Source organism: Colletotrichum graminicola (assembly GCF_000149035.1).
Source record: "Colletotrichum graminicola M1.001 genomic scaffold supercont1.84, whole genome shotgun sequence".
Classification (NCBI taxonomy): Eukaryota; Fungi; Ascomycota; class Sordariomycetes; order Glomerellales; family Glomerellaceae; genus Colletotrichum; species Colletotrichum graminicola.
The window spans coordinates 20,252-86,732 of NW_007361088.1; the positions used below are offsets into that span (position 1 = coordinate 20,252).

Sequence of the window (66,481 nt, forward strand, 5' to 3'; positions counted from 1 at the left end):
TCGATGAGCCTGCCGCTGACTGTTCCCAAGAGGAAAAGGAGGAAGATCTGCATTGATCCGATCCACGAGATGTCTCTGTCGGTGACACTGTCCGGCAGAATATTATCACGATAGTGTGTTTGAAAAACACCGAAGGCCGTGATGAAGCCAAAGCCATCCAATACAAGGAGGAACGCCGCAACGACCTGAAGCCAGCCCTGGAGACCGCCATCAGGCCCGTCAGGTGGCTGAGAGACAAGTTGTTTCTTTTCTTCATCGTTGTGTAGCGACGGTTGGCGAGTCTCCGATAGCACTTGGCTTCGGGGGCTCGCTCGACCTTCTTCGCTGCTCTCCATGCTTATTTGGTTGAGGTTGTAGGTATTGCTGAAGAGGTCCTCGACAAATGGCGGTTAAGAAACGTTGTTGTAATGTCCCTCTTGGATGATCGGGGTAAGAAGCGTTGAGTTTCTGACGTGTTAAATAGATCGGATACGTCAAATCAACTGCAAAGAAGTCTGCAAAATGGAGATAACTGTTGGAAGTTGGTTTGTTTGGAATTGGAACTGGTTACCTCGACTTCCTTGAGAGGGTAACCAGGACTTCATGTCGACAAATAGTACAAATGAGAGAGCAAGTTACACTTAGCCATTGGGTCCTATACGACAAGTGAAACCACTCCAAACGTCTCCGAATGCGGCTCAATAGGGCTCGCCACGCAGTGCCTTGCTGGCGTTGCTGAGGGATGCTAGCTCAGCTCCAAAGCAGAGGACACACTACAGGATATGACCTAAACGCGAGAACAATAATCATGTTACGGCGAGTTATGCGGTGATTCTTGGCGTCCTTGGACTTGGCATGCTAGTCATGGCCACGTTGTGGCATCTCGTGGCTGACATGCTGCAACAATTTCTGCGCCAACTGTGCTGGGTTAGACCTAGGTTTTCTTTCTGGTCAAGCTCCCGACGCTAAATTTAGGGTAGTTAATCTGGCTTAGCGCAGATCAGCCCGCGGGCGCTAGATGCCAAGTGCAAACCCACGATAGCTGATCTGCTCCGTATGGGCTTTTATCTCTTTCTAGGGCAAGCCATGTTCAGCCCGGAATGACGTTTAGGGCTAGGTCGTGCGCCCCATGGGAGCCATGCTACATTCCTGAGCTCACGGTCTTGGCGAAATGGGGGACGTTTGCGTTCAAGATGCCAAGAGTAACGACTTATACCCACTGCAGCGGTACGCCAGGTGCTTGGCATGTCGTCCCACACGAGGCAAGTCAATACCTTTGTATCAGGACTCAGGCGTGGCGCTTTTATATGGTTATACCGAGTCCACCAAACTCTGCGAAAATGCAGTATAGACTTGTCCCATAGTTGTACTGTCGCTGCATGAAGGCACGGCCACTTTGTGTAAACGATACATGCCCACGGCCTGAACGAAAGCCTTGGCTTGTGTGGGCTCAGCCCAAACGCCACAGCTCTCAGCCATTCGAACCTGGAATTCGACCATGGGAAAGTCTCCGGGTAGTCTTCTATTCAGATGCGATCGGAAGTCGACACGCGATGCCACGGTCGTGTTTCTTAACCGATGGGCTTTTCAGCCAAGCCAAAGAGTATTGCAGCTTTTCAAGTATAAGAAGAATCCCCCAAGACCTTTCGAAGCTTGCATCATCAACAATCAATCAAGTCTTCTCGCCCTTCACATAGAGACCCGCTTCTCTATTTACTCTGGATTCATCTTGCATCCTTCTAAATCTGTATCTCATAGTCTTTCCTCTTGAGCATCTTTTTCTTATTCCAAGCATCCGTCAAAATGGCCATCGCAGCAACAGTCCCCGGTCCCGCCTCCCCGGCGGACGCCAAAGGGCAACTCCCTGTGAAGCCTTTAGGAAGACCAGTTCTCCAGCTCAGCGCTCCAAGCTACAGACGTCCCAGTCTCGGCTCGGAGTTGAGAAGCCCCCTAAGCGCCATATCGCCTCTCAATGCCTCCGTCTTGAGGAGTCCTCTTAGCCCTCTCAGAAAAATGCGCCTCGACTTTGCCGACTTCGAGGTCGGCTCGCCCATTGATCCAGTCGACTTGTCCGGTAATGATCAAGTTGTTATGAGCCCTGCCAGTTCCACAAACACACGGAGCCCTTTTAGTGCCTTGAAAGGTCCTCTTCGCAATGGTAGTCTTGACGAGGTAATAGCCAGCACTTCCAAGGGTAAGTTTTCGTTGGCCCCTCCATCCGATCCGTTGACTAAATCCCATAACCTAGGCGAACTTGTTACCACGGGGAATCTTCCTACACCTCCTGTTGATCAGACAACTGAGCAGGTTGCCCACAAGATCTTGGATGTTCTCGAGGTCTTTGGGAGGCACATCATTCCCGAAGGCCATGAGAATCACGAGTGGCTTGGACGCAAGATCTTCCACCCTCGCGTAGAAGAGTACGTCAAGAAGAAGGAGTCGGTCAAGATGATCATCCCTGCCTTTCCTTGGAAAAGCATCAACCGAACCGACAAGGTGACTGGTGCTCTTCCTGACCTCGGAGAGGAGCTCGCTCTTGCCAGGTTGAACGATTTGTGCGTGGAGATCGGCAAGGTTTACACTCACGGCGCGGAAGTTCATATTGCCACTGACGGTCTCGTATTTAACGGTTAGTTTGCACGCTGTAAAACCAACCACCTCATAGCATGGTTACTGATCCTCGAGTCAGACGTCGTCGGCATCTCAGATGACGAGACTTGGGAGTACGGCGCCACTCTCATGGACATGGCTGCGCAAAAGGGTTACACCGGCATCAAGCTTCTCCGTGTCATGGACTTCCTCGGGTTGACCAAGGAAGACGAGCCTCTTACCAAGGAGACGTATATGGAGCTTGTCGCCGAGAGCCGCGCGACGCTCGAGGCGCAGTTCGGCGACCCGGACAAGGACGTCCGCGCCATGATTGACACCGACAACGACACACTCATGACATACCGCGGCTTCATCCGCTTCCTCGAGACCGACCTCCGCAACAGCCCTGTCGCGGCGCACGCCAAGTCCGGCCACAAGTACCGCAAAGTCGTCAAGGAAGTCGCCATGAAGATGATGATGCGTGCCGAGTCTTTCACAAAGATCATTCTCGCCACCTGCCCCGATCACGTACGGCTGTCCATCCACCCCTCCAGCGGTGCAGTCAAACTTTCCATGCCGCTGTTGGAAGAGAAGCACAACCCAGACGGCTTCCCTCGCACCCCCTGGGACAGCTCCATCGCTGTCTCTCTTGACGGCGGCTACCGTTCCCTGCACGCCAAGGATGTGCGTGATACTCACGACCTGGTCATGAAAGATGGTCGTCCTTGGTGCTTCCGCGAGAAGTCTGAGCTCTTCGACCTCGGCAAGGACGTCGAGATTGAACATCTCTACCCTACTGGTATCGAAGTCCGCCCTCGCGCTGATCATGAGGAAGACGTCAAGCTCGACGAGGCGGCGCGTGAGAAGCTGGTGAAGCTTGCTAAGCTGCAGCCTGTCAACATTGTTGGCTTTGAGAACGCGCCCAAATTTATTGTTGAGGGCCAGAATTAAGCAACTGACCTAGGCCTGAAGCACTAAGGATTCCATCACAGGCGCATCTCGGTAATATCAGAATTTCGATTTCATCGTCAGGATTGCGAGTAGAGACACGGATTTGGGCTCTGCATGGGTTAGTGCAAGCGTTAATAGGCGTCACTCACTCATGGGTCACACGGAGTTAAAAGGCGCTGCGTTTTCTGGTAGACTCTGCGCAACATTTTTGTTCCAAGGGAACAGAAATCAGGCAGTAGTATAAGAGAAATGGAATAAACTTTCTCATTCAATTTTGGCTTTTTGTTTACCATGGATCTTTGGGTCTTATCTCCGTTACAACACAAAAAAACTACATGTCCGGTGCAATTCCATACTCGCATTTCCACAATTGAGATGTTGTTCATTACATTTCCATCGCTACTGCTTCAAACTGTCAGAAATGGAAGGAATCTTGGAACTACTCATCATCTCCCTCGGGCTCTTGCCCGTGGTGTTCTGCTACCTTGGGTTGAGGGCATGCATGAACATCCGGGCCGAAGATATTCTTGAAGTCGAAAACGCAAATGACGTCTACTAGATCGGCAATAAGAAATCGCATCTTATTTATCTTACAAAAAGAGATACTTTCACAAGGATGTATAGCAAAGGAAACAACCTCTGTCAAGCCGGTCGACCTACACGAAGCAACTCGGGCCACAGTTACGGTGCCGACTTAGACGCTGTTTCCGACCCAGCCTTCGCGCTCCATACATTACCAAGGATTCTCTCCTTCTCTATCACAGTATCACTTATAATTTTTAAATTCCGCCACGAAACATTAACAAACACACCGCAAAACCTGCTATGCCAGCAAAGCAAATAGTTCTACTTCAGGCCCCGAGAACTTCGTGGAACATTGCCCAGGTCCCTTCTGGCAGCTCTGGGCCAGGTTTATTTACATCTCGCCTGGCGTGCTTTGAGGAATATTCTTTTCGATCAGGCTTATGGGCATCTCTTGAATGGCCGATTTAGCCTGACGGGTGTTGGTCCAACGACAAGTTGCTTTCGACAGAGGAAGAGAATTGCTCCAGCATGAGCTCCTTTATTGACAGGATAACTGGAGGGCTTTTCTGTATATGAATTGGACGAGAGCTTGAGGAAGTTGCCCGCGTCGGGCAATAGAGTTCTATTTTGGTATTTTTACGCCTGATCCTTGATTTCCTTCTTTATCCTGGTGATTGTTCCCGGTCCGCCGTACGTCAAGCCTGTATACACCATGGCCACACTCGCACCAGCATTCAAGATGTTTAACGCTTGCTCTCCATTCGTGATGCCTCCCGTCGCGAAGATAACCTTTCTCTGGGTGTCCTTACCTTCAAACAGGTCGTGGGCCTTGCCAGACAGGCTGCCGTCAGTGGAAGGAATGGCAGCCGCCTCTTCGGCCGAGCCAGTCTGCAGGGCCTTGGCGTCGAGCTTCTTGCGGTACCTCTTGACCAGCTCGAGCGTCCTGTTGTACATGGCAGGGCCTGAGTATCCGCCCGTCTCCTGCAGGGCCTTGTGCTCTTGTGCCGTAAGCTTAACGCCCGGGGGAACGATGCCGGTACGGCGATTGGTAGTGTTGCCGACAATGACGCCATCAACGCCGCTGTTACAAACGGCTTGGACGATTCCCTCGACCTGGGCATCTTCTTCTTCATCGGGGGACACCTTGACCATGACCTTGGGGCGAACCTTGCGGTCAACCTTGGCGGCTTCGTCAACCACGGCGGTCAACAACCTCGTAAGGGGCTCGGTAGCCTGCAGGTCACGGAGACCAGGGGTGTTGGGGCTGCTGACATTGACGACCAGGATATCGGCGTATCTCGCCAGGCGCTGCACGCAGTAGACGTAGTCCTTGGCCACGGCGCTGACGTCCTTCTGGTCCGTCTCCTTGTTCTTGGCGATCTGCACGGCCAGCAGGCGGCCAGGCAGCAGACTGCCCGCAGGGACACCAGCCTCGCCGTCGAGAACCTCCTGCTCTGTGGCACCGACCCCGCGAGCGAACTTTCGCACGCGTTCCCTGAGCGTAATTGCCATGCTGTCGGCGCCCCGCGAGTTGAGACCGTACCGGTTGATCATGCCGTCGAGGGTCGGGACGCGGAAGACGCGCGGGCGGGGGTTACCGTCCTGCGGCCGGGGGGTGCAGCCGCCGACTTCGACGATGCCGGCGCCGAGGGCAAAGAGGGCATCGGGGATGTCGGCATGCTTGTCGAGACCGGCACTGATTCCAATGGGGTTCGAGAGCTGCATGCCGTAGACCTCGGTGGCGAGGGCCGGGTGTTCGGCTAGGGTCCTATCGCGTTCGCGAATGTGTAATCCCAGGTCGTAAAGTGTCTTCATCATGCTCGTGCCAGCATGGTGGGCGTCTTCGGCGTCGCTCCAGACAAAGCGCATCACCATGGGCGACAGGCGGTGGATCGAGGCTCGGGTGTCGGTGACGTAGAGGTAGGAGATATAGAGGGAGCCGGCGAGGGCAATGCCGTAGAGGCCGGCCTTCAAACTCGAGCCGGGCTGGGATTCGGTGGAAGGGCCGGGGCCGGTCGAAATATAACGGCGAGGGGCATTGCTAGGGAGTCTCGGGCGGATGGCGGTGGTGTTATTTCTGGCAGTGCGGAGGAGGGTTTGCACACTGCCGGATCGCACGCAGATGGAGGCCATGGCAGAGAAGAGTTGCTGGTCCTGGCCAGCACTCAATGGCACGGCGTTGGATGAGAACTGGGGGTTGGAGTCTGAGTTGTTATCGAGTGCCGAAGGCGGAATGCATGCGAAGTGCGGATGCAACTTTTGGCGTCGGTTTGGGACGGGTGGGCCAGTGCGGGTACAGTGTGCATTAACACGGTACCAAGTCTAAGGTAAGTCTTCCTAGGATAAAATCGTACCAGATCATGACGTCCTCCATAGTTGGTAGTCCCTCCTCTAAATACAACGCCATCCTAATGCATTACAAAAGAAATCACAGCCCTACAATGAATATCATATCTATAGCATTTCTTTGTGACAACTTTCTTTCCTTTCCCCCTACGCCTCCATCTTGGCCGACCTCACATGTGTAGCGATGGGCTGCACAACAGCATGAGTTCTCTCGTCTACTTGTTTAGCCTCCTCAACGGCCTCGGCTCGTCTGTTCAAGAAACTCAGATACGTCTGCCAACCCACGGCGACGACGCCCGAAAACACGCTGCGGTACTCCATGGGAACGAAGGAGAAGTTGAAGGCCATCACGGCGGGCCACAGCTTCCACGAATTGACGAAGCTCACAGGAACGGTCTGGCGGATGCGCTCAATGATCTGATCGAGGTTGTCGCCAGCCAGGAATGCCTGCATGCCGAAGAAGTACGAGTTGAAGATGGGGGTGAAAACCAACTGGTTCACGACAACCTTTGTGCCGATCGTGAGGAGGCGCGAGGCGTAGTTGAAGTTTCTCGAGAGGAAGATGAACCTGTGGAATGACAAGCTGGTCAGCGAACTATATCCTCGCCACTGCGACGACGACAACCACCGGCGAAGACGGACGACCGAACCACGGCTGCACGATAGCAGCACGACGACCAACGTACCACTTATAACTGGGAATGGACGCGATGGCACCGATGATGAGCGAGCGCATCGTCCGCTCGGGCTTGTAGTCCTTGCCGCTCATGTGCTGAGCCGAAAGGTCGGCGCAGAAGTAGATGGCGAGGGAGCTGATGACCTGAGTGGTCAAGGGTCGTTTCCGCTGGCTGCGGGCATACCCCTCGATGGCACGGGTTAGGGGCCCGAGGCGCTGCCATAAGGGGATGGTCGAGACGGTGTTGGGCACGGGGATGGAGTCCTCTGCTCGCTTCAGCTTGGGTGCGTTGGAGTTGGCACGGCGTTGGTGGTTCTGGGAGACATGAGTGCGCAGACGGGGCGCTTGGCGCCGCAAGAAGACCCGGAACAGCATCGTCGTCGACATGGCTTGCTTTTTTTGGTTGGTTTGGGAATTATTGAGGGGTCATGGTCGAGGTTATCGAGGGAGAGGTTTGTTTGCAGGTTGCGCATGCGCCGAGTCGCCTGCAACAACACATGAACGTCAATGCCGAGAAGCGAGCGAAGCAAGGCCAAGGCAAGGCAAAAGGCCCGTAGGGCGGCGGCTTCATCACACCCACAAACCTGCCCGCCTGGACCCCTGGACGCTCAGAGCATCGGGCGCCGACGGTAAATTGCGGCACTTCCGACGGCCCTTTTTATCGGCGTCCGGGCCCTGTGTGAGGTGGTGGGGCCCTTTTTTCGTTTCTTCCTGTTTCTGTTGGTCCGTCTTGCTGTTGCGTGCTTTTTTTTTTTTTTTTTTGCCAGGCCGAATGACCGACTAGCCGAAGTGACATGCCAAATGACTGAGGCGGGTGACAGGCCGCCGCTGCCAAACCAGCTGTCCGTGCCTGAGTGACAGCTGCCCACCTAGATAGTGTGGGTAGGTACACTAGTTGCTCCCCCTCCGTGCCTCCTTCCCAAAGCGAGAGCCGCCCAGCTGCGAAGAGCACTTGACTTGCATCTTACTTCTTCTCGTACAGAAGAGGTAGGTACTATCTCACCGATACTTGCACTCGCTTTGTATCACTCTCTCCCTCTCACCTTCCACATCGACGCTGACTGCCATTCAGGCAGGGGCAAAAGGCTGGGCGAACCATCTCGTTCTTGCTCGCTCATCATGTTACCTCAACGCAAGGCGACTGCCGCAGTCTAGTCCAGCCGCCATGGAACCCTGGTAAACTGCGCCTGCGCCTGCCTTGCACGAGGCTGATTGACTGTGACGTGACGCGCCATCGTGTCTTTCCTTTATTCGCTTCGCAGGAAAGAGCCGCCCAGCGAAACTACAGCAAAAGAAGAAAGAGCCCGAGAACGAGGGCTCTACCGCTCGTTCTTTCCAGCATACGCACACGCGCGTATCATATTCTCTCTCCTCCCCTTCAACCTCTTGTCTACGGCGTCTCTGTGACCAACTTTGCATATATATATATATATATATATATATATATATATATATATATATACACACATAGGCCACAAGCTCGGTAGGTAGTATGTGGCTCATCAACACAACAACCTACCAGCTCTGCATGTTTGCCGGCACCAATGTGCCGCCATATGCAATTCTCTCTCACACCTGGAGCTCCGACGAGGTAACCTTTCAAGACATTCACAACCTGCCCCTCGCCGCCACAAAGGCCGGCTTCGCCAAGATCCAGGGATGCTGCCTTCAGGCTCTACGTCACGACATCGCCTGGGCCTGGGTCGACTCCTGCTGCATCGACAAGACCTCCTCGGCCGAGCTCTCCGAGGCCATCAACTCCATGTACTCCTACTACCTCCTTTCTCGCGTCTGTTTCGTCTATCTCGCCGACGTCCCACCCCTGACGTCCTCCCCACCCATGACCCAGCTCCCTTCTCTCGCCTCCTCACGCTGGTTCACTCGTGGCTGGACCCTCCAGGAGCTCATTGCCCCCCGCCGCTCCATTTTCTACGCCGCCGACTGGTCCCGTCTCGGTACCAAGGGCCTGCACAGCACCGAGCGCCCTTTCATCCAGGCCCTCGCCTCCATCACCGGCATCTTCGAGTCCGTCCTCGCAAGGACACGCCACCCGCGCGACTACTCCGTCGCCGAGCGCATGTCCTGGGCCGCCGCCCGCCGGACCACCCGTGACGAAGACCTGGCCTACTGCCTTATGGGCCTGTTCGCCGTCAACATCCCCGTGCTCTACGGTGAGGGGCTGGCGAGTGCCTTCCGTCGGCTGCAGCACGAGATCATTTCCACCTCGCCTGACGAGACCATTTTCGCCTGGCGCGCCGATCCGGCCCGGGAGATCGTCGACCCGTACACAGGCGAGGGCCGGCGGTGGGCCGTGCATTCCTCAGGGCTGTTGGCCGATTCGCCTGCCGACTTTGCCCACTCGAGGGAAGTCCACCAGCGTGCGCTGCACTCGGCGTCCCCGTTCCGACTGTTCAGCATGACGAACATGGGCCTTTCCATCGTCGCTGAGGTGGTGCCGGTGACGGGCGGTAGTCCTCGGGGGAGCCCCGCACCTCGGATGACGCCGGACGCGAGACAGTTGGTCGTCATGCCCATCGGCGCAAGCGACCGTCCGACGGACACGTCTCCACGCACTCGTGTGGGGATCTATCTTGAGCCGGTGCTTCAGACTCCCTCGGCGGGCCAACGGCAGACGTTCTACCGCCGTGTCAGGTGCGGTGAGTTTTGTTTTGCGCCCAAGGGGGAGTTTTTGCGCGGCGAAGAGCTGGACATTTACGTTCTCGAGGACGGCCAGTTTGCCGAGATGCAGTTTGCCAACAGAACAGGCTCTCCGGGGCCGGGCGGCTGGTCGCCGTTAATCGGGGCCAGGTTGTCGCTGTCGCCCAGTGCGTCGCCGAGACCTTCACCGAGGGCGTCGCCAAGGCCCGTTATGGAAATGTGATTAGGACACATGGGACTGTGTCCCCCAACCTGGCACACATGCAAACGTCAATTGTACACCATTGGAGATAAATGAGGTAATAGGAGAACAGACGGAGGGGCAGAGTCTGCGAACAACACTTCAGTTTATGGGACACTCGAGGAACGAGCGGATTGGGTATGGAGCTAGCTAGATGTTGCAACAAAATAACATGCAGGGTCTGATAGGGAGAGTATCATGGTATAGTTCGATGGAGATGGAGAACGTCCAAGCATTTGAATCCTTTTTGCATTCAACCAACACACGCGCTGTGTGGTCTCTACTACTGAACACAACATTTGCCTCGCTTAGCAAGGCGAGTTACTCGGGTATCTCGTCCAGGAAACACCTCTCCTGTTGTAACTACAAACATGATTTTCCTCTTCTCGATCAATGGCATCACAACCCATGATAGATGCTCGTTCCCGTTTTCCGTTGCATCCCCCCTCGCATCCTTTCTTTTGTTTTGGTCTTCTTATTCTTCCTCCAAAGTCTTTTTTTATTTTATTTTTGCTCAGCCTTGATCCATCTTCCCGACTTCCTCACTGCCTTTTAGCGGCAGGTTGGACTTGGAGATTTCTCTTGCCCCTGGTGAGCCACGGCCAACGAGGCGGAGGGGAGAGGAGAGAGGGAGGAAGAAGCGGAGCATTCGTGGACGAGTGTTGACGTGCTGTACTGCCGTTCTTTGAAAGGACCTATTCTAGGCCCAGTCCCAAAGTGTTGCGTCGGTGTGAAATGGAAATCTCAAAAAATTGTCTCACCCCTCGGGGAGGAGACGTGGTATCAAAACGGTGTATATTTCCGGAACATGAAACGGACAAGGCGCACCGCACCGCGCCGTACCGCACCGCACCGCACGGGCAGCCCGGGGGAGACGGGCTTAGGCAGCACGTGGTGGGCGGCGCCGGTAAGAGAAGAAAGCGGGTCGTTAGGTCGTATCGTACATCAGATGAATCGGAGGGCTGAACTCGGAAGGGGTTTGTGTGCCCCCCACGTCCGAGTCAGAAAGGCAGGGGGGGAGCCGCCAGTGTTTTGTATCAAGTGTGAGTGTGAGTGGGATCGAAGACGGGGGACCGTATACAGCAAGCAAGCCAGCCAGCCAGCCAGCCGGGTGAGAATCATCGAAAGAGGGGTTTTTCTTGTTTCTTTTTTTCGTTTTCCAAGTGTTTTTGTCGTTTTTGTCGTCAGTGGCAAGGAAATAGTTGAGAATGAATGAGTGACAGTGGTCGGTGGACAAGGAAATGGTAATGAGCGTGGGTTGTCGAGGTTTCTCGAACGGAGAGAGGATGATAAGGAAATGGAAAGTCGTCTTTGTGATTCTCGTCGGCTTGGCTGGCTGTTTGCTTTTTGTTCTTGTCCCTGTCGTCTTTGGTAAGCTCCTCTACTCATCATCATCAGCGAGACATAACACGTTTGACTGCGTTAGTGCTCCCCCCCTCTCTGGTCGATGCTCGAGCGGGGAGACGACATGTCCAACACCCTTGCGCTCCCCGCGCTCACACGTCTGGCATTGCCCCTGTTGAGGCTGACGCTCGTGGCGCGCTGGAGCTTGGGCGACTCTCCCTCCGAGACCTCGGGCGATGACGACGACGACGGCGTCGAGGCGCCATCTCCGGCGAAGGATTTAAGCATGCCCTCGCGGCTCTTGATTCTCTGATGCTGCATGATGGTCGCGTGCGGATTCTCGACCGACCCCCACTTTATGTTGGCTTCGTTGTCCTCGTCGCTGCTGGGGAAGGCGTCGCCACTCGACTTGCGCGGCGTGCGCTCGTCCTCGTCCTCATCGTGGGCCGCGCCGCGCGAGGGCGTGGCGAGGTTGGAGAGGTACTCGTCGTCGGCTAGCTCCTCCTCGGTGCCGTCGGGCGAGGGCGTGCGCGTGAGGATCCGCGGCGGGACCCTGCCGCGCAACAGACCCGAGGAACGGCGGGCGCCGACGCGGCCCGAGAGCCACGAACCCTCCGAGTCGATGGACGCGAGGGAGACGGGCTCGGGCGAGGGCTGGATGCTGTGCCGCATCGACGTCGGCGTCTGCCTCATCTTCTCGAGCCTCTCCATCTTGTCGTCGACGCGTCGGAGATCCGATGTGGGAGTGTCGTGCCTCACCACGGGCGCCTCCTCAACAACGGCGTGGTGGTCTCCCGAGCCCGACTCTGAGACAACGGGCAGGGGCTCTTCCACTTCCGGCGACCCCACGCGTGAGTCGGGGGGGCTGAGGGGGAGCTCGGGTAAATCTTCCCTGAAGCGGGATCTGGTCCTCTTCGGGACGCCGTTGCTGACCTTGCGAGGAATGTAGTTCGCAGGTGGCGGTATCGTTCGCGTGGGCGCCTGTGCCTGTGATTCTTCTTGTTGTTGCTGCTGTTGCTGCTGTCGCATCTGCGTAAGCATCGGTGCCTGGGCCGCAGCTGCCGCCTGCATCTCTTCGCGCGACGTGTTCGAAAACGACGACGGCCCCGAGTTCCTCCTGCTCCTCTTGCCGAGCCGAAAGAGGGCCGAGAAGATGCGAGTACGGCTGCCGGACTCGGACGTCTTCCGCGGGGTCTCGCCGTCGTCCTGTCTGGACGAGTACTGAGAGACTGCGTGCTGGTCCGATTCCGTTGCGTTGGGCGACCTCGACCTCGACATCTTGCGTAGGAAACTCCGCCTCAATCGTATGCTGCGCTTCGGGGTGAGCTTTGTGCTGGTCTTGCGCTGCGGGACCGGTTGCGTGGGCACCGTTGGCGACGGCGGCGCTTCCGGGGGGATGCTCGTCGTTCGGTGGAAGTGGTGGACGGGCTCCGGTTCCGCCGGCTCGACGTCCATGGCGTCCGGGTGCGGCTCGGGTTCGTGCGGCGTCGTCGTCGTCGTCGTCGTCGATATCCTTTGCGAGCGGTGGGATGAGCTCCATGAGCGCTTCCGCGAGGACGTCACCACCGCCGACGGTGCGTCGATGCCCAGTCCGACTTCGCGACCCATGACGCCGCGCTCCAGGTTGACTGGCGGCGGCGAGCCGCTGCGCCTGGCTTCGGCCTCCATCTCGCGCTGCATGTCGGCCCGCCGCGCCAGCCGACGTTCCATCCGCTCCTGGTCTCTCTGCCGCTTTCTCTCTCTCCTCCTGTTATCCCTTTCCATCAACTCCCTCAAATCAGCGGCGTCCAAGTCGTCGGCGAAACTGTCGACTCTCTTGCGCGCTCTCACTACTGATTCGGGGACTCTCTCTGATAGCTTTCTCTTCGGTTGTTGTTGGTGTTGTTGTGCGTGTGAGGCCGCCCAACTGCTGCTGGGCTCCCATCGTGGCTGGACGGCGAATCGCAGAGTCGGTCGAGGTGCTAGTGCCTCGAGGGCGGACACCCGAAAGGAGTGCAGCTCGGTCTCGGACGACATACTCGAGTGAATCGACATGGGTAGCGATACATCCGAGTGCGGGTCTTCGAAGCTCCTGCGGAAGCCGAGGCCGGTCTTGAGTCTTTTGCTCTGCTTCCTGATGGGCCGCCCTGATGTCCGAGGGTCGGCCGCTGGCCGTACCGGGCCCAAGTTTGTCATGGCCTTGATTTCCGCCTCACGGTCCGTCTCGATTTTCCTCCTCTTGCTTGTCTTCCGGCGGAAGAGCTTCGACTGTTGCTGGGCGTGGCGTGCATTATGTAGGGTTGGCGCCCGCTTCCATGCGGGATCCCCTTTTTCTTCTCCGTCATTTTGGTCGGCTGGGAAGGGCCCTGTCAACCGGCCAGGTCCCGGTGGAACCGAGCCCTTTTGCCCCGCGACACGGATGGAGTCATTGCGACCGGGGGAGAAGCTGTACGTTCGTTCTCCCCTGGCCAGCCCGCTGGTCGAGGGATGGTGCTTTTCGAGACGCTGCTTCTTCGGCGTAGCCGCCCCCCTCGCCGTGGCGAAAGTGGCCTCATATTCACCTGTGTTGAAACCTGACGATTGATGCGGCGGCGGTCCCTCAACATCCGACAGGTTTGCACCGCTTCGTGGGCGTTTGCGACCGCTTCTCCGGCGGAAGGGCCAAATGGCCATTTTCCCATCAGCCAGAGATGATAAGGCGTACGTCGCGACGACAGTACAGTTTTAGGGGGTGTTGTGTTAGCGTGGCAGATTGTGTTGATCGGTGAAGGAAAGACTGCTGTCTGAGTGCATGATCGTAGGTGTATTATTCGATCGCGATCAGTGACATGCGTATCGTCTATGGACGGGCCTCGTGTGCTCGTTTCGGAACGAGTGCAAGACTGGGTGAGTACTTGTATGTCCCGAACGTGAGGGAATGCGGAAGCTTGACTGCTTAAAGAAGGATCCGGGATTGTGCAGCAAGCACGGAACTGGGCATTGGAGGAGGGGGATTGGTCCTATGTAAGTAGTGTAAGAGCGAGTGGAGGAGGATGAAGGTGCATGTAGTAGTAACAATACCGGTAGGTGTGTACTCCCTATAAGAGCGACGAAGCGATACAGATGGCAAAGCGAGGTACCTTGCTCTTTAGTCAAGGATTATCTGTAAAAGAAGAAAGATGGACGCAATCATGTGCTATGCAAAGTAGCAACGGTTAGATATGATGGAATAGCGGATTAAGGGGGGGGGGGGGCGTGGGAGTCAAAAACAAGCAGGCTTTCTGTCCGTAGATTGAAGAACACGCAGACAGGATTGAAAGGGCTGGGCCATTGCGATCTGTATATCCGTAGCTCCCTCCCCCTTCTTCTTAGACAGGTGCACTAAAGGCTTTGTTGCTTGGCTGGGGGGGCCGACTGGCTTGCCGGCCATGATAGTGTTAGCTTTTGCCGGTGCATAGGTACATAGCATACGGAGTATACTAGGTATGCTGGACCGAGTACCTTGCTGTACCTATAGGCCATCCGAACTGGGCCGTGTCGTGGCAGGGCAAGGGAGCATGAGCCATGAGCCGGGACCTCTGGGACCAAGCCAGGAGAGAAGCGACGGCAAGGGTTGGTTGGTTTGGGTTGGAAGATGGCAAGGGTTGCCCAAGTGTCAAGGGTCAAGGGGGTGGTGTGGATGTGGATATGCGTGTTTGTGTGTGTGAGTGTGTATGGACAGAATGTGGTGTGTGTGTGTGTGTGCCTGGGGGTCAAGGGGGTGTGCTGTGCGTTTGGTGTTTCTTCTTGCTTCCCCTAGCTTTCATGGTCTGGCAAGTGGTTGGCGGGATGCGGGACGGCCAGTGTAGGTACGTTTATGGCCATGGCCGTATGCACCATGTATGTATGATGGAGAGTTTGGAGTTGCGTTGTCATGACAGGCACACTACCCAGGTCATGAGGGATTGAAAAGACTGTCTATATGGGTCCCGAGGGGGTCATCTCCGTATGCGTGTGTGGAAAACCGCGCGAAACAGAGTGGCAGCAGCAGAAAAGCCATAACATGCCGAGCCCCGCCGTTTGAGCTTCTCGGGTTCTTTCAAGACGGCGGCGGGCCTTTGTCCACCATCAGGATAGATGGATGAATGGATGAGATGGACGGCCTACGACTGTCCTGCCGGCAGGGAGAATGCCAATGTCGTCGACGGGGACAAGGACTGGACCTGATCGCCGCAGGTTTTTTTCTCTTTCGGTGTCCAAGGGGTGGGACCTATCAGTTTCTTACTTTACTCCCTCTGTACTCCGTACGGTGTAGTATGTACACATGTACGGATACGTAGCAGGCGACCTATTCCTACACTAATGCTTGCCTCTACCAATATTCCCTGCTCTTCCCAGGCGGGCCAAGTTCCCGATAGGCACAGGGCTAGACTTTCAAGAACCCAATACCCCCTTGAAAGGAGCAAGCCGGCGCGCGACTGGTGCGATGCGCGATGCGATGCAATGTGTGTCTGCCGTGGCGCCGGTTCCTGACCTGGCCTGGCCTGGCCTTACTGACGACGAGCGGAGACTGAGAGCGAGAAGGAGGGGGAGATAGAGATAGAGAGAGAGAGAGAGAGAGGGAGAGAAAGAGAGGCGGAAGCCAGGTTGTTGAATATCTTTCCCCCTTCCTTGAGACCGGTATGCCTGGCCCCCTCCCCTCCCCAAAGTCTCATCCAGTCGTCCCGCCGCGCTTTGGAAGTTCCCAATGTCTCGCCGCCGGGCTTCCATAGTCTTTACATGTCTCGTCTCACCCCGCCACTGTCTTATTTGCGCCCAAGCCGCCTTGGCTGCACATCTCTAGGTAGCGTGGTATGGCGGGGCCGTCGCTTTAACTGTGGCCGTACGCCTCTCTAGGCACAGCTTATGAGAGTGACTTCCTACCTTGCCTCCAACGGTTCGTTCTCTCACCCTGGGCCCTGGGACCGCCCGCCCTGTGTGCAGGCTGAAGCAGCATGAAGCAAGCGGCATGTACGCCCAAGTGCCACAAGAGGAGTAGGGGGAAAAGGAAAATGGGAGAATGGGGTGAGGTGCGGTGTGGAGGTGGTTCAGCCAAGGCATCGTATTCTGCGCGCCGCACTCTCCCCATATCCCGCCCTATCCAGGCCCAATGGGTTTGACTCTTCTTCCGTCGTCAGCTGCGAGTAAGCTCAGCCGGTTTGCCGCATCCCAGAGCGGGAAAAAGCAGGAACGACGGGGCGCCTGGGCTGGGCAACGGGGTCCTCGGGTATCATCGAGCCTGCTGAGCTGGGGAGGTCGTCGTGGACCTGTTTGTTTGCCAGATCTCGGTCTGTGGGAATGGCCCCCCTCGGTTGGAACCCTCGGCGGTCTGCGTTGATCGCTCCCTCTTCGTCCTCCAAAGATGAAAAAGGCGAGGGCTGGGAGGGAGAGGGGGGAGGGGGGGGATGATTCATTCAAGTCACCGAGTCATCCCCTCGGAAGGGAGCCAGATTCGGCGGGCTGAGACCGACTCAAGCACTCCTGGCCTCAAGCAAGAATTAGTGTTAACGTCATGCCTTTTCAGTATTCCCATGGTTTTTACTATTCTCTACGGATACTGTGCCACATATTGGACCCCGAAAGAAAGAAAGGGAAAAAAAAAAAAAAAACAGCCACACGAGGATGACAAAATGCGCCGTCTCAGCTCCAAGGGTGGCCCCTCGCGAACACCAAGAGAGGGGATTAACCCGAGAAGCCCCTTGTTCCGCGATACACACTCATCCCCTGGCACTGGGGGATATCTAGTGGGCGCGAAGGACGCTGGATCATGAATGGATAAGGGGACAAGACCAGCATAGTTCACCGTCTTCATCGACTTGCCCGCCCGTACGGAGTACAAGGTAGCCCCCCAGCGTTGGTCCCGCCCGCAGCCTTTCGAACTGGCATGGGCGCCAGCCATCAATGGCCGTCGCTGTTGTGTAACCTCCCGTAACCTCCTTTCCCTTACGCCGGTGTTGCGTATGTTGTCCTTCGCCAGAAGCTTGTTGCCTTCGCCGCCGATGAGATGACAGCAATCAAGCTGAGGTGTTCATCCGGTTGGCTGTTGGCTTCTACAGCCAGTGTCCCCCGCCATCTTCACATCATTCTTACCCCATCTTACTTGGCTTGCGCCTCGTGTGTCTACTGAGCTTAGCTCTCAGACCTGTACAGGACGAGGCGTACGCTAGGCTCTTTGCTCTTACCATAGGTAGTAGGTAGGCTGGTTGACACTGGCTTGGCGCCAACGACTATCGGCCGTGCCTACACCATTGTCTTGCGGGCGGGCTGATCGGAGCGCTGCCAGCAATGCACGAACTGGTGCCCCCGCTGCTAACTAGCAGCAGGCCAGATACTCGATCAATCTCTCCTTCAAGCTTAACCCTCCACGTCCAATCTACCCATGTGTCACAGTCAATGGACGAAGCGAATGTGGACAGCGAACTATAGCCGAACTACCTAGGCAGCTAGGATATTGAGGGAGACACCATCTGACCGCCCCAGTTGCACTCGGGATACCTGGTAATACAATGTACAATGTATGTCGCCCTATTGCCTCCCCCATTGCCTCCCCCATTGCCTCCAGGCTCCACATGCCGCCCGTGATGCCGCAAGGACTGGCAGACTGGGTCGGTCCCTGGTTGGTCACATGAACACTTGCTTCTATTCCAGGCTCTCTCCTGGACTCTGGCCGACAACATATCCGTCAGGGAACCAGGAGTGTTTTGCCATCTGCATGCGTAACTTTCAGGACCGCCCCTCACGAAGGGGGCCTGCCTGGGTGCGTGGCCTGTAGGGATCGTACCTGTAAACAAAGCCGGAACATGTCTGTTTGCCAGGCCATAGGGGGGCTATTGGAGGATGAAGCAGGGATTATTCCCTTGCCCTGTATCCGTAGGTACACTACTCCGTACAGCTAAAGTACCGTTGCGTGCGGAGCGGGACGCCAGTACGTGTACATACATCGTAGATAGGTACGTACGGATAGTACCTCTTCGATCGGGCATCCACCGCCATGAGGGTCGTATCGAATCCAAATTCGCCAACGCCTGGTGGCCCTCTCTGTACGAAGGGACGGACGGGCTTGGCCTGGTGGGAACTTGCAGGCCGCCGTGGTGGAAAACATTCGAACTTTGCTCGTATTCGTCCTAAAATGCCCTGAACGGGCGCGGATCGAAAGACGCTGCAACCCCGTATTGGCTGCGGGATATCCAACGTCTCGGGGTCCCGGCTCTCGCAGCGGTGGACATGGGCAAAGGGGCCGGAATCAGAAGTCTACTATGTACGGATAGCTGTGCCTGTATTCTCCGTCACACCAGATGTCACCAGGGCCGCCAGACGGTATCGATGTGTTTGTGTCTGTGTCCGCTGTCTGGCATTCCATGTCGTGACCCAGTGCCGTTCCTGTTGGCATTGCGTCGCATAACGGTCTACTCTTCTTCCGCATTTCTTTTGCTGTCGGCGGCGTCACCTTGTCTGTTGGACAACGTTGGAATCGGAAGTCCCCCTCATTGAAGTAAAGTTCCAGCCATTATGTCATAGCCGCCGGCAACAAGGCAGGTCTCATCAGGGATCAGGAACCGCCCCCATACCCCAAGTCCAATAGTCACGACGTCGCAATGTCGTTACAGCTGCAGCTAGGTATTATATTATAGCGCCGTGTTCTGCAAACACGCATGTTGCAACAGCTCCATCACCACAGATTGAAGCTTCACCATCTCAATCCGCTTCGGTCGGCGGCCTGACCAGGATTGCAATTTGTAGGCGCCTTGGGGGTGGCGATGCTCTTAAGATTGGCGTTCCGCCACAACGTCATTGTGCCAGGGGGTGGGGGTCGTCCATCTTGCCATCTTGACCTTCCTAGCTTGTTCTATCCGTACTCTGGACGAATATGTGCTCAAACCGGATTCCGCCTCGGATCCGGCGGTGCTTTTTCACAGCTTCCATATGGGTAATTCATGCTGTACTACCGAGTACTTCCTAGCAGCGGCTGAACGAATCCTGACACGATTGCATGCGAGACACAATCAACCACGTTATGCTCGGACCTCATTTCTCCTGAACGGTCCAGCGAGCTGCAGGTGTCGACTGCACCGTTTCTCATTCATACCTGTCGGGCTCGACACATGGTGCACAAAGTCCCGGGGCGACGTTACTGTGCTGCGTGGTCCTACAGGCACTGCAGGACAGCGACCAGATGTGTATGAGCTGCTCGTTCCTGGACGCTTGACGATCCTTCCATGAAATTAAGCAGTCGGGAGCGCTCGAGCTCAACTAATCTGCAAGCGCATCTTACGATATTCTCTCGTATGGTCAATGTGTCCCCACCCAAGCTTGCTTATCGGCGGAACACCACGAGAGCCAACTAGTCGCGCGGCCTATGCACGGCGCCGGCGCAATGTGACGCCCTCCGGCGGACGAAAAGGCATCGGCAATTGTCGTCCATGTACGGATAGTTTGGGGGTTCACTACTTTTTGATAATCGACTGACATCCGAAGGGTAGGTTATCGGCAGTGGTTTTCGTCATTTGGTCGTTGCGGACCCAATGACGAACCTGCACGAGCTGTCGGAGCATACATATGCAGTAGATAGTATCAATAGTCGTCGCTGTGACAGCACGGCCAATAGTAGTTGTGATAAAGCCCCCTTTCGTCCGATGACAAGCTCCCTGGCGCCTGGCAGCCACGCTGAGCTGGGGACATGCCGAAAAACAATTCATGGCTGTTTCATGCTCCAGCTTCTGTCTGTCTTAAGGGAATGTACTCTCCGACCAATGACTCTGCCCACTGTAGGATGTTTCACTGTGGAGGTGTCAATCGATGTTATCCCGGCCGCATAGCGCAATGCGTGCGGTATGAGATGGCCCCCTGTCGCCCAAAGCAGCGGTTTGATGAAGCAGAGATGAAAGGTTGGAGCCTGCAAATCCGCCGAGCACCGCTTGGACGGACTGTCTTAGAGGGAGCCAGGCAGACATTGGATACCATGTGGGCGTTCGACGGGAGTTGGCTGGGGTCCAGTGCTGATCTCGGCCTTTGCGAACTGCGAGGAGTGCTCCTCTGCTCGTCGTGGCCTTTTCGGTTCGAAATTGGCTCTCTTATGTAGCGTCTGATGGGCTCTTCCCGTCGTGTAAACTAGGCGAGCCCGAGGTCCAGCCATAGAAATTGGCCATCTGCTGTCGAATGAGTACAATATTGGCTTTGGCGTCGTCTCTAGATTTGGGGCTTAATTTGCGTAACAGCTATTATGATCCAATCGATGAGGAGGAGCTTTTGTTTTTCGCAGCCGTCTGGGCGAGATGCAGAATGAGCTTCCGCGAATCGGCATTACGGCTTTGAGGAATGTACGCTTAGCGTTGAACTCTGTTGGGCTCCCGGATGCTTGTCATTGTGTCACCGTCTGCTGATCCCTTCATGCTAAATTAGCTTGACCAGGTAGTATAAGGTAAGATGGATTCGTGGTGTACTCCGTAGGTAGGTAGGTAATTGTGAGGAAATCAGGTAGGCAGACAGACCGACTCTGGGTGTGCGCGCAAAGGGCCCCCGGGAATAAGTCGCAGAATTTCACAGTGAGCAGCACGTGACTCAATTGTCGCCTTATCGATAAGGCGAGAGGGAGTGTGGTGTGTTGTGTTGTCAGAGCAACAACACAGTGATTAGGCTGTTTATGGCAATCCAATCTTTGACCACAAGCCAAGCAAGCAGGCCAAACACACACACACACAACCCGATCGTTATTTCCGCTTGGTTGATTTCGCAGCCATTGTTAGCAGCGCACCCTGTCTAGACCCTGATCGAGCATCTCGGAAAAGCCGCGCAAAATGTCCTACAACCCACGAATGAGCATTATCCCCCCGACGCAGACCCAGTCGCGAACCCGCAAGAAAGAAGATGAAGCCGACGCGTTCATGCGCCTTCCGGACAAGGAGATTGTCGGATGCATAACAGACATCGGAATCCCCTTCACTGTTGCCGACCTCCAGAAGCCCAACCCTCTTCAAGTCCAGATGATTTTCGAGTGGTTCGCTGAGTTGCTTCTCAACGCGACCCGCGAGACCGTCGAGCCCGCCATGCGCGCCGCTGCCGAGGACATCTGCGGCGAGTACGCCGATACCGTCCCTCCTGACACCCGTAACCTGATGGGCTTCTACGTCTCCCTTCGCCGTCTGCTTTCCGAGTGCGGCATCCAGGACTTCGGCTTCAACGACCTGTACAAGCCGTCACACGACCGTCTCGTCAAGATCTTCAGCTATCTCATCAACTTCGTACGGTTCCGCGAGTCGCAGACCAGCGTTATCGATGAGCACTTCAACAAGGCAGAGACGACCAAGTCGCGTATCGAGAGCTTGTACTCGGATAACCAGGAGATGGAGTCGCGCCTCGTCGACATGAAGCGCAACCGCAAGGCGATGGAAGCACAGGTGCGCGAGAAGACGGCGCGCAACGAGGAGTTAAAACAGAGGCTACTGGAGCTGCGGCGCAACCAGGAGCGCGTGGCGGCCCGTCTGGAAGACGCCAAAGTCAAGAAGACGGAGCTCACCACGGCACTGGAAGAGAAGACAGCGCAGAAGCTGGTCATGAAGCAGGAAAGCGCAAAGTTGCGACCTTACGTCATGCAGAGCCCCTCGGCATTGCAGGCAACACTCACGGAGCTGAGCAACGCGCTTAACAGCGAAAAGGCGCACATCGAGGCCCTGGACCGTCGCTCGCGCGCGTTGCAGACTTCGGCCGATTCCTTTTCGGTCGTGTCCACGGATGTGGCGTCCTGTATCAAGGTACTCGACGAGATTGGCGTCGAGTTGGCTAAGGAAGAGGAGGAGAACTTGAAGAACGCCAAGCAGCGTGATGCCCTTTCGGAGCGCGGTAACAACGTGCGAGAGGTCGAGCGCACAGAGGCGCTGTTGCAACGGCAGCTGCTCAAATGGAATGAGCGCACCGAGAAGCTTCGCGAGCAGAGTTCCGCCAAGGCTCAGGAGGCCAAGGAGAAGATGGAAGAGCTTCGTGCCGTCCATCGCAAGCTGACTGAGGAGCGGACGGATAAAGGCAAGGATATCGAGAGACGCCGTGTCCGCATCGAGCAGACTGAGAAGAAGGTTTATTTGATCCACCGCCGCTAAGATCTGCGGAACTATGATGCTAATGAGTTGGCAGATGCTTGACCTCAAGGAGAACATCGAGAACGAGATTCACAGCGCATACGATGAGTTTCTCAAGATGGATTCTCACATTAAGCTTTACATCACCGAGATGGAGCAAGCTTTGTAAGGCCGAAGTGTGCCGTTCTTCTTCCGGTCGGTTTATTATTATTTGAATTTGCTACGAAGACATGAGTTATAAGGATACCACGGGCTTGGCGTTGGTGGCTGGAACGGAGGATATCTTTCATGCTGGCAGGCAATGAATTCTTTTTTGGTTCTTTATGAGAGAACTGGTGATTGGAGACCTCGTGATATCATGTTAAACGTCCCATTGACCCGTCTGGAAACGGAACCATCGCCCTAAAACCTGTTTCGCCTTGACTGTCCTTCCCGTCCAAACACCCTCGTCCCTTCTCGAGCTTCCACTCAGGACAGGCACGTCGTCCTGCAAGACAGCCTTGAAGTCGCCGTGTCCTCCCGCGCCCTTTGGCTCAACGACGACGGGCTTGAACCCTGTGCGCCGTGCAGCTTCCAGGAGTGCAGCGGCCGAGTTACTGAGGCCTTGGGCGCTCCACTCGCTGGAGTCGCGGTGGAGGTTGAGGAGACCATAGACTAGAAGCAGGGGCGGTGGGCGTTTCGCGGATGATGGTGGGGGATAATCCGGAGGTGGTGGCGTCAGGGAGTCCGATGGGTCGAAGGCAGAGAGGTACGCGCGGAGATGTGTCACTGTCGGGATGAAGAGAATGCGGATGTGGCGGGCGACTGCGGTCTGGTAGAGCGTCGCTGAGAGGAGAGGTAGAGAACTCCGCTCCTCAGGGGTACCATGATCTTCTTCATGTGTGTTGTGGGCGTCAGATACGAGTCTTGCGATAAAGTCCTCTCGTGAGTAACAGATGAGGATCGTGGTTGGATAGGCCTGGAACGTGACGATGTAGTGAAGGAGTTCTACCGGTGAGGCTGGTGATAGCACCGTTGGGGCCATGGTGAGCGCACTTCTTGTTCTGCCAAGCACACAGTTCAGTCCTTGGTTGCTTGGACTAGGCTGATGAGCGAAGAGTGACTTGACGTTAGATCGAGCGGTTCTGCTTGGTTGTGTTGAGTGAGAAGCACGGGCCCACGTTCCGGTTGGCCACCCCAAACTCCAAACTGTATGATGGTGATTTCCTCTCGTATGTGACTGAAAGGTGGTTTTTCAGTCTATTTGATTCGTTTTTAGTAGTTTCATCTTCCCGAAACTTCGAATGGCGTACTTGGCTATAATTACGACTTAAATGTCAGATCAAAGCAGCTTTCCCCAGGAAGTGTTCGCAATTACGTAGCAGTTGTCCAACAAAACGAAACGCTTTGATAAATACAAATGTTGATGACTGATATCTGCTGAAAGCTCTCACTCTGATCATCGCAATCCTAGTCTTACAGACACGCATGTGAGACAGGCCATTCATCCGTGGGCATCGATGCGTCTTTCTCTTCCCCAAACCCCTATTAACGGTTGCATTCGGTTAGTTTGATCTCTGCCATCAATGCTTTTATCAACGCAAATGACGCTTTACAGAGAGGCTGAATAACACTGTCGGGCGACACGTCCCTTCTATATTGGTGGAAAGAAAAGTGTTGGTAATCGTAAGATACTTTGATCCTAGAGCTGCCCAATCCTTACGCGTATAACTGATTAGCCACACAACGAGCCAATGCAATTCGTTCCAGAGTCATGCTGCATTCCCAAATCATATTGAGTAGATATTCTTCATCGCAATTGGGTCGCTTAATACTTGTCCTTTTTCCTATCCTGATATTTCTGTATGTGCCTTCAGCATGCATACTTATTGCAGTTCCGCCATGCATCTTGGCTGTAACCAAGGGGTTTGTCATAATTACCTACCGGCAGCCATGTGCTCCTCAGAGCAGGTTTTCAAGTGAGCTATCAAATCTCTATCGCAGCTGGCCAATAAGAGGACCATTATACATGCCACTTCGCAGTAGCCTGAGTGCAGCCATCTCGTCATGGCCCGCACCGGTGATGATGTGTGACGCCTTGATATCACACCCGTAAGTAGGAAGGTGGCATGCACGTATATGCACAAACGACCAACAGCATATAAACGTTTCATCCAGATACTAACAAGGCTAATCGGCTTCTCTCTTGAGTGCCTTATCGCTCTCATTATATTCTCGTTCGCCCCGTTAGCCTTTCCTGTAAGCATTCCAGATTCCTATGTTCCACACACCTGACCCAGCTCTCTCGCCACGTATACTTTGACTTGTCCTCGCTACCCACAATCGCAATTATTTTCAAATTGATTGGCGATTCTAGCTCATTATATTATCTCCCTGAATTTAGCCATGGATGAAACAGATGCCATACCGTCTCCTATCATCCAGGAGCTGACTAACCTTCTCCAGGACGCATGCCCAGACCTGGAGGATTGGGAGTTCAAGTTTTGTATCGCCAAAGCAAATACAGGAACACGTTGTAAGCACTCTCTGGGGTCCTCGAAATCAAGGGAGGCTGAAGATCTCTGGCGCCAATTCGGGCTGATGAGGGGATGGCCGGAGACTAACGAGTTCCTCGATCTGGTTGCGGAGTTTTCGCCGTCTCGCATTGCTACTCTCATAAGAGGAACGCCAACGAGAACCATGAGAAATGGAAGAAAGGCCGTGTAACGACAGTATCTTTGTTGCCCGTTCAGGACCTTACAATTCATGACAACCATGACGACAAGGGTACCGCTACCACGACTATTCATATGACCCCCACGAGACAAACTATAGAGTCCAGAGATGAAACCTTGATAGGAGTGAAGAGGCGTGGGGTATCCGTTTGTGTGACGGCAGAGACAGACACTGTTTCTACCAAGACCATCGCTTCCAACAGCCTGGACACCACCAATGATTTGGGCAAGGATACCGTCGCTACAATAGAGAGAATCCTCAGTCATAACCAAGAAACCATCCAGCAGAATGAGCTCGAAGAGAACCACGCATCCTTGTTTCTCGAAATCCAAAAGCCTCCTACTCCAGTGGAAGCAGAAAGGGGAATTGTCTATGTTGAGGAGCACGAACTTGGGAACGGGCTTTTCAAGATCGGCTGGAGAGAGGACACCGCAAGAGTCAGCATCACGCCTTCTGACAGCTGCAACAAACTAAACTCAAAGGTCATTTACGAGACGCCCGGTGGTCCTTTTTTGGCGGCGAGCAAGGTCAAACAGCTTAGTCTAACTGCACTTCATCCTCAGATCCTGGTGGTCATGGAACGCCACCATGGCGGGCGAGGATATGAGGAATGGATCAGTGCCCCTTTGGAGAAGGTTCTGCAGACAATCAAGACCTTGGAGAACTTTGTCAAGCTCCCAGCCTATGAGTCGAAAGATGGCCAGAACTGGGAGCTCTCCTTTACTGCCAACAAAATCATCAGGGGCATGGACATCTTCTTGTTGGAAAATCTGGAGGGTTCAATGAATTCAACCGAGGGAGACTCCGCTGGCAACACTGTTGCCGGCTTTGCAACGGGGTTAAGCCAAGAAACGGTCACTTGCGTCGCCGAGACTGCTGCGTCTCCAACCTTACTCGACACCGAAGAAGAACTGGAAGGGAGGCGAACCCTTACCACACCCGATCCCAAGAGTTTCAGCAAAGAATCCAACTCTGAAAAGATGTGGGAGCACAAGAGCAACGAAGTGAGGCAACTAGTGTTATTGCCGATCTGTAGTGGTGTGTGTTGTGTGTGGTGAGGAGGAAAATCCTCCTCTCAAGGCTATGGGCAGAGGCTGGCGAAGAGGTGAGGGGCCCGGGAGGTCACGTGACCTCCCAGCACACGGGCCCCCTCACAACAAAAGAAGTCTGGGACCGATTCTACAGAGAAGAAAAGAGATAAAGTCAAGGGCTGGTTTGCTTGGGCCAATCTCAAGAAGCATTCCAGCACGACAGTGACAGCAAGGCAGGTTTTGAGGGGGAATAGAACAAGTGAAACTCAGGAAATCAATGGTAGGTACGCTGTAAAAGGACTTTCTTGAACTTGATACTGGAGAAGGACAAGCATCGTGGAGGGCGGTCTGACCCCGTGTTCCCTGGACCAGGATAATGGGGGTTATGTTGAAGGATTGAACAGCGAATGAGAACGTATCATGATTGCTAAGTGAACATTGATGAGGCATTGATGTGTGTTGCTTAAGCGATGAATGGCAAAATGTAACCGTCGAAACGTTTTGGGCAACCGGAGAAGCCATGGCCTAACCTACGTCGGCCATACTCAAGTCTTGGGCGAGAGCATTTCCCAAAGTACATGCGCAAACACTAGATTCCATGTGCGACTTCTATCCTGCTGGTATGTGCTTGATTGTTTGAGAAGAAAGGGTATGCTAACTTGCTATGTGACATCACTCATCTGAATGGCTTGGTTTTCAGAGATTTGGGATGAGGAAGATTGCGGTGCTTCGAATAGACCTAATCGTCATTCTTTCGAATGGCTAAACATGATGGATATTATCAAATAACTTAAACACGCACACACACACACACACACACACACACACACACACTCGTTTAGTACTGAAATCTGAGAGTACAACATATTGGTCCATTCCAAAACTGTGATAATAGATAGAATAGAGTCTTGAAGGGTAGATAAATTGGCTGGGCAAGGATTATAGGTGGGGTCGGACACCTACCTAGGTAGGTACACGTGCCTAGAACGTGGCTTTGGCGGGGGCAGTTTTCGCTTAGCTTAGCGCCCTTGCCCACTGAAGTTGAGTTTTGTCGACGGCCCCGGGAGGTCTCTTAGCGACCGACCGGTAGCCCAAGCGACAGCTAAGCACGCCAGCCGGCCGCTGCCCCTCGTCGGCGCGGCCTGGTTCAGCCTTCCAAGGACTAGACGTCATCTCCTCTTGCAACCTTCACATCTCCACCATCCCGAGGCTGGTTCACCAACCCTCCTCCCCCCCCCTTCACCCACGACTGCTTCAGCTAGCTCCGACCTGCTGTCGCTCGTCATGGAGTCCATCGCGCGGATATCCAGTCTGCTCGAGAGCGGTGCGTCATTGACCGCCCACCCGATACCCATGCTGCTATGGTGGCCCTTGCTAACGTCGATCCCGTTCAGCTCGAGAGCTCACACTCGATGCTGCCTCCGCTACGCGTAGCTCCCGCAGCACCGGTCGTCCTCTCGACCGTACGCAGATTAAGAAGCTGTTGGACAGTCGAAATGACCGCGAGGTGCTGGACGGCCTGCGCCGCGTCCTCTCGGTACGGATCCTTCCAGCCGGCTCCAGCTCCAGTCCTTGGCTAATCCCACCTCCGCCCAGATGATGTACCGCGGCCAGAAGACGTTGCCCTTCTTCTCATCTGTCGTCAAGAATGTTGCATCCCCCAATATAGAGATCAAGAAGCTTGTCTACATCTACCTCATTCACCATGCCGAGCAGGAGCCCGACCTCGCCCTCCTTTCCATCAATACCATCCAGAAATCCCTCTCCGACACGAACCCTCAAGTCCGCGCTCTTGCACTCAAGACCATGTCAGGTATCCGAGTTCCCGTTATTAGCCAAATCGTATCCCTCGCAATCAAGAAGGGTGTGGCAGATATGAGTCCCTACGTGCGCCGAGCTGCCGCTCTCTCGATCCCCAAATGCTACCGCCTCGACCCCACGCAGCTGCCGCAGCTGCTCGAATACCTCACCGCTCTCATTGGAGACAAGCAGTACTTCGTCGCCGGTGCGGCTGTTTCGGCTTTTCTGGAAGTGTGCCCAGACCGCATCGACATGATACATCCGCATTACCGGGCATTGGTTAAGAAGGTCGTGGATATGGACGAGTGGAGTCAGTTGGCTACGCTGCGAATGATGACATACTACACGAGGAAGTGTTTCCCGAGACGGACGCACAGCGTCAAGGGCCAGGAAAAGACGGCCGACCTCGGTGACTTTTACGCAGAAAATGCGCAGCAAGGGGGCGAGGAGCAGCAAGTTATCGCGGTGGACCCGGACTTGGCTCTGCTGCTCAACGGCATCAAACCCCTGCTGCAGAGTCGTAACTCAGCCGTCGTGATTGCGGTCACGAGATGCTACGTCGAAATTGGAACGCCGGAATACGTCAAGATTGCCATAGGCCCTCTTGTGGCACTACTCAGGGGGCCGCAAGACATCCAGCAAGTTGCACTCTACAACATCGTCTCAGTTTGCTTGACGAGACCCACAGACTTTGTCAAATACGCCAGCCACTTCCTTGTCAGAGCTACAGACCCTACGCAAGTGTGGGAGTTGAAGTTGGAGATCCTGACGCTCATCTTTCCTCACGCGCCCCCTCACATCAAGAGCCTGATTCTGCACGAGTTGGAACACTTTTCCGGTTCGACGAACAAGGCGCTCGTAAGGGAAGCGGTGCGTGCCATTGGACGATGCGCCCAGACAGACTCGTCAACAGCACCGAGGTGTCTTCGGCTGCTGCTGGGGCAAATCACGAGTCTTGACGGAACGTTGGCGGCTGAGTCACTGACAGTCATCCGACACCTGATCCAGCAAGATCCGCAAGGGCACGTCTGCACGGTCGTACGCCTCGCTAAAAACCTGGACTCTGCAACGGATCCTCACGCAAGGGCAACCATCATCTGGCTGGTGGGCGAGTTCTCGGGTCTCGAGGGCGAAGACAATATCGCAGCAGATGTGCTGCGAATACTCCTGAAGGACTTTGCGAATGAGGCAGAGGTGGCAAAGGGGCAGATCCTCCTTCTTGCTGCCAAGGTGTACCTGCACCACGTGAACCGCCAGAGCGAAGACAAGGGCGAAGACGAAGCAGCGGTGCCCAACCAAGATGACCATCCCGTCGCAAAGCTTTGGGACTACGCCTTGCTGCTGGTCCGCTACGACACGTCATATGACCTTCGCGACCGAGCCCGCATGTACCGAGCTCTCCTTTCTGTGCCCCAGCTGGCCACGTTGATGTTGTTGGCACCGAAGCCCGCGCCGCAGGCTCCCAGCCCTTCAGAGATTCGCAAGGGTTTCATGCTCGGTTCTTCGACGCTTGTATTGGCGGGCGGAGGTGGCATCCACGGTCTGCGTGGCTATGAGGGTCTTCCCGACTGGGTAGCGGAGGGCTCGGAGCCGGACCGACGTCTGCGAGAAACAGAGACACCTTCGGCTTACGGCGGGGAGAAGAGCGTGCCGGCCAGTCAAATGCTCGACAATGCGGTCAAGGCTGCACCGACGAAAACTAACGGTCTGGGCGCTGCTGCTGTTGGTGCTGGCGTCGGCGTCAAGACGCTCGATGATTGGCTTGCAGAGGAAGAAATAGAGGAGCAACAAGAAGCATTCAAAATGGATGGAGAAGACGAAGAGGAGTCCGAAGACGAGACCGATGAGGGGGATGACGATGACGAGGAGGAGGAGGAGGAGGAGGAAGAAGAAGAAGAAGAAGATGATGATGATGATGAGGAAGAGAGCAGCGACGACAATAGCGAGTAAAGCAACCAAAGCGCCTAGTGGTAATGCCACACAGGGCGAGATGCTGCTCTCTCAGGTTGAGATGAGAAGACGAACAAAACCAAGCATGCCCGTATTTGCAGATTTATCAGGAATTGATACCATGGTCATCACGAAGCGACTGTTCGGAGTCGTCTATGCGAGTTACGAACATGGCCCGCCAGTCAGAGCGCAGAGACCCAACTCAACCAAATCCTAGTACTAGGTATGTACAACACACCGGACTGACACTCCGGTCATGGCGCCGCGATAGGAGGGGAGGAGCAGAAGAGCAGGCATGCATGCATGCATGCATGCACGTTGGCTAAGCGATCCGAGGGACCCGAGGGGTGCTCGTTCTTCCAATGGCGGTTTCACTGCCAGACGGCCCTCAAGATCCTTGTCGGTTCCTCGGTTAGGAACTCGGGTGGCGGCCAAGCAGCATCGCTTAACTCGTGTCATTCGGGTTGGATTCCCCCGCCAAGGCGCTAGAACGATGCTAAGATTCGGGTGTCCAACCCTGGGAATCGTTGCGGTCCCCAGCTTTGAAGGTAGGTATTGACTGACTCTTGACTTGATCGGTGGTTGTTGCACTGTTGATTCCTTTGGTTGATGGTTGATTTTGCTCAACCAAAGAGTTTGTCCAGCTCTTGCTTGTCAAAACACACATCATGACGGCGACACTCGAGGCTCAAGTCTCGGGCGTCTCACCCAGCCTGCAAGCAAATAGGTAGATACAACGGCCTGACCACCAATGACCTTCGAATTCCAAAAGCCCCTAAGCGGCAACCGCACTGCTTTCCAATCCGAGAAGGCCTGCGGGTCCTCGGGAGCCGAAGAAGGGGATCTAGAGAGGCCTTGGCTCTGCACTCCGCAGCACCACCATTCGCCTCCTTTCAAACGTCCATCCCCTTCGTGTCATTCGGTTTCTTCGCTTTGCCGGTGACCAACTAGTCGGACAAGACTGGTAATAATGGAAGAGGGTCCGTCCCAACTCCACTGCTGTTGCTTCCCCCCTCCCCCTGGTCGGGGCTAGGAGGCAACGCTGGGTGCCGTGTGGATGCAATGCGCCTGCGCCTGTTTGTGTACATATATGTAGATGATGACGGACGTTCATCTCTTGGGGATTTTGACCTCCCGTTTCTTTACTTCCATCTCGCCTTTGCGTCTTTGATTCTCGCCCTTCATTTTATCGCTGTTCTGTTTCTTGGACCCTTTGGCGCCCGTTTCGTCCTTGAGCAATCAGAAGGACTAACAGCAAAACACATCAGGACTACGACTGGGTAGCCCTGCGACCGTTCTGGAGATACTGCTACGAGCCACTCCATCCTGCGCAAGCCTCGACTTTGAAGAGCCTCACACGATCGCCACTCGATAGAGAACCCCTCCAAAACCCGTCACCATGTCGGCCAACGAAACCACGATGCGGCGGCCGTTCCGCGAGTGCACCGAGGTCTCGCAGCTCTGTCCCGTCGAGATGACCGTGCTGTCGTACTACCCCAACTTGGGCGCCAACATCTTCTTCGCTGTCGCCTTTGGCCTTGTCGTGCTCACCTCGGCGACCATCGGGACGTGGAAGCGCACCTGGACGTTCATGCTCTTTGTGACTGGCGGCTCGATCCTAGAGACAGTTGGTATGTATGGTGATACCCTTCGCCCTCGACGAACGGCTGGAGTTCAGCCCATCTGCGATCGGATGAACCCTCGCCCCATGCCACTACTCTTTTTCCTTCTTCTTCTTCTTCTTCTTCTTCTTCTTCTTCTTCTTCTTCTTTTTCTCGTTTGCTGTTGTCATGATCCAAAGACTAACACGAACCCAGGTTACGTTGGCCGGGTCCTCCTCCATGAGAACCCCTGGAACAAGGACGCCTTCCAGATGCAAATCTGTACCATCATCCTCGGCCCGACCTTCATCTGCGCCGGCATCTACCTGACCCTTAAGCACGTTTCCGCGAACCTCAACCCGAGCCTCTCGCGCATCCGCCCGCGCCTGTACCCCCTCATCTTCCTTCCCGCCGACCTCACCTGCCTCATCATCCAGGCAATCGGCGGCGGTCTCGCGGCGGCGGCGGGGCAGACGAACAAGAAGCTGCTCGACGGCGGAAACCAGGCCATCATCGCGGGTATCGTGCTGCAGGTCGTCGTCTTGGTGCTGTTCGGCGCCGCCGGCGCGGACTACTGGCTGAGGGTGAGGAAGTGGGCGCACAGCGGCGACCACAGCACCGGCGACATTGCGCTGTACCGCGCAAGAAATTTTAGGATGTTCCTCTGCGGCGTCGCGGTCGCGTACGCGTGCGTCATGGTCCGTTGCGTTTACCGGTGAGTTGGATATCCCCACCAGGCAGAACAAAAACGGATGAATCATGCTGACAACGGCCAACAGTGTCGCCGAGATGGCGGGTGGATGGGGCAACCACATCATGCAGGACGAGGTCTCGTTTATGATCCTTGACGGCGGCCTCGTGCTGACCTGCGTCACGCTGCTGACCGTCTTCCATCCCGGCATCTACTTCCAGCAGATGAGCAAGTCCAGCAAGGCGCAGGCTGGGGAGAAGACTGGATCGACGACGACCTCGACGCCGGAGAACGTCAAGGTCGATTCGGGACGCGAGTCTGCATGAACTAGAGATTAACGTTGGTGCTCGTAGAAAGGAACTTGGGCTATATGTATAGAGGGTAATGGGGGCCTCCGGGTCACGCGTGGCGTTTGGGATTTTAGAACTCGTCTCTTGCTGCTGTCGATCCACGGCGGAACTCGGCAGCATTTCCCCTTGGGATAGAGACGCGTGCGGCCTGTAGAGGTAGAGGTCACTGCTCGATCAGAATATCTGTTTTCTTTCAAAATCAAAAGGCTGAAAGCCTCCATCAAAGAGGTTGCCCTTGCATCTGTGCGCTTTTGCTCTCTTCAAACATCCCATATGAACATGTTCCTTCTGTCTAAAAACACTTGTGTGTTACTACCCAAAACGGGTTTCTCAATAATACCATTGTTCGTTTCTCATCACTGAAGAGTAAAATTCAAAGGACTGTCCAACCTAGTGACAAAATATTTACATATAGACTCGAGTTCCTGAGCAAGTGAGCCAATCCTTGTGTCATCAGCCGCTTCGACTGCCTCTTACCAGTATTCGCATTTGATAACCACCTCCGGTAGGTCGTACCACCGAACAACAGAACAAGTCTCACGATGTGCGTCACAGACGTCGTGCATTACATGTGCGGCATTTGCAACGCCCGCCTCGGCAAGCCGTGGCGCCGAACCTTCGAGCGGTGCTCGGCCGCCCGCGCCGCCGCGTCCCCCCATTGCGGCCTCCTCTACGACCCGGTCCCGGATCCCGCTCGTTCAGACCCGGCGCTCGACTCCTCCGGGCTCGAGTTCGAGGTTCTCAAGACCGCGCCGGGGTACACCCTCATCGAGCCCCAGCACCGTCGGCCGAGGCCAAAGGTGGTCCGCTGCGAGCTCTGCGTGGAGCACCTCGGCGAAAAAGAGGCCAAGGCCAGGGAGAAGTGGTGGAGGGCCGAGATCAGGGCGTCAGCGGGCACGCGCAGGGAGAAGAGGGCCGCTCCGGGGCCGTCGACGGCGGGATGGTGCGATGTTCTTCGATGAGTGCCAATTCATTTTCTTCTTCTAGATGCTTTCTCTCCCTCTCTCCCTTCATGAAACTTTCTAATATTTCTTTTCTAGCCGCGTAGTCGTGGCGGAATCGGTCGATGCTCACTCTTTGCCGCCCAAGTACCGGTACACCACAGAGAAGTCTCGCCCCTTGCAGTCCTCCCGCCCTTCGGCCGCGGCATACACCTCGGTCGCCTTGCCCGCCAGCTCCAGCTTCGCGCCCGCCTCTTCGGCCGCGACGACGGCCAGGCCGAGGTCCTTGCGCATCAGCCCGATCCCGAAGCCGCCCTTGTAGTCCCGCCCCGCAGGGCTCCCCTCGACGACGCCCCCGACGGGGTTGTTCACCTCACTGGGCCAGCACTTGCCCGTGCTGACGTTGATCACCCCGGCGAGCACCTTGGGGTCCAGCCCCCACCGGATGCCGAGGTTCATCGCCTCGGCCGTCGCAATGTTGTTGATGGCGAGCAGGTAGTTGTTGGCCAGCTTCGCCGAGAGACCCGTCCCCTGCGGTCCGCAGTGCAGCACGCGGCGGCCCATGCGCAGAAGCGTGGGCTCGACGGCCGCGAGGTGCGCGGCGTCGCAGCCGAGCATGAACGTCAGGGTGCCCGCCGTGGCGCCGACGACGCCGCCCGACATGGGCGCGTCGACGAAGACGCCTTGGCCCTCGGGCTGGGCGGCGGCCACAGCGGCAGCGACCTCGCGCGAGGAGGAGGGGTCGATGGTGGAGCAGTCTATGAAGATGCGCTTCCTAAGCGGGAGGTCGGCGAGGATGGAGGCGTAGACGGATTTTACGTGAGATGGCTCGGGGAGGACGGTGATCACGGTGTCCTGGTGTTGGGATGGTGGTTAACATGTGATGTCCATACAAAGCACGTCCCCGGAGAACGGAAATAGACAAGAATAAGCTCGAATCAGCGACTAGAAATGTAGTAATATCAGGGCCCTTCTTATGGCCGTGGTCATAGTTGGCAAAACAGTTTAGTTTGGACATCATATGAGCAACACAGGCGATCATGTTACACCTACAAAAAAAGAGAAAGAAAAAAGAGAGACTAAGAAACGAAGGAGAGAGAAAAAGAAAAGAAAAAACAACATACAGCGTCTGTCGAGGCGTCTCTCGCGGTGCTGACGACGGCTACCTTTGCGCCGCCGGCCTGCGACTGTTCCATCTCTCCGGCCAGGTTCGAGACGGCGGTTTTGTTGATGTCGAAGATGCGGATCTCATCCTTGGGACTTAGCTTTGACTGGAGGTTCTTAGCCATTTGGTAACCCTGTGTGTGTTAGCATCCTGAACGTGAATTGGTTGTAGGGATGGGAATCTTGTGTGAGGGCGGTTACCATCTGTCCGAGCCCGATGAAGCCATAGCTCTCCAGCCGCGGCGTCGTCGTCGCGAAGCCGCGCCGCTGGACAAGCCTGATAGTCCGCAACGTCGTGGGAGCCCGCATCGTGCAGCTTCCAACGAACCAACCCACAAGATGAAAGAATTGCGAATCAGCCAACGGAGTGAGGAGCGATCGAGACAACAAGGTGTTGTCCTAGGATTAAGCAGCCGAAATCTGAGGAGACGAGCTCCATTCCAGCCGAGCTTAGACACCCGCCCCCAGGTTTCCCAGACTGCGGGGAGGGGGGATGCAGACAAGGAAGAGGTGGACGGTTATCCGGGGAGCCGGCCATTGCCGGTGTTAGCCATCCCGCTCGATCCTCGATGATGCATGGCAGGCAGCCTTAAACCGAGCCTCTGCCCACCCCCCGTGTCCCGTTACACGTGGCGCGCGGGAGCGACCCCGGATTAGACCATAAAAGAGGGCCCCTGGTGAAGAAGAGACGTATTAAGGATGCATATCATATACGGTGGCAAATACGCCGTTGAGAGAGAGAGGCGTCAAGGCTTGTTCATGATGTAGCGTACCTATGTTGGATGCATCGTCCGAACCGAAGATGTTTACTCAGTCGAGTATATATCAAGGGCAGTTGGCTGATAGATGTTCGGCGCAGTCAATCTCGTTTTTCTCTCTCCAGCAACTCCCCTTTTCATAGCATTATGTGGAGGCAAGCCCTAATGACATCACGGCGTAATGTGACAGGAAACCATACCCACCGCCGGATGCAGATCGTCGAGAGGGTCAAGCAGCAACCAGGTTCTCGAGTTCGGAAGCCTGTTGGAAGGCTATGTGGAGCAAGTTCGGCCAAGCACCCGATCCCCTCAAAGCTTCATTAGCACTTCGCTATAGCTACTGGACCGGGGGATAGGTGTCAAAAACGTCGTTGGAAGGTTGGTTGATGAGCAAACCGCAGCAAGACTGGATACCAGACGCAAGACAGCAAGGAGCTCAGTAGTATCCTGGTGTCGATAGAGTTGGAAAATGATGATGACGAAACTACTACAAGCAGAGCCAATGTCGATTGCAAACGTACATCGCCGGAACCCCCATATTCGACGCCAGCAAGCAAAGGCACCTAAACAAATACATCAATTACACTCGCCCTAAATCCTGAACCGCGCGGTTTGGCTCTTCCGCAACCCCCCTCCCTCCCTGTCACCGTAAGCAGACGATTCCAATGTACACTGACTTTGATTCCACCCAAAGATTCCACAAGCAAAAAGAGGGAAAAGAAAGCCAGCCCGAGTTCTCTCGAGCTCTATGGGTATGAGCGAAAGGCAGAAAAATGATATAAACAAGGTCTGCCGCCATTTCCACCACCCAAGCCAAAAAATAAATAAAAAAGTCCTCTGGGCGATTGCAATCCGCGACGTGCCGCCCCGTGCTGCATGGCCAAGACCACCATCTGTTGCTCTAATACCAATCGATTCGAAATGAGTCGGCGGATTTATTCAGAAGGCTCCCACAAAGTATGAGAACGCGCTACGCACACATAAATCAGTCGACTGCCTCTGCATGGCCCGGGAAGAAAGGAGCACTTACCCAACAGCCAGTGACACGGCACTCAGGCCGAACAGGGCCCGATTCCGCACACGCAGTTTCTTGACCTGTACCTCGGCGGTCTTCGCCTTTTTCGCACGCGGCTCCTCTGCACTATCTACTTCGCCGTCCTGTTCCTTGTCTTCGTCGTCTCCCTTGGAGATCTCTTCCGCGCTACGCTTGCCCTTCTTGACTTGAGGACTGTCCACGCCCTCGTCCGACTTGATCCCGGCAGCCTCGACCATCTGCTTGGCCTCCGCAATCATTCGCGCTGTCTCTTCAGCAGTTGGCGGGGCGGAGCTCAGCAGCGGGAGTTCTAGTGACACAGCAGTGCGCTTCGTCTCGTTTCCATCCTCGTCAGTCTTCAGGTCCTGGTCAACAAAAATCTTGGCCTTGGTGTCCTGCTTCTTGGGCTCCGGGGCGGCCGCGGGCTCCGTCTCAATGGTCTTGATGGCGGTTTCCACTCGCGCCTCAGCGTCTCTGTCCTCGTCAATGATGCCGTTCACCTGGAGCTTGGTTGCGGTAGTGAGGGTAGGCGTGGATTCTCGGGGCTCGACCGAGTCAGCCTTGGTCCTGCGCTTCCTGGGAGATCTGACGGGTCTAGGGGCGGCTGTCTTGGTCGGACTGGCTGAGCGGCGAGATCGGGTGCTGCGGGGCAGCGATGCTGGGGTAGGAGGAGCGAGTTGGGGGTGAACCTTAAACAGGTCGAATTTCGGCGGTGCGGTAATCCTCTTGGGAGGGCTGTCGGGACTGTTGGAGACGGCGATGTTGGCGGGATCAAGCAGGGCGCGGATCCACGGCGCGATGCTGTACTCCTCGGCAAGAATCAAGGCATGTTCTGGGGGGATCCAAACATTGCCGGCCGTCTCCTCAGGGCTGGTGGTGGCAAGCGACTTGATATACTTGCGTTCGGCCTCTTCTTCAGAGGCCTCGGCGTAGGGAAAAGTGGCCTTGAACATGCCGGTAGCGGACACGAAGCCGTCGTAGCTCCGGCGCATGAGGAAGTAGCTGTTGGGGCTGGACTTGAAGATTCCGGAGACGATTCCTTTGGGCAGGGGAGCGCGGAGATGCGCATAGTCGAAGACACCAAGGGCCGCACCTTCACCGTCGGCATGGTTCACCATCTTGGCATTCAGCTGTGTTTGGCCGAGGCGGCGGCGGGCGACGAGGTCGTTGTCTGTAGACGGGTCAGCAAATCAGGAGCCCTCGAGAACGAGTTGGTTCATGTCCATACAGGATGGCACATCTTCGAGCATCAAGGGGTTATGCTTGGCGGGTAGGTGCCGCTCAGGAGCTGTCGCGGAAGGCATCTTTGGATACGGGGTTGAAGGCGCAAAAATGGTGATTAGAATTGGGTAGGTGAGGTGTTCGCGATGCGCGCGCACTGGAGCAAACCAGGAGGGGAAATGCTCGATATCGCGTCGCTTGCGGGCGGAGTCTCGGTCGTAGGTGGATAGACTAATCGGCGCGTCAGCAGTCTGAGCACAGATATGAGCGCATCAGTGTCGCGCGCGTGCGCAAGACAAGTGAGAGAGTGCTCAAGGTGTAGATATGTCGCTTACTGGAACTGGACCCGTCAGAGCTGAGTTGGAGAGGTTCTGCGTGCGCAAGCGTGACGTGACGTGACGTGACGTGACGAGTATCCCGTCGCGTAAAAAAAAAAGGGTGCAGGGGTAGTAGATGATAGGTAAGGTCGAAGGAAAAAAAATTAGAATTGATTGTATGCAACGGTGACGGCGTCCCGATACGGGGGAGGGCACAAAGGGCAAAATCTGTTCTTAAAGGATGGATGAGTGGAAAACCGAGGGGGAAGAGAGAGTGTGTATGTGAGAGAGTTGGAGGAGAGGGCGACCTGCGAGTAGGGAAGGAACAGAGGCAGGCGGACGGGACGGGCAAGGAAGCGGAAGCAGAAGCCGAGTGGAAGACACTGATGGTCGCGCGCGAGAGCAAATTGGAATAGCGGAGGACGGGACGGGGGAACCTGAGAACCTCACCAACGAGGGGCCAAGAAGAGAAAGAGAAAGAGACCTTTGGGGGGCCAACGGGAGGGTCCTCGCGGTCCTCAGCTCATTGGATTTGATTACAGGTACCTCCTAGGTAGGGACCTACCTCAGAAGAAGGGGGGCAGCTGCGGGTTCGGGAAGCGATGGGTGTGCCGAAGCGTGTGGCCCGATGAGGAAGCACGGAGGGGTGAAAACTTCCTGCGGCATAAGGGGCTACTTTCTTTTGGCTTTGATATGTACTGTTTCCACAAGTATCTCCCTATCTCAACTGTCATTTGCCGCTTTCGGCGACACCACTCCCCGGCGCCTTCCCCGGAAAAACGGAGAGAGAGAGAAAGAGAGAAAGGGAAAAGAAGGCCCATGAGAGGAGAATCAGAATCAAATGTGACGGTCCTGTCCCTACCTGCCTAGGTGCTACGTACCTACTGCGAGGTATTCTCGCCTATTCCCATTGCATGACCCCGGTCAACGTCCTTGGTGTAGAGTGACTTTAGGAGCTGGGCGACTCAGCCGTTTCAATGAGGGCTCATCGTCAGCACACGTTCTCCTCTCCCGTGCCAGAGTCCCTCGGAACCCAGAACCAAAAACCCAGAACCCAGAGCTACCCCCCTGCTCCCCAACAATTCTCGTCGCGAACGCGCAAAGCTCAGAGCACTATGGGCACTGTTCTCAACCTGGAGAGCGGCGAGCTGGCTGTGGGCAGGAAGGACCCGCCATCAGTTTGACTTGGTCGACGGGACGGTTTGGAGGAAGATATCGCCATCAGTGAGCTAGTATAGATCCAGGGGTCCAGACAAAGCTGGGTATCACTGGCAGGGCAACGACACAATTGAAACCGACTACGGATACCTCAATGTTGACACATTTGCATTTCGCCCTTCTTGATCCGCAACCCGAGTAATACTTGGGCACTGAGACACCGGACACGTGTAGCTTCGGCTGATGGCACGAAAGATGCAACAAGTGCTCTGAGCTTGCTCTCTTAGGTAGACTGACTGGAAGCCGTAGGTAGACTGTGCACATGAGCACGCTAGCTACAGAATACGTCACGGAACTCGAAATCTACACCTGCCGAGTGAGTCTGTCGTCGGCGGCGGCGGCTGCTAGAGGCTAGAAGCGGACGGTGCCTCGCGCTGCTGGTGTCCAAAGATGACCTCAAATTGCTTCTTCGCTGCCGCTTGGCCCTTCCCCGCATCATGCACCAGACGACAAACGGCTCGGACAAGACGCACATGGCACATGTCGCTGCTACACAGCAAGAGCCTCAATGGCCACATTCGTAGCTAATTGGAGAAAAACAACGTAAAGGTACCCAGATAGCTAGCTAGAATACCTATCGAACCTAAGGTGAACTTAGTAAGCAGGCATAGGATCAGAGTCGTTTGGGTCTAATGCGTGCCCCTCATCAGCAGCCAGGCATTCCAGACCGATCATCCGACCAATAGGTATCCTATCCTGATACCGTGGCCAATGCCAATGGAAGGCTCCTTTCCTCCCCTCATCCCCTCCCCTCCATCCCCATTCCACCCCCCTCCTGTGTCACCTACGATGGGTAGGGCACACCTAGGTAGGCACAGGCCCATAAACGTAGCAGTATCCGTAGAAGAGTACATATTGTACGCTTGCATATACCTAGATGTATGTTTCCCCAAACCCCCCGTACCCTCTAGTGTACATAGGTAGCCAACTCAAGCCAGTAAAGTGGGATTTAGTGGCTACAGCAGCAGAATCAACCTCTGGCAGCAAATGCAAGCGTGGGCTTTGTCGATTGTTCCTGGTTTCGTGTATGAAGTTCCATCTTGTTCCAGATGGCGGCCAATCAATGCAAGCATGGCCCCTATCGATCATCGTGGCCAATGATACGCCTCAATTCGTCCAGTGTCGGCGGTTCCAGGCCCACACGGCACCTCTCTGGGCCCCACATCCACCTGCCACAGCCCGTCGCCTGGCCCTGACGTCCCTGGCCTGGGCGTGGGAGGGAAAGAGAGAAAGAGAATGAGGGGCAACAGAAAGCGGTGACCTCGCAAGTGCGGCACATGAGTGGGTGGACAGTGCTGCTGCTGTTTGTACCTTGCCCAGTAGTTGCCCGACAGCTTGGACTTATCACTCTTTAACCACCTACTGTGTCTGAATCTTCAAACTTCTCTCCTCCAGAGCAAACATCGTCACATACCTCATCTCTGCTTACTCACAGCCTCACCCGCCACTCAATACATACGCCCAAAGCCATCTCGCAGGCCTCTTTATCCACTCATCGCCAAACAGCTCCCAGCTCCCGCCAGTTCCCCCCACCACCACCACTACCGTCATCATGGCTTCCCACGAGCAAGAGGACACCATGCCCGAAGAGACTCAGGGCTACAAGCTGTCCCAGCCCAAGCAGAGTCTGGCCGAGTACCAGAAGATGGGTACGTTTGCTTGATTCTCTTGTCTGTTCAGCCATGTCTTTTCCCCTGCTTTCCCCATCATTTTGAATGCTGCTGGTGCTCTGCTCTGCCCCTTCTCTGGGAGGTGGTTGGACTGGATTGGGCTGGGTCCTGCGGGTGCCCCTCACACCTTCACCTTGAATTGGGGTTCGGTGTGCAAAGCCTAAGCTTCCCGTAGCTTGGTCTTCACCTCGGTCACTGCTTATCAGCAGTGCTTAATATGGCACCGTATTCAAAGCACACTTCATGGAGGCGGCATGAGGAAAGAGCGAAAGACCTTGCAACCACTACCTGCTTGTACCTGCCTGCCATTCCCCAGCTCCTATTCCGCAATCGCCCTCTCTCCCGCCGTCTTCTTTCATGGTTAATTCTCAGTGATACCCCCCTCCCGCATCCTCACCTTTGTTTTCTATTATGCTCATCACCACGTCAATATCGCACACCGGAATTCATGATATACCACATTATTCATGGATATGCTGTATGATGGCATGCGTCTGTTGATGCAGCGGCGTAACCGCAACAAAGCCCTGCTCAACCGCAACTCCATTGAGCTTCCTCCGGCCCCCCAGTCCACTCCCTCAGGCTCTCGTCCGCAGTCACCTACGCCTGAGGTGGCTGAAGAGAGGCATCTTCATCGAGCCAGAGCCACTTCGCGCCCCGTCCCCCCCAATCCTCCAAACTCCCCCAGGTTGCTGGAGAACAATCCCGAGCAAGACCCAGCGCTCATCCGAGACTTCTACACATCCCTCTATACTGTCAGAGCGGCTCATGGCTTTGCTACATACGAGTTACAGGAGGAGAGCGAGCAGCAGCAAAATCAAGAGAAGAGAAAGCAAGAATCGCCTACTAACAAGGCCACAGACGAGAACGACGAGTCTCTCCAGCGTTACAAGGAGTCTCTTGGCCTCGGCGGCGGCAAAGACCTCTCTGACGCCTCAGACCCCCGTGTCTGCATTATCCAGTCCCTCACTATGGAATCCCCTGGCCGCGACCCTGTGACCATCGACCTGTCCAGCCCCGGCTCTGAGGCCACCCTCAAGGACAAGCCCTTCAAGATCAAGGAGGGCGCCAAGTTCACCATGGTCGCCAACTTCAAGGTCCAGCACGAGATCCTCAGTGGTCTGCAGTACGTTCAGGTCGTCAAGCGCAAGGGCATCAAGGTTAGCAAGGACTCTGAGATGCTGGTAAGTCTATATGTCCTCACATATCCCTTGCTGTGGCTCCGTTACTGACGCATGTCTACAGGGCAGCTATGCTCCCAACACGGACAAGCAGCCAATCTACACCAAGCGCTGTAAGTTGCATCTTTCCTTTTGTCTGTATTTCAATTGCTGATGCTGACTGCCATTCAGTCCAAGAGGAGGATGCACCCTCCGGCATGTTGGCCCGCGGCCACTACAACGCCATCTCCAGCTTTGTCGACGACGACAAGAAGACTCATCTCACTTTTGAGTGGTCCTTCGACATCGCCAAGGACTGGTAGACCACGGTTGCCCCTCAACGTTCAGCCTGCTTCTTCTTTTGCCACCCTCGAGGGAAGTCAGAAAGCAGTCTTGCGGCTCCTGGGCATGTCTAACCAGCTGAACCGATACCCGACATCTAACCTACTGGTTTATCGAGGTGTTCTGCGGTCCCAGTAGGCCTATGGCGCAGAAGCGTCGCCGGTAGATGGTATTCCTGGTTGGAAAGGGTAGGCGGGACGTATGCGTCACTCATAATGCAAAAACAAAACCAGAAAGAAAAAAAAAAAGGAAGGAAAAAAAAGCACAACGAGCCCATACGCAGGGGGAATCACAAGGGTTCATAGGCGGCAGACCTGGGTCGAAGCCTTTCTTGTCATACACTGCGCCACACTTAAAAAACATGAACACCTTGCAATAAGGCTCATACATTGGGTATGGGACATGAAGCCACGATACGCAAAACTTGGTTGGTAGGCGGCTCGCAGATACATGTTATTCCGGGATCTCATATATGAACCCGAGCCGAAATACAGACAGATCCATTGGATCGTCATCAAAACTGCACCATGCGTTTGTCTCGTCGTGTTGACTAGGCTGGGTAGTAGCTGCCGTTTCTACTAGTGTAGCTAACGCCACGTTGTTGGTGGTTGCTCTTGAAACTCTTTTGCCTGGTCTTGGGTTTGCTTCTTCTTGGTCGTCACCAAGCCAGTGCGATGTTGTTGTAGGGTGATGTGTGACGTGACGCTTTCATCAATACATAGATAGCATCGAATCCGCCAGTTTGAATGGTCTGTCCTCCTTTGAACCAGACCATACACTACAAAAAGTAATCGGGTAGTGAGTTTCCGTCCGCCTGCTTGTCCCCACCGCCCAGCTGCATGTCCTTGTGCTGGTCGTTCTCTGGGGCTGCAGCGAAGACGTTGAAAAACCTCTCGCCCGTGTCGCTGACCTCCAAGACACTGGCCATATTGCCGCACCGGTAGCAGTAGTTGGGAGCGCTCCACACGGTGCTAAGGCGGTCGTCGTACAGGACCTGGAAGCCCTCCTGGCACAGCTGGTGCGCCCTGAGGATGTGGTCCATGTTGTTCACGGCCAGGAACTTCTTGACCACTTGCGCGCCAAAGGTATACCCTGCCCCTCGGGGGCTCAGAGAGAACTCGTCCCGCTCGGGGTCTGGGTCGGACCAGACCAGGTCGGCCATGGGCCCTTCGTGGGGGATCTCTCGGAAGCGGTCGATGATGACAATCTGGTCGATGGAGTGGATAGAGGGGGAGAGGCCTGTCGGGGTTGGATTAGTCAAGCGTGAAGGTAAAGAGAGGAACAGGGAGGCGCGAGGTGGCGCCTTACCTCCGTGAACACAGAAGATCTTGTCGTTGATAACAACGCTGAGGGTCAGGAAGTCGAACATGTCAGTGAAGTAGTGCCACACATTGGCGTTTCCGTATTTTCTTGAGCATTCCGTGTAGAAGCCGTAGGACTGGGTAACACCGCGAGACTCGTGGTTGCCTCGGATCAAATGCACGCGGTTGGGGTATCGAAGTTTCAAACACACAAGCAGAGATATCGTTTCGACGCTGAACATGCCGCGGTCGACATAATCTCCTGCGACGGTGGGTTAGTTTTTCTCGGACAGCTGCCTTGTCAGACCGCCCCTAGGAGGCCGTTGCGTACCAAGAAACAAGTAGTTGGTGTCCGGACACCATCCACCAATCTTGAAGATCTCGATGAGGTCGTAGAACTGGCCGTGAATGTCGCCGACGACTGTGACGGGGGCGCGGACGTGAACGACGTTGCTCTCACGCATGAGGAGCTCTTTTGTTTTGGCGCAGATGGCCTCGATGACGGACTCGGCGAGAAGTTCCCTCTTGTACAAGCGCGAGATGCACTCGTCGAGGTCGACGGATGCTGTACACGACGTCGTTAACAGAGATGGGCGGGAGAAGGACACGGAGCATACCCGGAAGTCCAGGCATCGCGGCGAGTGCGATGTAACAGCGGGCGCTATGTCACCGGCTGGTTTGATCTGTTCAAAGAGAGGGTATGTAAAGGTTGGCTGCCGGTATCGTCGGCGCAAGGATCGGTCGGTCGGTCGCTCACGGAGCAGGTCGTCGGTGACCACTTCTACTCCAGACGTGGGCGGTGTGTGGTGAGGAGCGTCGAGGTTGCAGTAACATGATCGAGAGCGACGATCCTTTACATGGGAGCAGGAAGCGCGACGGCGGCAAAGCGAGGGTGGAAAGAGAAAGAGAGAAGACCAGGTCAGAGTAAATTGGTGTAGACTGTCCTATGATATAAGCAAGGATAGCATGGGGTGAATCCACGCGGGGGAAACGGACGGTGGTGTTTAGTCGAGTACCGCAAGGCGCCGGGGAGGGGGGAGGCTCGAGGGAAGCCGTTGTGAGATGGAAGCGAAGGAGATGCGCACGTCGTGGGAATGCCTTCGCAATGGCGTGGGTCCCTTTATCCGGACCGAGAATAGCTTTTTGTGTTGGATGTCGGCGGCTGTGGCAGCGGTACGCGGGACGTCATGCTGCAAATAAGAAAAATCAGAACAGACGATGGCGCCCTGTCAAACTGGATTACCTGGGTATGTACATAGGTACCAGGTATTCATGGTATTCACTACTCCGTAGTGTACGGATACCTAAAACCTACTGGTACATACCTAAATCGAGAGCTCGGGCCAGCCGATAAATCCCATCCCACCCTCCGTGGAACCACCACGGGATGCGAAGTTAGGGGCCGACGACCACTACAAGCCGCTAGCACAAGCGCTGAGAGCCTGAGACGGTATTCTTCAAGCCTTGGTCAGGGAAGCCCAGTCCAATCTTCTGGCATATGTCAGCAGGGGAGCGATCCTGGAACGCTGGGGCTGGGGGCTCATATAAAACCACTCGTTCCCCTCCCATCTCTCCTTTGAACCTGTCTGGCACGCGCCCTTCTCCTTTCCTTTACCTCACATTCGCATCCATCCCTTCTGTTGCCGAAACTGCGTTCCGTTTTGCCTTCCCCGTTATCAACCCGCGTCGGGCTCACCCGTTTTTCGGTTTCAGTTCCTGGTCGGTGGTTTTCGTTGTCGTTTTTGTTTCGAGAAACTCTGCAACTTTCTATTCTATCGCAGTAGTGGATTCGCGGATCCATTTCCTTGCCTGTTTTCAGAAGAATATTCATCCCGCCGTATTGCTGGTCTGCCGGCCTACCTACCCGCCTGCTTGCTGCTCCTTGGGCTGCTTCAGGGATTCATTCCAACGGCACCTGGAATCAGGACATTGGCGGCGCTTTATTTCACACCCTTCTCATCTCATCCAACCCGCCCTTGGACCTTTCTTGCTCTCCCAGCGTTTCAGTTCTTTTGCTTCCATGATCTCGAGCTTTTACTAGATGCTATGCTCGTATTCCTCTGCCACAAGGCTTCCATCTCTAAATCTAAAAAAAAAAAAAAAAAATGAAGAGTCTTTTCATACTCTGTATCCCATGAAAGTCTCATTTTGTCTCGTTGAAGGGCAGGTTGTTTGGCCAACATTCTACCTGCCCTGTACTGCGAGCGACGAGAGCAATCAAACACCCCAGTGTGCCTTTCGTGTCGTTGCATATCTGCTACGCCATCACCGTTTGATGTGATGCCCCGTCGGGCTCACTCAACGACAGCAGGGCACTAGTCGCGTCATCTCGGACGGCTCAACATGCTTCAGAACCACAATCAAACCCCTTGGTAAACATCACGACGACGTGTTTCGGGCCAAGGTCTCTTCCGTTTAGGGTGTTTCTGGGCCAGACAGAGGACGAATGCATGCCTCTTGTGAAAAGAAGGTGTGACTTGTGGCTTGAAGCCCTTTCACTCGGTAGGTAACCTAATGACTTACATCAGATACTGGTTGTCTTTCTTCGTCACCTCCTGTTGTTTTCAGTCGGCCACCAAACTCGACTGGGTCGATCCCGCCGCCGTACCTGAAAAGAAAAAGAAAAAGAGAAACCATGGTCGGCCCGACAGATTATCCGGCATCCTCCTCAGCCTTCCTGCATGAAAGGCATATGCTTGTGGTCCAGCCAGTTGAGCTGTGCCTTCGCTGGGCAGGTAGACTGGCCCCACTTTCCGCCTGACCCTGGCACGCGCACCCTTTGACTTTGGTCAACTTCGTCGCGTTTTCTCTACGACCTCATCCTAGCTGTCAACCCCCCCCCTTTGAATGCGCCCAACCCGAACAATATTCGACTGTCGCATTCTGGCACATCCTGGCAATCTTCTTGTTGATACCGGGTCACCCGATGGTCTTAATGACGACCGTCGACTCGCCTCTTGTGGAGCGCTTATCCTAAGTAAGGCCAGGCAGGGCTACGGGCGATGCGCCGCCTCACTCAGTCAGCACCCACTCATTTGCTGGAGACATTTCTGAATGCCTTCATTCTTGTCGCCTTGACTGGATCCCTACTGCCAAGCTCATCTGCCCTAAACGTTAACGCCGGGTATTTCACTCGGTAATTCTCGGCGCATCGCGAGTACCAAGGTTGGCGGCCCTCTTTCCTTTACTTTGGCTCTATTTCTCATGCGTCTATCAGACACTTTTTGCCTCTTCTTTCGTCCTCAGAGGCCCATCACAAGGTCCATCATTCGAGATCCCGCCCAGCGCCACTTCAAGTTTCAGAGGTCGCTCTCTGGCGAGAGTATTCTCGTGCCCCCTTCTCTCTGTTCTTGCAGACCTTCGTCGCGCTCTGCCTTTTCACCCCTCCACACTCCAACCGGGTCAAGTTGTGGCTCAAACTCCAGAACTGAGGTGCCTCGTCCCATCTTACCAAACTTTCCACGAGTATGGCGGACCACGCACCCGGCTCAGGGCCTGCTACAAAAGAGCCAAGCTGCATCAATTGTGGCGGTGTTGGCCATTGGGCTGTAGCATGTCCGGAGCCGGTGAGAGCGAAGCCTGCGTAAGTTGCTTGATTTCCAATGTTAGCTTCATACAATGTCTACCATTTCCTTTACATGAGCGCCACTGACTCGTCCAAAGTGGTTTGCCCCGAAGAAACACTTCAAGCAGTCGTGACCATGGCCGAGGGAGTAACCATCAACACGGCGGGAGGCGACCAGGCGCTGTTGTGACCAAGTATCCCGCTCCACCTACCGGCAGTCAGATCGTCACTCGTTACGGCCCGCCACCGGGCCAGCCCCATGCTCCTCCGGTCCCCAGACCCCCGCAGCCCTATCCGTCTTATCCACCCTCGCCGGCCGGGTACGTGCCCCCGCCGCCGAGTAGCTACCCCGGCTATCCTCCGTACTCGCCGCCACCGCCTCCGGGCGCCTACCCACCACCTCCTGGCCCTCCTGGACCCTCGGCGCCGTATCACTACCCATCTCCTGGACAGTATGGTGGGCCCCCGACGGGGCCGACTGGGCCTCCACCCCCTTCTTACCAGCCACCGCTACCTTATCCTCCCAGTGCTTCTTATCCTCCCTCTTACACTCCTCCATCTGAATACCAGCCTGTCCCGGCTCCTCCCCCTCCTCCTCTTCCGCCTAGTGGACAGTACTCTGCACCATACAATCCCATAACATACGGAGGCTACTCTCCATCCACATATGGGCTACCTCCGGCGCCACCGCCATATAGACCTCAGCCAGGCCCTCCTCAGCCTCCCCCTTCGTATGCCCAGCCGTACGGGCCACCTGCTTCGGGAGTCGGTCCATTGCCTCCTTTACCCACTCCCCCTCGGGGTTCACCACCAGGTTTACCGCCCATCCCTCCTCATAGGAATCAACTGTCGCGAGATCGACACGGACGGCATCGACAAGGTCATAACCACCGACCTGACCGCTCCCGCAAGAACAACAAGCACAGCAACCCCAAACGTGATGCACCACAACCAAGACAGAAGTCGGACGGTAATAAAGAGGAGCAAGAGCCAGCCCAAGTGGTACCCGAGCCGAAACAGCCGAAGACTGCATCAGTACCAAATGTAACAACCCCCGAAGGTCGACACGACAACAGCGTATCTGAAGAAGGCGTCGATGATGACGAAGTCGATTGGATGTGGGAGGCCGAGATGATATTCAAGGAGACAGACAACGCTCATCAGCCAGACCCAATCGCCAAGCCGCTCCCCGGACCGGAAGATTACCATGATAACATCATGCTACCTCCGGCGTGGAATGCCACGTGCATGCTGTCCGAGTTTGTAACGGACAAGAACCTTGAAGAGTTTTCAAGGCCGATCCGAGAAACCAAGCATTTTGCGTCTCTGCAACTTGACCCAGTGTTCTGGAGAGGCCCAGTTGAATCGAAAACAGCTAGGCAAGAATCCGAGCCGCGGGACAGCAAGCCCGTTTCCTTCAAGTCCACCCGTCTCCCAGGGTTTCCCTCTCTTCCACCGAAACCACCGACTCCGGAAAATCGTGAATACCGTTTGGTCAACAGCCGCAAGCGAACGTGGGAGGAGACGCCTAACAAGACCTCACGAACCAGAAGCAGCCAAGACGGTGACTGGGCGAGCCACCGTCAGAAACGACACAGAGGCGATTCGCACTCTGGCCACGATACTACATCACCTCATAGCCGGACGACCAGGGAAGACTCGCGACCAATTGACCGATACCGGTTTCAAAGGCTAGACCGCGACGAGTCTGATCCAACCGACGCACTACTTAAGTCCCTGGATGACTCCCATGACGCTGGTCCTTCCAGGCGACATGGCGGTGACGAGAAGTTTACTACCCGTCACGATTTCGATCATAATAGCTCTCAGGATGCGCGACGCCAGGGCTCGGCCAGTGGTTTTCACGAAGGACGGACACCGCCGCTTCTGGGAACACCGCCGCCAGAGGACAGTGCTCAACGAAGACAAGCCTCGCGGTCTCGTTCTCGCTCGCGTCACTCCCACCGGCCCGGCTCTGGCAGCAGCCACGCCGAATCACGTCCAGCATCTAGGCAGTCTGCAGCGTCGTTCGCATCGCATGGCACCGAGGACTCGGAGCTATCGGCCCTTGAAGCCGAACTTCTGGGTATTGCTCCTAAACCAAAAGGAGGTAAAGAGAGTAAGCATGGCGGCCACGGCTTGAAGTTCCGCAAGCGCGTCCCCAAGGTTGACTCAGCTTATGGGTAAGTTATGATGCAATCAAGCTGCAAGGCCCATCCAGCTAATACGTATCACAGACGCCGGTGGTAACTCATAACTACCCTTGGCTCATCCCATTCACACTCCATCGGCGTTGGTTATAGCAATGGTAGCATTTAGAATAAAGGCAATGACGTAGGTTGCCAGGAAGTTACTGCTTCAATTTCATATCGTTTCCCCCTGAGAACATGGAAAGTTTTGCTTTATAATATGGCAACATCGTCCGGTTGACACAAGGCGGCCCGGTATTGGGACGGTCTCGGTTGGTGGCCAAAGAGTTTGCCTCGGATCGGTAATGGCGTCCGTCATGTGGATAGACGCATCATTGGATTGGGGGGGACTATTATCTATCATGTTGCATTACGTCCCTTCGCATGCGAAGTTCGAAAGCAGAAGGGTCAATGCTCATGGCTAGTCGAAATTAAGTTATTGAACCAAGATTTGAAATAATTTCTATCAACTCATTCGCCATGTTTGTTGCCTCTTGTTTGTTCTGTCTGACACAAGCCCGGTGTCATGTTATGGTTTGGGCAAGCGAGAGGGATACAGCCTGAGCGTTCTGTTCGCACTCAACTTCAGACGAGGCTGGGCTTTTCTTGCGTCAACCACCAGCCACACACACGTGGTTGGCCATGTTCGGCCCCAATCGGCATGTTTCCAGACTACCCCAGAATTGCTCGACATTGACTTTTCAAATAAACACAGCGTTTGTCACAGTTCAATAACAGTCAAGTAGCGAGAATAGGCTTAGAGCAGATTTCAAACTCCGACCGGCGTTCATTGCCTATGGAAAGATTACGACTAAAAAAGAACATGTAGGAATGGTAAACAGTCGTTTCCAAAGCCTCAATACCCGAGTCTGGTGCCCGTCGAGCCTTGGAAGTCCCTGACTCCCTTTCGGCATCGACCGGAGCTTTCCAAACTCCCAGGCCTAACACACCAATGATCATTGAATTCGTCACGAACCAGTCGCTTATGCGCGGTTGTTGAACTCCATGCGCTTCTTGAGACGGTAGGCGATGGCGCGCTTGCGGCCGGCGGCGGTCTGGGTGAAAGCAGCGGAGCCACCGAAGGGACCAGCAGCAGCACCGTTGCGGACACGAACGACACAGACGTTGGTGGCCATGCCGACAGTGGCGTCACAGGTCATGCCGGCGGGCATCTGGACCTTGACGGGGAAGTCGGTGTTGGTGGCGAGCGAGAGGCCCTGGACGCCGAGTCCCGGGACATCGGTCGTGACCTTGGCCTTCTGCATGGCGGACTCCTTGGTACCACCGGAGGTGCCGTCGACGTCGGCGGTCAAGGGACCAGCACCGTCCTGGTTGATCTGGCGGAACGTCATGGTGATGGTGCCGTCATCGGCGCAGGTGGGCATGCCCTCGGAGGCGCCCACGCCGGCGCTCGCGGCAACGCGGGCCTCGGGAGGGCCGTTACCCTTCTTGCCCTGGGTCTTGCCACCTCCGAAGAGACCGGCAATGCCCTGGCGAACGTAGAGCTCAGCGCGCTTGATGTTGGGGATATCATCCTCGACACCGGTGGCGGCGGCCTTACCAGCGCTCTTGGGAGCTGCGTCACCACCCATGAAGTTGTTGATCATGACAGAGGCGTCGACCTTGCCGTTGCCCTGAGTGCGACCGAGAGGGCTGGCCTTGCCGGAGGCGATCTCGCGATCACGAATGATGGCGGTGTCGGCCTGGGAGCCGCAGCCGTTTGAAGAGCAGTCTCGGGGAGTGCCATCGGCGACTGTAAGGGGGTAAAGTTAGCAACTAATGGTTTGTTATTGGAGCCGGAGATATGGTTCGAGGCTTACTGGTAAGACCGGGCATGGTGACGCCGTTGGAACCCTCAATAGACAACAGTGTGCCATGGGCAGAGACGGAAGCGGCCAAGGCTGCGACGAGGAAGGACTGGGAACGCATCTTGAATGAGGGTTTTGGGGTGGTGGTGGTGGTGAAACTAGAGAGGATCGGAGAATGAGGTTTCTGATATTAAAAGAGATGTTGTTCGTAGAGAGCCACCGGGGCTGAAATGAGTAAGGAAAGTGAAAAAAAGGGTTCAAGTGAAAGGCTTGCTTTGTTGTGATGCTGTGTGATGAGGAGGAAAGGGTAGATTCGGTGGTGTGGATGGGAGAGTTATATACAAGAGCTTGACTGTTCCTGCTTGGCATTCCATATCAATAGTTGTTGAGTGGGGATGAATTTTTGACAAATTTCTTGGGCTGAGATGGGACGGGCTAGGAGGCTCGGAATCAGATTGTTCCAAGTTGAACCCGCAGCACCGAGGCAGTCTCCAAGTCTGCTGGAAACGAAGTTCCATGGTCGTCTGGTCTCGGCTGAACCTCGCTCGCCTCTGTCTCTCACTCACACACACACATGCAGGCAGACAATCCACTCATCCTCACCGGTCTGGTTTGCATCCCCGAAGAGACCTTGCACCCCTGCAACCCTTCGTCGGGGTCAATGTGTTGCCAGTGGCTAGGACCCTTCAGCCGTCAGCCAGAGTCAATCTCAAGCATAGCTCGGTATCACTTCGATGCGAGTGGTATGAGAGCCATGACGTGAGAGACGTGGAGTATTAGAAGGGGGTGTAGGTGTGGGTGGGCGTTTGTGGTTTCGGTTGTGGCGTAGCCCTGTACTTGGGAAGATAAGTTAGGATCGAAATTTGCCCACTGTGAGCTAAAAAATCTATGAGACGATGAGACAATGACCATGTCGGAGGGTGAGTTTGGCTGGTCGCTGAGCGGGTTCTCATCGAGAAACGAGGGAGGCTAGCTAGCTGGGAAACAGTTGCCAAGAAGCGGCTAGAGCAAATCGCATCCAAGGTGATGGAGTCTTCTTCCAGAAACAGAGACAGATAAGCGCCCGCATTCAGAGGCGCGCCCCAGAAAACGTCACTGTGCTTAACTCCTTGTTACCCACATGTATACAATGGGCAAGTTACAAGCTGGGTTGTGTGATGTAGTCTGCAAATTTAGTGTGCAAAGGGGTCACGACATAGAGACATAGAGGGCGGGAAGGGGGATGTGCTGCTGGGTTGCTACTTTGGGAAATCGGGGTTCAAGGCCGGCCATCTAAGCCACAGAGGCCAGCGGAGGGTCAAGAGAGAACACAAGGATGCAAGTCTAGGTTTCTCAGGTGCATGAAGCTTGGCAAACCTCTGTTCACAACTTTGTTTCAGTGGAGGTCTTGGCGAGAAACGGCCGTGCAGCGCCTGGGCGCTCGGGGGGAACGAGTCTGCAAGCAGAGCACACGCGGTGCGACGAACAGTGGTCAGTGATAGTAGTAACACATGGTAAGACACGGGGAGCAACTGAGGCACGCCCGTTTTGGGTGGAAGCCATGCTTGTTTGTGTGTGTGTGTTGCACCTGTCTTGTGGTGGTAGTCAGCTGGTGGGCTTGCTGGTTTAGGTGTACAGGGTGCAAGAAGACACCCTCAAAGAGTTCCGATTGGCCCGTCAGCCAGCCTTTCTTACGGTGGCCAAGAAGTTTACGGTTTCGGCGATCAGACGGGGATGCTCGCGGAGATCCTCGATGTGAAGAAAGGGAGAATCTTCCGTGATGCTCACAGGGGTTTCTCGCTGCACAACAACCGTTCTGGCCTGTAAGCCAAGACTTCAGGCCTGTTCTTTCCCCTGACTAGTGTAAAAAGAAAGTCTTGGTAGTGGGGAATTGTGCCCTGGACGTAGTTTAGAAGAGCCTCCGTCTCCGTCTCCAGGGCTTGGAAACGCTGGTACGGGTTTGGGAGTCGGGCAACACGAGCGGCGGTCCCGGCCTCGCCGGGTGTGTGTGTGTGTGGGTGGCCTTTGGTTATGGAGCGTGTCGTGTCGGCTGGCGTATGAGAGCCGCAGCACCAGTGGTTTTGCGCGTGTATCGCTGCCCGGAGATGCCATCTCTCTCCGTTTCGCTGATGTCCGTTTTTGGGCCTGGTTTCGGATATCGTCCTCGGGCCACTCGCGCGAGCTCTCAAATGGTGCCACACATCAACTAGACGAGGAGATCATTGAGTGTTTACCTCATATTCAGGCCAATCACCCACCATGTGCGTCCGCGGTGCGCGTCCTCAGTATGCACCGCCGGCGCTGTAGGGCGGCTCATCCAAGAGGTACTATTCGGTTTGGTGGTGCCATGATTCGTCTTGAGCTTAGGGATGGAGGGGGTGCTGTGTGCAAGCGAGTTAAAACCTTGTGACGACGAGCTTGCTGCGAAGTGACGAACAATGGCGGCTGGTAGGCTCAGACCGAACCCTTGCCGTCTAGTGTAAGACTGAGACTGGGAGACTGTGCAAAGTCGGTGCTTTTGCGAGCTGACAGCAGCGTGGCACAACTAGAGTTACGGGATGGCGCGCTGGCAGCAGGCCGATGGCAAACTGCCGAGTCACGTTGAGACAATTAGGCCGTGTAGAATAGCCTAGCGGCTTAGAAGAAGCGGCCGACGGCTGAACATGGTCAACGATGATATCTTTCATTCATCACACGCGGCGGTAGGGGGGAAGAAACCGGATCTCGGGTCCCTGTTCGAGGCATGAAAATGGTAACCAAAATTCACTAATGGTAAAGCCTGGACCAATCGGGCTCGTTCGTGAGCTCCAGGGCAGCGGATGCGCAACAACCTTGACTTTGCCTTAGTTTCCGTGCGGCTGGAAGCACCATGCCGTGCCAGATTAAGCATACCTGCGCACTACTTACTAGTTTAGATTCTACATAGTACACAGTACATACATAGTACCTAGGTATAGGTAGGTTGATGACCAGGCGTGGCACCAGCTTTTCTGTCTCTGCCCCCCTCTCCGATATGTATTCTTATTCTTTTCTTTCTTCTTTTGTCTCGAACGAGTACGCATCCGAGCTGGTAAACCAGCCACTGGTTGGCACTGGGCCAAGGGGGGGAGGGGAGGGGAGAAGGAGGAGTTTCTCCCTCATACATCCTTCTCAGGTATCTTCAATTTCAACCTATTTTGGCACCAACAATTCTGCTTTGATCCGAATCATTACGTACACTTACGTTCTCACACAAAAGTTTTGACTTTACCCATCTACACACCCTTGTCCGTGCTTGGGCTTGCTTGACGTAATCTAGGTACCCATCGCCACCACCAAAAGGTACATTGCTGCCAATTTATCCTCCCGCAACTCTATGTAACACGTCCACACGACTCTGTTACTCTGCTACTTTTCTATTACCTCAATTCTTTACCTCACAAAGTTCCTTGCACGGGCTATGTTATGCGCTTGCGGTTCTACTGTCGAGTCGGTCGCCTTATGGCCCATTCAAAATTAATCGGAATCCTTGCTAGCCCCTGCCAGTATTTCAATTCTCTGCCGTCATTGTTTTAATCTCTCGCCATAGCCCGTTGCCATGGTGAATGTACCTTTCTCAATGGAAACGTCGTTCTAGGTCACTTACCAGACAACCACCGAACAGTATGTTCCTCCCACCCCAAAGGAGTAGCTCTGCTTACCATTGCCGAGCTGACATGTGGCATACTCTCCCCTCGCCATGCCATTGGCAACAGCTGGACGACCTCGGACCTCGTTTCTGACAAATTCTGTGTAAGTGGACAGACGATGCTGGCCAAAGCAGATTCAGATATGGGATGACCTGCTCAGCTAGTCGGCCGTCGTGACGTCCAGCGCATTTACTAAGTCCGCGCTGCAATATGACGCGACCGCAGCTTCTTGTCATGGCCCAGATCATGAAGAGAAGCGGCACAAATAGAGTTGGACCGGTGTAAAAATTCCCATGACCGACGTTGGCATCGCCACCTACGGCGATCAAGATCGTCCATCGGATCCATTCATTCTCGTCCCTGTGCAGATCATAGTCCCTCGTTTCCTGCCGTCTGTTCAGAGGGGTCCCGGACACGGCCTCACTTGTCTCGTCCCTATGACGGTACAATTTCAGAATGCCGTACTATAGTAAACTTTTTGCCGCAAGGTCATGCTGCGCCCTGACACACTGGGTGCATTTTACGGTTGTTCCAAAGCACGGCCACCAGACTGACTCAGGCTGGACTACAGTAGTTTGCACCTTAAGAAGAGGATGCTGTACAAAGTCTAATCAAAGAATTACAATTCTTATAGTTCTGCTGAATTACATATACTACAGGTCCCTAGTCTTCACCACTTGTTTCCCCTTTAACCTTATTTGCCCCAAACGCTCTCTTGTCTGGCATTCGTCCTAACGTCTGATGCCAGCATCCTCGGTGGAAAGTTGTTGACAAATGTAACCTGTAAGCATGAAGAAAACGGGATGGCTGGACCCTCAACACCCTTATCTTTCCGTTGCATATCATTCATTCTGTTCCGTGCTATTCTGCCACTAGCCCGCTGTGTCGTGAGTAACTCGACGTCGGCCCATTGGCAACCTTATTTTCAACAAGGTGCTCACTCACAGCATCCTGCAAGCCCGTTCTGGCTTAAATGGCCGGTAAGCCCCCATTATCCGTTTATTAGCCGTTAGTTTGACCAGAAAAATGACTACGGTGCGCGAAATGAGCTTGAGCCCAAAGCCTGAGTGCTTCACAGGTTCTACGAGGAGTGGTTATCCGTGCCCGGATATCTGGTGGGCCCAGAATACAGGCATAAGACAGAGTTAGATTTGGAAGATGCTTTCGTATTTTGATTGAGCTACCTATAAGTCATCAGATTGACAATCCTCAATCGACTCGGACATGACAGATATGAAACCAGGATGGGATTCAACGTCTTATTTGTCAATTTTAACTTCAGGCAGAGCGGTTCAGACGACCTCATTCATGGAAGAGCTCGTGTCATGTTCGTCGCCCGGCCATATGTCGGCTAGCAGGGTTTACAGCAAAAGTCTTGTTTCGTTCACAGTGATGTCTGGGATTCCGATGGAACTTATATCAATAGCTCGGGTGCCGCTTCGATTTATAGTTTCCAGGCCCAATTATGGTTTAGCCCTTGTCTGATCAATAGCTCAGCTGTTTTCCCAGACCCAGCTACTGACTTTCTAGTGACGATTTGCCTGGCCAACATTTTCTCTGGTCTTTGGTTCTCGGTTCCTACCTAGACCCAGTCGTATCATCAAATTGCCACCCAGTCAATTGGTACGATGGATATAGCGATCGTTACCAGGCATTGAAGACTAGTATGTATAACAGCTATAGAGTATCGCCTCACGCCGTCTTGACGTGTTGATCCTGGAGCGTATGGACTATGTCAAATCGGATATTGACGCATTGTTCCCGTTTTCTATTTAACCGACGAACCGAACACAAGTAATACACCATACAAATACTGGCTTCAGAAAAACAATTGCTCTCGGCAATACCGGCTGCCAAGCCCATCGTTGGGTAAAGGGTGCCACCCTGTCGGAGACATCCCACAGTGGTTCGGACAAAACGTAGTACCGCCTGATATAATATAAGAGAGGAAGCAATCACCGCATCAGCTTCCAAAATAGTGCCAAGACGTTGCCGACTGTTTATCCAAAGCTTCTGGACGAGCATGCACAAAGATTTAAAACCAGTTCAGTGAAACAAGCTCTCTTGTCCACCCCCCTTTCTCATCCCCAAGTGTTTGTCCGGCTCCAACCGTCACCTCTATATGTGCCGGGAGACTGGCTGAAACGGGTGAATTCGAAACCGGACTGGTTAAGGGAGTTAAGATGCCATGTATCAGTCTCCAAGATGACAAGCGCCGGGAACAAATAACATTTTAGTACGATCTCCCATTGCAATGAGAGGGGAATGAGGGTCTCTCTGTAAACCATCTGAATGGAGCTTGAAACACGCGTGCTCTTATGCGATGGTCTTGGATTTGGAACCAGGTCGATCTGATGTAGTTTCGGGCCTGAACATCTTTGCCTGAGCATTTATTCGCGTGCAATGCCATGTTGGCTGTTGTCGAGCCATTTAGCTAACGCCAATGTTATTGTAATAAATATTTCCAGAGTGAGTTCTTCGAGAACAATAGCGCCTTCTCCATAGCTTATATGCGAAGGCACTGGAACAACTTGCCTTTGCTTACGCAGCTAAGGCCATGCAAAGTTGCAGGGACCGAGATTTGGGCTCTGATCGACATCTATTACCATTCACTTTCCAGACCTGTTAAGTCATCAATCTTTGACCTGGCTTTCAAACCATACAGATAAAGCCTTCTGAAGTAATTGGATTTCTTGAGCAAACTTACTTCTTTGAAATTTAAGGAACGCTGTTGGCTTCGGTAAACAATTGTATGTGTAAGGGAAACGTCTCTTGAAATACAACCTTATAAAAGTGTGCAGGACTGATGCTCGCCTCGAATGCATAGTCAGAGGGCCAACCTGACAACCTAGAAGAACTTCCGGTGGGTGAAATTCCAATGCTTAACGCAAGATGGATTAATTCTTTCAACGTATTTGATTTCATGATCGGGGCTCTAGCAGTATACACGCCTCGTTCTGACCAGTCCCGCGGTTTTCAATAAGGTGCATTGCAAAAAGCCAGTAATCCCTACGTCACAGAATGAGGGAGTCTCATTGACTTCCAGAAGCCATGTGTTGACGCTTGTGTCAGTATCAAATTCAACTGCAAATACTTCAAACGCGTGTTCACAGTTGTGAACTCACACTGCAAAGTATGTGCAGCAGAAATACCGCAGATCTGGTTGAAGACATGTGTTTTCCATTCTACAGGACAAAGTCATCCGATGTACCCCAAGATTATGTCATCAAATCCTCGTCGGTGAACGCATCATCCAGAAGAACCGTATTATTAGTCAAGGGCAACTGCAGGCTAGGATACAACCAGAGAGATTCGTATTCTTTTCCAACGAGAAGAATAAGCGACTAGTTGAGAGCGTAGTGGAACTTGAGGCGTTCCATAGTCAGGGTACATGCTCTGGCATGCCATGTCCTGTTGTCGACTGGCGGAATGGAATTGATGTGTTTTTAAATCAATGAGTTGGGCATTTGGCCAGAAGGAATGCGTTGATCTTCTTTGGAGACATTTTGCTGCTTTGTATCTCTTATGATGTCGTCCGAGTCTGGCTTATGGGACATGACCTCTGTGAAAAGGTAACAGGCCAGGTTCTAACCATCACAGAGCTGAACAATATACGAAGAGTCTTTTGGGAAGTCATCCGAATAGATATATGAACTTTGTATTTGGTACTTTGATGTTCGACAGAAGTCGAACACCTCCTTTGGTGGAAGCAATGCTTGCCTGGGTGGCTATAAAATAGGTAGGTCGTCATCGATTCCATAAGATTGGACGCTGAGCTTGATAGAATGCGAGAAGACATCCCAAGAAAATCAATGTCAGAGCCCAGGCTTCGTGACGCGGCGTTCGCCAGGTCAATAAAGCGAATTCCAATGTATTATTCCCGGACATATACATTCACATGTGTTGGTATCATAGCTTCGCGAGGGCGGCATCTACTGTGAAGTTGAAGTGGCCAAGAAGACTGCCAAGCAGCGGTGCGGGTACCTGATTGTCACACAATCCACAGGGCCTGTTTGCTGTGCTTGTTACCGTTATACATATTCAATTTCATCAGTGTAACTAGTTCAGAACATCCTATCGCTAGGGTCGGAAGATGAAAACCATCAAAAAATCTTTTAGAACATAGTTTGTACATTGCAATAGGCATTCGATGTCCGACAATGAAACAAAGACAAGCTCGAAACAGGCAGAGTTTGCCTCAGATATTATCCAACCAGGCGCATCCTGGGATTCCAATCCGTTATGAAATTAGTAAGAAGAATCCACGGGAGACCGACGCAAACTGAACAGGATGTTAGACGGAGAACTCCTTCCATACAGACACTACGGCATGATGGACAACTTTGATAAAAAAAATGCTCAGGGGCTTGGTGGGACAGACAGATTCGATAGCGGCGTAAGCAACGGCTTATGAGATGAGAGCCTTCAAACGTATTGAGCACTGCACATGTTTTATGTCGTTTGCATAAGTACATAGCTAGGGCATAATTAGGGCGGTGAATAATGATACGGAAGACCATGCTGTGTAGATACGCCAAATAAGGCCCTAATGAGGTAGCAGGTCGATACCTAGTGAGTTCAGGTGGGGCCGGGGCCCCAAATGCACTGATGGTGACCAGTACCTACACGGTAGACGGAAGCTGGGGGACCAGCGGAAGTGGCATCGGGGATCCATGTCGTTAGGCGTTGCGTTGTGTTGCGTTGCTGGGCGGCTAGGCTAGGCTTACCCTTCCACCGCTGTTTCCTCCCCACCAACACAACAAATGCTCTGGGATCTATTCAATGCGACGCGCGCCAGCGACGACGCACGCTACCCCCTCCTTTATCCTCCTTCTCGACGGAGAAAACTCAGAACGACAAGAATCACCTCTAATTCCTCGACGCCAATTTTCCACAGCAAGATGTCGTTATGGCGACTCTGCCACCCAATTCTCTGCTTGCCCGATCCCGGCAAACGCGCTCGGGGCCAATTGCCAAGTCGTCGGCCGCGCCCATCGCACCCTCGATAGCTTCGAACCCAGTCTCGACCACGCACCTGTCACTGTTCCTCACCAATCTCCGCCTTCTCGATTTACCCTCATACCCCGACTGGCCGGGCTTGGATGCCCAGACTTTCTCCGTCCAAAAGAAGCGCATCCACTGCGTAGAATGGACTCTGTATCAGCTCTTTGTCCTCTGGGACCCAGAAGAGGCGCGAAATGTACGTTCGAGACATAGCAAAGCCAAGGACGAATCCTGCTAACACAGCGCATCTGCAGAAGCTTCAACCCTTCTTCCCACCCCGGGATCATGTCCAGTCGCTGAACCTACGAGCCGCCCTTCTTCGAAGCCTCGATCAAGCAAAGAAGAATGGTGTTCTGGGTCGGGATGCCGTCATCCGCAAGACCATGCTGGATGAATGCAAGGGCGAGCGACTTGAAGAAGTTCTCGCCGTATTTTCGTCTGTCGTTCTAAAGAAGATCGTTGCCCAAGTCTCCGAGGCAGAAGGCGAATATCCCGCTGTTGCCCAGCAGTTGGCATTGGAAGACCGCGGGTACAACACTGAAAGGACGGAGCTTATACCCCTTGCTCTCGCTCATAGGGCTTCAATCGCCAACGCGATGCGGCGGAAGAACGATGCGAGAAAGCAATACAGCGGCCTGGCCGAACTGTTGAACTTGAAAGACGTAGCCATCACAAGAAGAAGAGAAGAGATCAAGGCCGCCAGTGAACTCTCCAAAGGTCGAGATGTCCCGGACGACGTGAAATTCGATACCTGGAGAATGGTGCGGAACAACTGGGCCGGGAACGAGCAGTGGATGGAGACTCTCCTCTATGGAGACTCCAATGCGCGAAAGGACGGCTTGTTGTCGGTATCGTTCGACAGAGTCTGGAGAAGTCTGCAGTCTGGTCGCTTATCCGAACTGGAAGACCACGGCAAAGGACTTCTGGAACAGCTAGACGACCGGGTCAGGACACAGAGGGAGAGGCTGGCACAGTGGCGGCATTTTCAGGCCAAGATGTTTGGCAACAGGCCTAACCTTACCACAAACCCCGCTCCACAGCCTAAGAGAATAAAGCGCGGCGTCAATCTCGCATTCGACCTTCACGAAAATCTGCATTTGGGGCAGATGAGCTGGAGAAAACAGTTGGCCAAGAAAAGCCCATCTCTTACAAGGGACTACGCAAGCCTCTTGGCCGACTGCGAGGCAGAGCTGGCTCAAGTAGGCTCGGCACCCCTGATCGATCTCTCGAAAGTATTGGGACCGCGAACTCGCCAACCCGAGAAACCGGACATCAATGCCTGCGCAAGAGAGAGTCTTGGAGAAGAAACCGTTTCAGAGCTCAGCGAGCTGGAGGATGACATACAGGGTCTAAACACTGGACTGCGGCGCCTTTCGCCCCACGATGATGCTTCTCAGCCTGGCAGCCCTCCCTGCCGCCCGGCGCTCACATTATCTCACGAAACTAGAAGACCGATTGGCATAAAGCCCTCTTCCCTTAGTCCACCACTCCTGCCCCCTGATTCACACACCGAGCTATCCATACCCCCACCGACCCCTCCTCTCCCAGAGGAGGAGGGGGTTACGGAGAAGCCGCCCAGTCGTCTTCCTAGCCCATCTCCGCCGGAGAGAGAAAGAAAAGGTTTCAGCGTCACATTCGAGGGAGAAGACAGCTCGCCAGAACCGCCCAAATCTCCCACCCAAGAACTGGCAGACAAGATTTTGAACGACATGGACAACGCATCGCCGTCGCCCATAAAGCGGCCTAAGCCTAGGCATACCTTGTCCCTTGCGGAACGGACGCGGCTCTCCATGGTACGGTCTTCGCGGGGCATCAGGTATGATCCAGACGATGAAGAGGAGGATGATGCTCTGAGCCTGCAGCCCTCCCTTGCCAGCATCAACCGCCAAATGAAGGATATCACCATCAATGTTACCGACGAAGACGATCTGGTGTCTCGCACGCGAAGGAGCATGGCGGGTTTCGAAGCCTCTCGCCAGAAGGCTCAACTAGACAGGCAAAGGTCTCTGAAAAAGTCAAGAGCTCAACCAAAAACAGTCCCTGTCGTCGAGGAAGAGACGCTTCAGCTGGACCCGGACGCATCCATCCTGGCCGAGGAGCTGATGACAGTTGAAGACATGGAGGCGGTTTTCAGAAGCCGGCCACGGATCAAGACAAGCCCAGCGCCCTCACCTTCCAGAAAATCACTCCAGGACAGTTTGTAGTACAATCTCCAACATCAGTAAAGGCAGGGAGGCGACTGCAAGCCCCATAATAGTAATGGTACATAACCCTCATCATTAGAAGATGTTTTGTGGTTGCTACATATTGTACACCGTCGCATGGGAACTTCCGCAGCATCGTTCAAAAACGCTAGGCAACAGAGATACCTGCGCAAACTCGTTTCCCATTTTACCAGCCCTGGTTCTTCAGTTCTTGCACCCTAAGCACCGTCGCCTTGAAAGATTCCTTGAACAGAACCCTCCACCTCTCGCTGTACAGCCTCTTGCGCTTCTTTCCCGGACGTTCATGAAACTTTTGCAGCCGAGCCAAAGTCTTTGTCTTGTTCTTTCTGCACTGGAACTCAAGCTGTTTCAAGGCCTTGTTCATGTCCATGTTGCTAGTGACATGTATGGTACGGCCAGTGACGGGACGCGTACGCAATGGCGGCTCTTGTTGGCCGTTCGGGTAATGCTTCTTCATGAAGTCATCTGTCTCCATGGCGATGATCTTGGAGATATCAAATGTGTCGGAGGTGGCATCGTACGTGAAGGGGCTGCTGGGCTTCTTGTTCTCGGAAGCAGGCGCAGCGCCGGGTGGGGGCGGAGGCGGCGGTTTTTGTGTGGAAGAGGCAGAGGTTGGCTTGGAAGAGTGTTCGGCAACCGCTGATCGCAGACCAGAGCGAGGAGGGGCGCAGAGAACAGAGGAGGTCGTGAATGTGCGCGGCTGTGCCCGCAGAGGCTGTCGAAGAGCCTGGGATACCTGTAGGGAGGGACTGCGGACGGTGCAGGAGGTGAGCAACCTCTTGCCCAGCAATCCAATTCCAGACGCCCTGGAGAAACAATGGTCAGATGAGGGCATTCAGTTGTACCAACGTGTCGACTTACATGGTGATGGAGCACACAACGAGTGTAGGCGTGCTGTTGCGCTGGCGATTGATGTCACCACGGCTAGAAATCCAAAAGAATTCCTGCAAAGGTCGGATCGCGACTGCAGGCCGGAAGCTTTCCTCGGAGAAGCGTGCTGCCGTGTTGCCGAGTTGCCCCCACAATAACAACCAATCAGAAGACCGTCGCGTTCCAAGGCTGCTTCGCGTTGGCCTCGCGCCGAATTTTGGAAAGAAATGGTCGTCCTGGGCTCTATAGAAACCAGCGCCAGAGACAGACCAAGAGCTTCAGAGCTCCTCGTCCCCCCCTCACGCTTTCGCTCCATTTGAATCCTTTCCCTTGCCTTACTTCCACCCCCTCCTCCACTGTTTCGCGAATTACCGGGCGGGGATCCTCCAATTCCCTGACTATATCGCTTCGATACCTACAAGAGCATCAATCGGATTGATCTCGAAACGCTCTTTCATTGGCCTCCAAACATCGGCCGGTAGCCTGACCATCGCCTTCAACCCACAACGTCGCTAGATAGCCCACACAACACAACATGGCGTATAATCCCTATGGAGGTGTGTGACTCTGGCTTCCATCTACGCAAACTCTTTTCTTTTCTTTCTCACTCACATATGCAGCAGGAAACCCGTATGGGCCCCCTCCGACCTATGGCGGCTTCCCGGGCTCAAACGCCGCTCCTGGCATGGCTCCCCCACCTGGTCTAGGTTCGTGATCCCGCCCACATCTATCCTACTCAAGATACGGTGCTGACGTTTATGTAGGCCCTCCGCCAGGCATGTCTTCCGCTCCGGGAATGGCACCACCTCCCGGTGTCCAGCAGTCCAACAACGCACATGCTAACCGACAAAGCGGCCTGCCGCCTAACTTCCAAGCTCCTGCAAACCTCCCCAACATCAACTTCAGTGCCCCCGTCATCCGACTCGGAACCATAGGCGCTAAGCCAGGTGGACCCGATGCGGGGAGGAAAGAAAATAATACCCCGACGGGTGGTAGGCCAGGCTTGGGCATGGACCGCGGATACGACCAGTCGCGGGCTGCCGCCAGAGAGCACATGCAGTCATTGGTGCCGCCTACGAACGAAGAAAAGCTGCGCACATTGTTCATCCATAAGATCCCCGAGGGGGTCAGAGGCGACGAGGGGATCGAGAGAATTCTCAATGCCGTAGGCAAGCTCCGGAGATGGGACACTGCAGCCTCGGTCCTCTCTGATGGCAAGGGTGCCAAGTTTGGTTTCGCTCAATACGAGGATGCCGACTCTTTCGCGACCGCTTCCGAACTACTTCCAAACCTCGAGGTTCCCCTCAAGCGACAGGGTCCGACGGAGGCTCCTCCAGCCGGCGACTCATTCGATGGCGTGGACATGGTCAAGCTTCAGGTTACGGTCGACCCGAATTCTCTCAAATACCTCGATTCGTACAAGGAGAGCAGAGGCGACGATGGCGCTGCCGAGTCAAGAATAAAGGCTGCCAAGGAAGCATTGAGAAACGTTGTGCGCGACCTTGCGTTCCCACAGTCTGCCGCGACTACTGACGGAGAAGGCGATGTGTCCATGGGTAATTCTGGAGACAACGTTGAGGTGGTCAATATCCCTCTGGCTCAAGACGATGAGCTCGCCGACATCCCTGCCGAGATGAGGGAGGTTGTTGCCGCTGAGATCGCGGCTTTCAGAGACCGCAGCAACAAACGAGACATGGAACGGTTGAAGCGTGAAGAGGAGATGGAGGAGATGGAGCGGAAGCGCAATGGCCCGTCTCGGCCCTCACGACACGATTCCCCGCCGCCGTCCAACTCCAACAACATTCCTGTCGGCCCCCGTGGCATGCACAATGCGCCATCCGGGCCCAGAGGGCAAAACGGCAACCGCACCACGTCTTTTGTAAATGGAGGCATCTCCAACGCTGATCTTTCAATCAACCGTGAAGATGAGGAGACAGACGCCGATGATGAAGAGCTCTACCAACGGGAGCTTTCGAAGCAAAAGTCCGAGGAGGACAAGATGTATCTCGAGGCGGAGCGAAAATGGGTCAACAGGGAGCGTTCTCGGGCGGCGGCCTTGGAACGTGAGAAAGAGCGTGAGCTTCAGGAAGAAGAAAGCCTAGAGAGACGGGTTCAGGAGCAGTTGGAGAGAGAGAGAGCCTGGGACGACGAACGAGAAGCATCGAGGAAGAGCCACTTGTACTACCGCGACCACCCGGCCTGGGTTAAGAAGCGACAAATCGAACGGGCCGACGAACAGGCCAGAGACGAAGCCGACCGAAGAGCCGAGGAAGACGAACGACGCCGAGAGGCTGCGGACATGGAGAGGGCGCGCGGCATGGCCGACTCCTTTCTGGACCAGCAGGCACAGGAAATGGAGCAACGGCAACAGGCGGCGACCTCCGCACCGGCACCGTTCAAGCTGTCACTTGGAGCTGCTGCTCAACGTGCTCAAGCGCAGCGTGTGGCACCTCAACGACGAACTGTCGCCGAGGTGGAGGGTCTCCTAGATGACGAGGAGCAGGACAGCACAACTAGGAGGCAGCTCATTCCCATCCAGTTTGAGCCTACGACTGCTGCAGACAAGATGACCGAGGAGGAGATCAGCAAGGCTGTCCGTGCCCTTGCGCAAGAGATCCCCTCCGAAAAGGATGGTCTGTGGAACTGGAGCGTGCAATGGGACTACCTGGACGAAACCATTATACGCGACAAGCTCCGGCCATTTGTGGAAAAGAAGATTGTTGAGTACCTCGGAGTACAAGAAGAAATGTTGGTCGAGGTGGTCGAAGAGCACCTTCGGAAGCACGGCAAGCCGTCGGAGCTGGTCGAAGAACTTGCTGCGGTTCGTACTTTGAGCACCCAGCACCATGGAACTACTACTGACTTATTTCATAGGCCCTGGACGATGAGGCGGAGGATATGGTTAAGAAGCTGTGGCGCATGGTCATCTTCTTTACTGAGAGTGAGAAGAGAGGGTATCCGGCGTAGTCTAGGCATCCGTTTTTGTATTATATCGACATTTCGGCAGCAGCATGCAAAAGAACCGGCTCTGCCCTTTGCTGGGGCGGTGGAAGACTTTCCCTATCGGACAACTGTTTTGATCGGCACCTATAGGGAAGAAAAGTGAGCGAGGCTTTCCACAGCCATTCCCCCGAGTTTGTGAAGACCAGGGAAACTCACTTTACTCATCAGAACACACCCGACGTGCTTCATCAACTGTGAGATTCGGCACAGCACTTTGCTTCTGCCCAGCTAAACCACCGTCGAGGGGGGACTTCCCAAGCTACGCATGTACGTGCCGTTCGCTGTTGGACTGTTGATTTATATCTAGGCTTCTCGTCACCTTTTTCATTTGCATCCTCCCCTGCGAAACTGATTTGCATCTCACTCCCCCACAAGGGGTCGAAGCCGCGTCCTAGGGACACCGCGGTGCCACACTTTAGTTGCCGAGTGGTCAGTATGCTATCCCGCGGCTCTATACCTTCCCATCTATCGACTTAACTCGCAGCTCAACACGTAAGGTGAAGGTAGCAGTGGCATCAATTGTTGAAGTTTCTAAAAGATGCAAGCTTTGGGC

General features: G+C 54.6%; 21 protein-coding genes across 21 annotated transcripts in view; 11 read left to right on the top strand and 10 right to left on the bottom strand.

Annotated features, from left to right (window-relative positions):
* The window catches only part of GLRG_11335 (major facilitator superfamily transporter), a gene marked incomplete at both ends in the record, with an annotated part of 1,383 nt that extends 1,048 nt beyond the window's left edge, over window positions 1–335 (bottom strand). Inside the window, one exon of the mRNA XM_008102019.1 lies at window positions 1–335. This exon is cut by the window's left edge and continues 475 nt beyond it. Coding sequence (XP_008100210.1) covers window positions 1–335 — 335 coding nt within the window.
* Window positions 336–1,782: 1,447 nt separating this feature from the next.
* On the top strand, window positions 1,783–3,519 carry GLRG_11336 (pyoverdine/dityrosine biosynthesis protein; the record flags this gene model as incomplete). The annotated part of the gene is made up of 3 exons (XM_008102020.1): window positions 1,783–2,173; window positions 2,228–2,608; window positions 2,645–3,519. The coding sequence occupies 3 exons, from the start codon at window positions 1,783–1,785 to the stop codon at window positions 3,517–3,519; spliced, it is 1,647 nt and encodes a 548-aa protein (XP_008100211.1).
* A 1,161-nt stretch (window positions 3,520–4,680) lies between these two features.
* On the bottom strand, window positions 4,681–6,177 carry GLRG_11337 (dihydroorotate dehydrogenase; the record flags this gene model as incomplete). Its single annotated transcript, XM_008102021.1, has 1 exon — window positions 4,681–6,177. The coding sequence occupies one exon, from the start codon at window positions 6,175–6,177 to the stop codon at window positions 4,681–4,683; it is 1,497 nt and encodes a 498-aa protein (XP_008100212.1).
* A 360-nt stretch (window positions 6,178–6,537) lies between these two features.
* GLRG_11338 (Mpv17/PMP22 family protein) lies at window positions 6,538–7,453 on the bottom strand (the record flags this gene model as incomplete). Its single annotated transcript, XM_008102022.1, has 2 exons — window positions 6,538–6,958; window positions 7,077–7,453. 2 exons carry the CDS (start codon window positions 7,451–7,453, stop codon window positions 6,538–6,540), a joined length of 798 nt encoding a protein of 265 aa, XP_008100213.1.
* Window positions 7,454–8,558: 1,105 nt separating this feature from the next.
* GLRG_11339 (heterokaryon incompatibility protein) lies at window positions 8,559–9,947 on the top strand (the record flags this gene model as incomplete). Its single annotated transcript, XM_008102023.1, has 1 exon — window positions 8,559–9,947. The coding sequence occupies one exon, from the start codon at window positions 8,559–8,561 to the stop codon at window positions 9,945–9,947; it is 1,389 nt and encodes a 462-aa protein (XP_008100214.1).
* Window positions 9,948–11,387: 1,440 nt separating this feature from the next.
* Window positions 11,388–13,961, bottom strand: GLRG_11340 (uncharacterized protein; the record flags this gene model as incomplete). Its single annotated transcript, XM_008102024.1, has 1 exon — window positions 11,388–13,961. The coding sequence occupies one exon, from the start codon at window positions 13,959–13,961 to the stop codon at window positions 11,388–11,390; it is 2,574 nt and encodes an 857-aa protein (XP_008100215.1).
* A 7,118-nt stretch (window positions 13,962–21,079) lies between these two features.
* Window positions 21,080–22,523, top strand: GLRG_11341 (Nuf2 family protein; the record flags this gene model as incomplete). Its single annotated transcript, XM_008102025.1, has 2 exons — window positions 21,080–22,351; window positions 22,410–22,523. The coding sequence occupies 2 exons, from the start codon at window positions 21,080–21,082 to the stop codon at window positions 22,521–22,523; spliced, it is 1,386 nt and encodes a 461-aa protein (XP_008100216.1).
* Window positions 22,524–22,715: 192 nt separating this feature from the next.
* GLRG_11342 (uncharacterized protein) lies at window positions 22,716–23,378 on the bottom strand (the record flags this gene model as incomplete). The annotated part of the gene is made up of 1 exon (XM_008102026.1): window positions 22,716–23,378. One exon carries the CDS (start codon window positions 23,376–23,378, stop codon window positions 22,716–22,718), a length of 663 nt encoding a protein of 220 aa, XP_008100217.1.
* Window positions 23,379–25,143: 1,765 nt separating this feature from the next.
* GLRG_11343 (uncharacterized protein) lies at window positions 25,144–26,127 on the top strand (the record flags this gene model as incomplete). The annotated part of the gene is made up of 1 exon (XM_008102027.1): window positions 25,144–26,127. The coding sequence occupies one exon, from the start codon at window positions 25,144–25,146 to the stop codon at window positions 26,125–26,127; it is 984 nt and encodes a 327-aa protein (XP_008100218.1).
* A 1,257-nt stretch (window positions 26,128–27,384) lies between these two features.
* On the top strand, window positions 27,385–29,850 carry GLRG_11344 (uncharacterized protein; the record flags this gene model as incomplete). Its single annotated transcript, XM_008102028.1, has 3 exons — window positions 27,385–27,424; window positions 27,495–27,637; window positions 27,697–29,850. The coding sequence occupies 3 exons, from the start codon at window positions 27,385–27,387 to the stop codon at window positions 29,848–29,850; spliced, it is 2,337 nt and encodes a 778-aa protein (XP_008100219.1).
* Window positions 29,851–31,249: 1,399 nt separating this feature from the next.
* Window positions 31,250–32,468, top strand: GLRG_11345 (RTA1 like protein; the record flags this gene model as incomplete). The annotated part of the gene is made up of 3 exons (XM_008102029.1): window positions 31,250–31,481; window positions 31,668–32,166; window positions 32,231–32,468. 3 exons carry the CDS (start codon window positions 31,250–31,252, stop codon window positions 32,466–32,468), a joined length of 969 nt encoding a protein of 322 aa, XP_008100220.1.
* Window positions 32,469–33,034: 566 nt separating this feature from the next.
* On the top strand, window positions 33,035–33,454 carry GLRG_11346 (uncharacterized protein; the record flags this gene model as incomplete). Its single annotated transcript, XM_008102030.1, has 1 exon — window positions 33,035–33,454. The coding sequence occupies one exon, from the start codon at window positions 33,035–33,037 to the stop codon at window positions 33,452–33,454; it is 420 nt and encodes a 139-aa protein (XP_008100221.1).
* Window positions 33,455–33,562: 108 nt separating this feature from the next.
* On the bottom strand, window positions 33,563–34,906 carry GLRG_11347 (3-hydroxyisobutyrate dehydrogenase; the record flags this gene model as incomplete). The annotated part of the gene is made up of 3 exons (XM_008102031.1): window positions 33,563–34,288; window positions 34,558–34,731; window positions 34,799–34,906. 3 exons carry the CDS (start codon window positions 34,904–34,906, stop codon window positions 33,563–33,565), a joined length of 1,008 nt encoding a protein of 335 aa, XP_008100222.1.
* A 1,475-nt stretch (window positions 34,907–36,381) lies between these two features.
* Window positions 36,382–37,692, bottom strand: GLRG_11348 (KilA-N domain-containing protein; the record flags this gene model as incomplete). Its single annotated transcript, XM_008102032.1, has 2 exons — window positions 36,382–37,559; window positions 37,617–37,692. The coding sequence occupies 2 exons, from the start codon at window positions 37,690–37,692 to the stop codon at window positions 36,382–36,384; spliced, it is 1,254 nt and encodes a 417-aa protein (XP_008100223.1).
* A 3,004-nt stretch (window positions 37,693–40,696) lies between these two features.
* Window positions 40,697–42,297, top strand: GLRG_11349 (RHO protein GDP dissociation inhibitor; the record flags this gene model as incomplete). Its single annotated transcript, XM_008102033.1, has 4 exons — window positions 40,697–40,793; window positions 41,535–41,998; window positions 42,060–42,108; window positions 42,167–42,297. The coding sequence occupies 4 exons, from the start codon at window positions 40,697–40,699 to the stop codon at window positions 42,295–42,297; spliced, it is 741 nt and encodes a 246-aa protein (XP_008100224.1).
* Window positions 42,298–43,094: 797 nt separating this feature from the next.
* Window positions 43,095–44,250, bottom strand: GLRG_11350 (calcineurin-like phosphoesterase; the record flags this gene model as incomplete). Its single annotated transcript, XM_008102034.1, has 4 exons — window positions 43,095–43,555; window positions 43,625–43,879; window positions 43,949–44,182; window positions 44,235–44,250. 4 exons carry the CDS (start codon window positions 44,248–44,250, stop codon window positions 43,095–43,097), a joined length of 966 nt encoding a protein of 321 aa, XP_008100225.1.
* A 2,834-nt stretch (window positions 44,251–47,084) lies between these two features.
* On the top strand, window positions 47,085–49,369 carry GLRG_11351 (zinc knuckle; the record flags this gene model as incomplete). Its single annotated transcript, XM_008102035.1, has 2 exons — window positions 47,085–47,200; window positions 47,281–49,369. The coding sequence occupies 2 exons, from the start codon at window positions 47,085–47,087 to the stop codon at window positions 49,367–49,369; spliced, it is 2,205 nt and encodes a 734-aa protein (XP_008100226.1).
* Window positions 49,370–50,354: 985 nt separating this feature from the next.
* Window positions 50,355–51,300, bottom strand: GLRG_11352 (cell surface protein; the record flags this gene model as incomplete). Its single annotated transcript, XM_008102036.1, has 2 exons — window positions 50,355–51,124; window positions 51,192–51,300. The coding sequence occupies 2 exons, from the start codon at window positions 51,298–51,300 to the stop codon at window positions 50,355–50,357; spliced, it is 879 nt and encodes a 292-aa protein (XP_008100227.1).
* Window positions 51,301–59,735: 8,435 nt separating this feature from the next.
* On the top strand, window positions 59,736–62,034 carry GLRG_11353 (uncharacterized protein; the record flags this gene model as incomplete). Its single annotated transcript, XM_008102037.1, has 2 exons — window positions 59,736–60,026; window positions 60,085–62,034. 2 exons carry the CDS (start codon window positions 59,736–59,738, stop codon window positions 62,032–62,034), a joined length of 2,241 nt encoding a protein of 746 aa, XP_008100228.1.
* Window positions 62,035–62,221: 187 nt separating this feature from the next.
* GLRG_11354 (uncharacterized protein) lies at window positions 62,222–62,890 on the bottom strand (the record flags this gene model as incomplete). Its single annotated transcript, XM_008102038.1, has 1 exon — window positions 62,222–62,890. One exon carries the CDS (start codon window positions 62,888–62,890, stop codon window positions 62,222–62,224), a length of 669 nt encoding a protein of 222 aa, XP_008100229.1.
* Window positions 62,891–63,460: 570 nt separating this feature from the next.
* Window positions 63,461–65,892, top strand: GLRG_11355 (uncharacterized protein; the record flags this gene model as incomplete). Its single annotated transcript, XM_008102039.1, has 4 exons — window positions 63,461–63,482; window positions 63,549–63,632; window positions 63,690–65,746; window positions 65,800–65,892. The coding sequence occupies 4 exons, from the start codon at window positions 63,461–63,463 to the stop codon at window positions 65,890–65,892; spliced, it is 2,256 nt and encodes a 751-aa protein (XP_008100230.1).
* Between the last annotated feature and the right edge of the window lie 589 nt (window positions 65,893–66,481).